General features: G+C 35.4%; 1 pseudogene; it reads left to right on the plus strand.

The window, feature by feature from the left end:
- The first annotated feature begins 20,385 nt into the window (after window positions 1-20,385).
- LOC150033988 (flavonoid-6-hydroxylase pseudogene) lies at window positions 20,386-20,916 on the plus strand (annotated as a pseudogene).
- The last annotated feature ends 51,173 nt before the right edge of the window (window positions 20,917-72,089 follow it).

The raw sequence follows: 72,089 nt of genomic DNA on the forward strand, positions 1-72,089 counted from the left end.
TAATTCTAATAATTTAATATTAAATATTAAATTAATTAAACATCAATTCTACTCCATGAATCCCTATTTATGTAATTTGATATTTAATTGAATTTACATTTCAACTAATTCTCTAATTTTATTTTATTCAATAATTAAATTAGTAATTATATCACATATATACTAATTCCCTTAATTCGAATTTGAACGTTTCAAGTTAAATCAACACATTATTCTAAGGTTTACTCCGTTTGTGAGTTAGTAGGGGACCTAATGGGTCTACAAATCATGGACTCCAACGATTCAAGATTAATTAAACTCTTTAAACCAAATTAAACTCCATTTGTTAACTACTAGATCACTCCACTAAAGCCTAGTAGTTGCACTCCCCTCACTTTAGATATATTGTATTGACTCGATATAACCATGATTAGTAACTCAACCCTTCACAGGTTGTTCGTAATAGGCTTGGTCAATAGTTGTTTTTACCTCCGAAATTACCTCTTGTTTCTTAAGTCTCATTGATACTCTAATGAACAATTGATTTGAAAGATTCAATCATCAAACCGAATCCCTCTCGGATCAATGAGAGGGTGGGGCCCCTTGTATAAGACCCAGAGTTAGCACTTAAGGGAACAACCTATCTACTATCCCTAAAAGCGTGTAGGAGTGAGTTCTATATGTCCCTAGCTATCTACCCGATATTACTCATGAAATAGGAGGCTTATTGAGCTAACGCTATTTAGCCAACCCTCACCTATGCAAATCTAAGAATAATACTGAATAAATATAAATTCATAGTTATTAAACATTATAAAATATTTATTGTTGTGAAATAATAAGTCTTACATAATAAAGTAAGAGTGACTTATTTCTTGGTTCAATCTTATACAAACTCATTACACAGGACGCCTCACTCCTCATATCACCACATGAACGGATCCCACTTTACAACAAATTGTAATAACTACAGTGTGGGTCACATCTGATAGTATTACCAGAATAAGACACCCAACCTTATTCGTATACTATAGATCATTTTGACTATTTACTCGATCTTGATCCACTTTTATATCTCCACATAAAGTTCAAGTATTCATGTAATAGTCATGGATCTTTTAATTTATTGGATTTATTTCTAAAACAAAATAAGCAATTCATATATTCAATCACAACTTTATTGAATCAAACATCAATAACATCTTTATTGTTTTATAGAATAAGTTTATTGTTTATATAAAACCCAACATCTTTACATAATATGGATTCCAAACATTCATGATCTGGCTATGAATGAGTCGAATTACTTATTCCTTGGTTTATTAGCGAACTACCTCTCCATATATTGTGAAAGATGTTCCACTAGAAATATTCTTGTTATTGCTTCAACCCATATTTCCTAAAAAGTTAATCATGCTCTAATAGCTCCGAATAAATTAAATACATGCATTAAAATATGAAGGTTTCTTATTCCACAACAATAAATAGAATAGCATTAAAGTATATTTCTATTGACCAAACAGAATTGCCTTCTAGGATCCATAATTGGCTCAAACAATGTGTTCCAAAGTATGAAGTGAGAGACAAAAGTGGGAGACAAGGAGTTTTGAATAAGATGACCTTTTCATTTTTCATATTTTTTTTATATTGATATTACTATTGAAAAGTAATAAAAATTGGAAGTCTTAACCTTTTTATCATCCTGATGTCAAGCTATTTCTTCGCAGGACCTCCCATACAGTACCGTTACTACAATAGAGCTTAACCACCAATTTCAGGATGGATTGGTGTAGTTCTTCTACGCCCAGGACACCGAACCATAAACAAAGAAAGGAATGAGAACAAATAACATAACTTAATTTTATTCCAAAAGGGATGTCTCTTATTTTTTTTTTTCACATTTTTCACCAAAAAAAAAATATGGGAAGTTTTATTTCTTCAACGAGTACTAATTGATGGGAGAAAGACATATGTGTTATATGTGAATTACCACAATTATCGGTAACATCATAGTCAAAATTCGAAGGAATACTATACTGGGTCTAGTTGATTACGCCCAATTTTTCTAATGAAATAGAGTACTATACGTTTTCAGGAAACACATACACAAAGAAATTTGGATGATACAAAATCAATTTTACGTTGTAAACTTCGATGTAATTTTTTATCTTAAAGCAAAGTATATCTATTCTAGCTCCGATTTTTCTAAACTCAGTTAGTAAATTCAATTACTATTTTGAAATAATCTATCTCAATCAAATTTTACACTTAGCTTTTGTTGTATACGTCCCACTAATAATTCATGAAAAGAGGATATTAATACAAACAAGGATTCCATCTATCTTAGTGAGGGAATTAATAATTTTTTAAGGTTTAAGTTTTGTTTTTATTTATTTTAATTTTTTCATGAAGATTTGATAAGCACAAAAAAAAAAAAAAGGGAAGGAATCTAGTTCGTAGTATTATCTATTAGAAATGAATTTTCTAACATTTCACTCCATACCACTGTGTATATTATAGCACACTTGAAATATGCTCAAAAAGTCAAAAGAATGCTTGGATAATTGGTTTATATAGACCCTTTCTACGTGTAACTACACATAAAATTGACATTGTCATAATTGACAAGGTAATATTTCCACTTATTATTTAGAAGTGGCATCTCTTTTGAAACCATAATAGATATTCCTTGATATCTAACATAATACATAAGAGGATCCTTGAAGACCAGTAAAATTGTCAAAAAATAATTAGCAAATACTTTGACAAGATGTTCTATTTTTTTATAGAAATATATTCACTCAAAATGGCCCCTATAAGAAGTTAATCGTATATGAGAAGATTGGTTAAGTAGAAAAAGGAAAATGGATTTATATTCACATACATAAGAATTTTATACGAACAGGACTAATATTCTATTTCTTTCTTTAAAAAAAAAATACAAGAGAGTTCGGAATATAAGTTTTTATGTGACCCATACTTTTAACACAAAGGAATATAGACATAGTGATTGTCCAATGAGATATTACGCATAATAATATACTACCTCATAATAAGATAGTATCTCTGGGTAGGCACCCATATATTACGTGCTTACCACTTGTTTTATTTATTATGATTAATATTTTAGTTATTTTCAAAATAGGATTTTTCTTGTCTTATGGAACTCATTTTATATGATGGTTCAAATGATAAATGTGCTTGCTATTCTATATTTCCTTGAAAATGGTGTTCAACCTAAATGAACTGTTACAGGTGTTTTTACGGAACTTCACCTTAATCAATAACCGAAATCCATTAATATTAAAAAAAAAAAAAAAAAAAAAGAGGGTGTGAATAACTTGTATATAGCTTTGACTAACCTTTTAATTTAGTATTTCCCACCTCTCTTGTTCTATTCATACTATAGACTTATTACCTTAAAATTTCGTCTTTGATAACGACAAAAAGATATTTTTATTTTATCGATATAAATTGATCTAAGATGGATAGAAAAAGATCAATTAAGTGACTAAATGAACTAATTGGTTCTATAGAATATATTATAAATAAAAATTTGTACATTACCTCATCAATGGGGTAATTTTGTTGCAATTTTAATGAGATGACATTAGTTGATTAAGTTAAAACCTTTTTTTTTTTTTAATTCTATGAATACTTAATTTCTTTTCTCAAAATCATTATTACTATTATAGAATATATCCCAGAAAACATAGTTAAATTAGTTTGCAAAATCTTATAAAATAAAACTATTGTTGAATCAAGAAAATTTACACCTTAAATTCTTATTGAAATAAATGAAATCAGATAAGATTTTTATTGGAAACGCTCAAATATATCCTCTATTTTTTCACTTTAATTAAATTTTTATCCACAATAAATATTTTGTAAATATGAAAAAGAAAATACATAATTTTTTAGGATTAAACAAAATGATTCGAAATAAGTGTTAATGCTGCATCCTATCCATAAATAGTTAAACTTCCTTAAAAGCCAGACTAAGGAATAAAGTACCTTGGATTATTCCCTCTGCCTCGCGTTGTCTCGCGATCTCTTCTACAGCTTAGCCTGCAGTAGTATCTTGACCTGACCTTACATCCAATAGAAGCAAGCCAAATCGCCAATCCAGTAGAAGTGACAGAAATCAATGGATTCATGATAAGTTCCTCCATGATAAGTTCCTTGCAACAAAAAAAGAAAATGGTTAATGATACAACCCAACCCAACCAACTGATGAATTATAACTTATTATTCTGTAACTATGATTTTTTTTTTTTTCCATTTTCTGCTCACATTCGAGAAGCTATTTATAACTAGTTTTTCTTTTCTTAAAAATATTTATTGCGACTTTTCTGTAATTTATTTTTTCTTTTTAAATGTTACAACCAAAACAAGACTATTGATCTTCAGTAGATCCACTAAAAATGAGAATGTTACAAATTAATAAAGATTTTTTTTAATGTGTAGAGGAGAGATGGAACCTCTAACAACTTTCTTTAATTTAATTATTCTCAAACTAAAATTTATAAACTACATAAAATCTTGATCTTTCCTAATTATTTAACAAACAAAAGATAAATGAGATGGGAATTATTGCAAATATAATAATGTTTATAATTTTATATAACATGCAACAAAATCTATTTTGTAACTTAAAATAAGATAAATAAATATATTTTCCTGAAAACATTTCCATAAAATCCGTGACACAAAATATTTAACAAATATTTAAAAGTGTAATGCTAAAATCTTTTGAATTATCCAAGTTAAAAAAAAAATATTCAATGAAACCATTTACAATGGCCATGAATTAGAAAATAGAAAGTATGCATATATCTTCAAATTACTATATGATATAAATTCCTAATTTTTTATAATTTCTCTTGCATAAATCTAAATGCTGCAAAATTATGAATCTTATTCTAACATTTTCGTCCATGATAGAAATATAAAAAATTATTGAATTGGGTGAACTTCACTTAGTTAGTTGAGACCGCTATCCGAGTAGAGGAGAGTGTAGTGAGGGAAGATGTACTCCAGCCAGGTGAAGGATAGTTTAGAATGCCTGGATAAACGAGAAGTAAGAATTTTAGACCCCTGTTCTCTGGACAGTCGAGTATGAGGAGTTTTGGAGGCACAAGCCAGTAAAGCTCAGGTCGAAAGAGGTCAAGGCCTGCAGCTGGACCGAATGGTAGATCAATATCGGGTCGTGCTAGCGAGTCGGTAGCTAGTACAGGAAGGAAACCACTTTGTGCAAACTGTGGTAGACCCCATACAGGAGTATGTTATGGGAATAGGTAGTAGCTTATGCTTCTCGACAGTTAAAGAAGCATGAATGTAACTACCCTACACATGATTTGGAGTTAGCGGCAGTTGTGTTAGTTCTAAAGTTGTGGAGACATTACCTGTTTGATGAGCGGTGTCATATATTTACGGATCATAAAAGTCTAAAGCATATCTTTGATCAGAAGGAACTAAACTCGAGACAGAGAAGATGGCTCGAGTTGATCAAAGACTATGACTGTACCATTGACTATCACCCAGGTAAAGAAAATGTAATAGCTGATGCTTTAAGTCAAAAAATCAGATCAGCTAGAGCTAGTATCAATTCAGTGAAGGGTACACTGATTCATGAGTTCTATAATGCTAGGGCAGCATTATCAACCGGTAAAAAAATGAGGGTTATTAGCTTCATTTCAAGTGCATCCTACACTCGTAGAAGACATTCTACGTGAGTAATTAAAGGATTCTGATCTTTAGAAGTTAGCTGAAGAAGTAGATAAAGGATTGAGGACGGACTACCAATTAAGAGCTGACAGAGTGTTATTGAAGGAAGGTAGGATATACATACCTAAGTACTTAGCACTTAAACCAGCTATTCTAGAGGAGGCACATAGTTCAGCCTATGCTATGCATCTAGGCAGTACAAAGATGTACAGAACATTAAAAAGATCGTACTAGTTGCCTGGTATGAAAAGAGAAATAGCGGAGTATGTTGACAAGTGCCTAATATGTCAACAAGTTAAACCAAAAAGACAAAGGCCAACAGGATTACTTAATCCACTCCCAGTACTAGAGTGGAAATGGGAGCATATTACAATGGATTTCCTGTTTGGATTACCTAAGACACCAACGAGCTATGATGGTATATGGGTAATTGTGGATAAATTGACAAAAACAACTAAGCTTTTACCTGTTAAAGTTACTTATACCCTAAACCAATTAGCCAAGTTGTATGTTGATCGAGTTGTGAGTCAGTTTGGAGCTCCAGTTTCAATTGTGTCAGATCGAGACTCTAGATTTACATCAAAGTTTTGGCCTAGTTTGCAGAAAGCTATGGGAACCAAGTTATATTTTAGTACCGCTTTTCATCCACAGACGGATGGTCAATCTGAACGGACAATCCAGACATTAAAGGACATGCTGAGAGCATGTGTATTGTAATTTAAGGGCAGTTGGGATACGCGTCTGTCGTTAATCAAATTTGCGTATAACAACAGTTACCATTCGAGTATCGGGATGGCACCGTATGAGACACTAAACGAAAGGCCATGTAGAACTCCGATATGTTGGAATGAAGTCGGTGAAAGGAAATTACAAGGTCCAGAACTTGTGCAATAGACATCAGACAGCGTTAAGATTATAAGAGATAATCTTAAGACGGCTCGAGATAGGCAGAAGAGTTACGCTGATAAGCGGAAAAGATAATTAGAATTTGAAGTTGGTGATAAAGTATTTCTGAAGTTATCTCCGTGGAAAGGAATACTCAGATTCGGTAGGAAAGGAAAATTAAGCCTAAGAAATATTGGACCTTACGAGATAATAGAAAGAGTTGGCCCAATGGCATATAGATTGGATTTACCTCAAGAATTATCTCATATTCATGATGTGTTTCATGTGACAATGCTTAGAAAGTATGTGCCAGATCCTACCCATGTATTTCCTGAGCAACCATTATAGTTGAAAGAGAATTTGTCTTATGAAGAGAAACCAATGAAGATTCTTGAAAGAAAGGAACAGGTTTTAAGGAATAAGACAATCCCATTGGTAAAGGTACTATGGCGAAACCATAACACGGAAGAAGCGACGTGGGAAGCCAAAAAGCAAATCAGGAATAAGACAATCACAGTTGTTTAATTGACGGACTTGTAGCGAAATTTCGAGGACAAAATTTTTATAAAGGGGAGGTAAATGTGAACCCCGAATCCCAATTTCTCTAATTGAGTATGTTCTCTATTGAGATTAGTGTGATGAGTAGGTTGATGTGGAAACTAGGGTGAAATGGTAGAGAAAAAAGGAAATTTTGAAGGTTAACTTTTGTGAAAAATTTTGGAAATTTGGCTAAGTATAGAATTTTGTGTGTTAGAGTGGGGTTAATGTGTTGGAAGAATTGTTGGTGAAGGCATGCGGTTGAAGAAGGAAAAAGGAGATGATGCGTTGGAAGGCACACGGGTGGGCGAGGCATGCATGGAATGACAGTCATACGTCGAGCAGCCCCGACCGGACGCATTTCTCAAGTGCATACGCCCGTGCATTGAGCGCACTGCCGAGTGGCCACACCTATGCTGTGAGCACCCTGCCGATCAGCCATGCCGTGCGTTGAGGTGCCCTGCCATATAGCCAAGCGTGCAACCCATGCCATGCGCTCATGCGAGCGAGCGAGTGATGGCTAGCACACGCCGCACGCCCATGCATCGAAGCAGCAATCCCAAGCGCCTAAGCACCCGGCCAAGCATCAAGGCACTGCACGCAGCCCATACGGCCAAGCACGCCCATGCGTCGAGCGGCTAAGCACGCCCATGCATCGAGTGGCCAACCTATGTAGCACGCCCATGCGTTGATGGCCTGCACCATGTGCCCATGCCAAGCAAGCCATGCGAGTGAAATACGTCAAGAATGGACAGTCACCCCATGCGTTAGTGATGGTTAGCTCCATGCGATGGCTAAGTTGAACTGTCATGATAGTGAATTGGCTTGCTATGCGTTGAGTAGAGGCAATGCGTTGCTTATGGACTAGGCATTGAGCAACCAAGAGTTAGACGCATAGAAGGATGAAATCATCAGGATAACATCATCAAAACCATCTGTCTTCTTAGGAGAAAAGCCTTAAGCCTTAAGAATGTGAGGTGGTGGTATCATATTGGAGGCTCATGCATTAGCAAGGTGGGAAGAAGACACTTAGCTTGCGATGACCACATCATTACGTTGATGGGATGAGAAGAAGACACTTGGCCATGCTGCCAAGTAGGTGGTGTCAACTCCGAAGAAGGTTTGGACGCCTATAAATAGAGCCATGAGACTTCATTTTTAGATCACAATTCAGAAATACCATAAAAAGAGTGGGAGAGTAGAGCAAACCTTGCGTTAGAGCTAAATCCATGCGTTAGACATAGAGGACGCATTGGACAGTGAGGTCTGAGGAGGATGCATCAACTTGGGATGAGGAGTTCTCCCAATTAACTCCTGCGTTTGGAGTGATTCCAAAGCCACCTGAAAGCTCTGAAAGTCTAGTTTTCAAGGTAGGGCTTCCGGAGGAAAAGCTTGAAGGGGTCGGGCTAGAAACTAAGAAGAAGATAGAAGGGTCAGGCTGTCGAATCAGCTTGGGCCAGTCTTGAAGATTCTGTGATTCCGGCTAAACCACGAGACGTGAGCTCAAAATTTAGGGTAAGCTTCTTGAGAAATTTTAGAACATGTTTGTAGAAGGAAGTATCTCAAAATAAGGTACATAACTATGAGTAATCTAAGCTATAAATTGAATCTGGATTCTATGAGTGAAAAGGGAGCCCGAGGTAGAAAAGAGAGCTACTAGAGTGAAAAGCTCCTAAGCAATCAAGGTGAGTGCCTAAAACGTTTTGACTAAAATATTGCTTAAATGTTTGATTACAACGTGTTATAGAAAATATGTTTTAAAGAAGAATATTCTCATGCCAACTAGTTTTACAAAGTGATTTCCAAGCAATCTATGAATTATGTTTTAAACGCATGCATGAGTGAGAAGTTTGTTAAAAAGCTATTTATATGTGCAGCATGCGTTAGTACCTTTAAATCCATGTTTTTATATGTGTTATACTTTACATGCTTTAAAGAGAAAGTCATTTATAACTAGTTTTACTTAAAACGCGATACTGAAGGACATTTGAGAAAGTATCTGCCCAACTAGATACTGAAGGATATTTGAGAAGGTATCTATTGGTACTGAAGGATGTTTGAGAAGGTACCAAACCAACCAGATACTGAAGGACGTTTGAGAAGGTATCTGAGTAGAAGTACCCAAGGTATGACGGTACTTAGTATGGCCACGTGCACGTAGTTAGAGTCAGAGATTGAGCAAAAGGGTTCTCTCTTGGCTAGTAGTTGGTGTTCGAATTGTCTTTACCCACAGTAGGGTTATCCTTGACTGAGAAATAGTTTTACTGTTTTATGATTAAAATAGTTTTATATGTTCTATGCTTGGAAAATGTTTATACTGCTGTACAAGTACTGTAGAAGCTTATGTTTCAGTTAAACTCTTTATTGAGATTTTGCATGATAATCAATTATCTTTCTTAAGTCACTCACTGGGCATAAGCTCACCCCGTTTTCAAATGTTTTCTTTTTTTCCCCCATAGTTAGCGGTCAAATCCTCTGAACATAGCTCTGCATCTGCTCTGCCACTAAAGGAATAAGAGATTTGTAACCCGTCGGTTTAGGTGGTTACTGTTAATATTGTACACATGTTACTGTTATTCATATAGGGACTAGGGTTTTTGGGTTTTAGGACTTGTGAATCTAGTGTTGTAATGACTCTAAATATGTTATGTTTCTGAATTAATAAATTTTGGCTTAAAGACATTTCGCTGTATATAAGTTATATTTTGGTATCAGAGTTATTCCGCAAGAGTTATTATGTAGTAAGTGTCAGCCAAAGGAGTCACGCTCTTCTCTAGGCTAAGAGGGTGGTCTGGGACGAGATGTGACACAAGATGCCCCCACTCCTCATGTCACAACATGAAAGAATCAAGATCACTTCGTTTGTAGCACTTTACAACAAATTGTAACAACTACAGAGTTGGCCACATCCAATAGTTTTACTAGAATAAGGCACCCAACCTTATTCGTATACTATAGATTATTTTGACTATTTACTCAAACCTCATCCACTTTGATGTCTCCACATAAAGTTCAAGTATTCATGTAATAGTCATGGATCTTTTAGTTTATTGGTTTTATTTCTAAAACAAAATAAACAATTCATATATTCAATAATATTTTTATTGAATCAAACTTCAATAACAACTTTATTGATTACAGAATAAGTTTATTGTTTACAAACCATGAGTTTTAGGACATAAAATCCAACATTCTTGCATAATATGGATTCCAAAAACTCATGATTTGGATGTGAATGAGTTGAATTACTTATCATTTGGTCTATCGGTGAACTATCTCTCCAGATATTGTGAAAGATGTTCCATTAGAAATATTCTTGTTATTGCTTCAACCCATATTCCCAAAAAAGTTGATCCCACTCTAATAGCTCTGAATAAATTAAATATATGCATTAAAATATGAAGGCTTCTTATTCTACAACAATAAATAGAAAGTTACTTTACCCATTTTACTTTTCATGAGAAATTGGCTAAACGAAGGAAAAATTGGCTCTTAGGATCCATAATTGCCCCAAACAGTGCGTTCCAAGGTGTGAAGTGAGAGACAAAAGTGGGAAAGAAGGGGTTTTGAATAAGATGACCTTTTCATTTTTCATTTTTTTTCATATGGATATTGACTATTGAAAAGTACAAAAAAATTAGAGGTGTTAACCTTTTTATCATCCTGGCGTTGAGCTATTTTTTTGCGGGACCTCCCATATAGTATTGTTACTGCAGTAGAGTTTAACCATCAAGTTCAGGATGGATTGGTTTGGTTCCTCTAGGCCCAATGACTATGAATCTCATGGAGAGTTTGATCCTGGCTTAGGATGAACATCTGGCAGTATACTTAACACATGCAAGTCAGATGGGAAGTGGTGTTTCCAGTGATGGACAAGTGAGTAACGTGTAAGAACCTGCCCTTGGGAGGGGAATAACAATTGGAAACGGCTGTTAATACCCCATACGATGAGGAGCAAAAGGAGGAATCTGCTCGAGGAGGGGCTCACGTCTGATTAGCTAGTAGCTAGTTCCTCTAGGCCCAGGACACCAAAATATCGAACCATGAGTGAAGAAAGGAATGAGAACAAATAACATAACTTAATTTTACTCCAAAGAGGATCTCTCATATTTTTTTTTTCACATTGTCACCAAAAAAAAAATAGAAATTCTTATTTTTTCAGCGAGTGGTAATTGATGAGAGAAAGGCATATGTGTCATATATGATTTACTACAATTATTGGTAGCATCATAATCAGGATTCAATGAATACCGTACTAGGTGTAGTTGATTACGCCTAATTTTTCTAATGAAATAGAGTACTGTACGTTTCCAGGAAGCACATACACAAATGGAATTTGGACGATACAAAATCCATTTTACATAGTAAACTTTGATCTAATTTTTCATCTTAAAGCAAAATATATCAGTTCTAGCTCCGATTTTTTTTGTAAACTCAATTAGTAAATTCAATTACTATTTTGAAAGAATCTATCTCAATCAAATTTTATACTTAACTTTTGTTGTATACATCCGACTACTAATTCAAGGAAAAGGATATTAATACAAAAAAGGATTCATCTATCTTTCTTAGTGAGGGAATTAATAATTTTTTAAAGTTTAAGTTTTGTTTTTATTTTTTTTTTAAGAAGATTTGATAAGCATAAAAAATGAAAGAATTTAGTTTGTAGCATTATCTATTAGAAATAAATTTTCTAACATCTTACTCCATACCACTAAAGGATTTAATTGCACACTTGAAATATAGCTCAAAAAGTCAACAGAACGCTTGGATAATTGGTTTATATAGAACCTTTCTTGTTCTGACCGCACATAAAAATTACATTGTCATAAATTGACAATGTAATATTTTCACTTATTAATTAGAATTGGCGTATCTTTTGAAACCTAAATAGATTTTCCTTGATATCTAACCTAATGCATAAAAGGATCCTTGAAGACCCGTAAGATAGCCGAAAAATAATTAGCAAACACTTTAACAAGATGTTCTATTTTTCCATTATATTCACTCAAAAAGGCCCCTATAAAAAGTTAATCACATATGAGAAGATTGGTTACGTAGAAAAAGGAAAGATAACAACTGTATAGGAACAAGACTAATATTTGATTTCTTTCTTTCAAAAAAAAAAAAAAAAAACCAAGAGAGTTTGGAATATAAGTTTTTAAGTGGAGTTCAAACGAAAGAAAATAGACATAGTGGTTGTCCAATGAGATAGTACGCATAATAATATACTACCTCATAATAAGATAGCACCCCGGGTAGCCACCCACATATTACGTGCTTACCACTTGTTTTATTTATTATTGTTAATATTTTAGTTATTTTCAAAATAGGATTTTTTTCTTGTTTTATGGAACTCATTTCATATGATGGTTCAAACGTTAAATATTGTTGCTATTGTATATTTCCTTGAAAATGGTGCTCAACTTAAATGATTTGTTCATAATATTTAAAAAAACATGCATTTTTATGGAACATCACCTTAATCAATAACCGAAATTCCAATGAAATAAAAAAAAACAAAAGAGGGTGTGAATAACTTGTATATAGCTTTGACTGAACCTTTTAAAATAGTATTTTTCCCTCTTGTTCTATTCATACTATACACTTATTACCTTAAAATTTTATCTTCGATAACAACAATAAGATATTTTTATTTTATTGATATATATTGATCTAAGATGAATAGAAAAAAGATCAATTAAGTGACTAAATGAACTAATTTGTTCTATAAGATATATTATAAATAAAAAAATATGTAATTTCCCTCATCAATGGGGTAATTTTGTTGCAATTTTAACGAGACATTGAAACAATGATGTTATTTGATTAAGTTAAAAACTTCTTTTTTAATTTTATGAACCCTTAATTTCTTTTCTCGAAATCATCATTACTATTATAGAATATATCCCGCTGAATACATATTTAAATTGGTTTTCGAAATCTTATTAGCTAAAACCATTGTTAAGTTTAGAAAATTTACACCTTAAATTCATATTGAAATAAATGAAATTAGATAAGATTTTTATTGGAAACGTTCAAATCCCCTATTTTTTCACTTTAATTAAATTTTAAAATTGAACGATAAAGAGTTTCTTATCCACGATAAATATTTTATAAATATGAAAAAATATATATATAATTTTTTAGGATTAAACAAAAGGATTCGAAATAAAAGTGCTACTGCTGCAACCTGTCTATTAATAGTTAAACTTCCATAAAAGCCCGACTAAGCGACAAAGTACCTCAAATTCTTCCCTGCCATTGTCTCATGATCCCTTCTACAATTTGGCCTGCAACAGTATCTTGACCTAACCCTAAGTTCAATAGAAGCAAGCCCGACGGCCAACCCAGTAACAATAATGGAAGCGGAAGAAATAAATGGATTCATGATAAATTCCTTGCACCAAAATAAAGAAATGGTTAATGATACAACCTATAACTTATTATTCCATCACTAAGATTTCTAACTAAAAACTCCAAATTGAAGTAGCAAAAAGTCTCTCTTATTTTATATTTTCTGTTCAGAATCGAGGAACTACTTATAACTAGTTTTTCTTTTCTTAAAAATTGTTATGGCGACTTTTCTGTAATTTATTTTTTCTTTTTAAATGCTAGAACCAAAACAAGACTATTGATCTTCAATAGATCCACTAAAAATGAGAGGGTTACAAATTAATAATGATTTTCTTTAATGTGTAGACGAAAGATCGAGCCTCTCCAACAACTTTCTGTAATTTAATTATTCTCAAACCAAAATCTATAAACAACATAAAATCTTAATCTTTCCTAACTATTTAACAAACAAAAGATAAATCAGAAGGGAATTATTGCAAATATAATAATGTTTATAATTTTATTTAACATGCAACAAAATCTATTTTGTAACCTAAAATAAGATAAATAAATATATTTTTCTTGAAAACATTTCTATAAAATCCGTGACACAAAATATTTAACAAATATTTAAAACTGTAACTAAAATCTTTTGAATTAACCAAGTTAAAAAAAATTATTCAATGAAACCATTTTTTATAATTTCTCTTGCATAAATCTAAATGCTGCAAAATTATAAATCTCATTCTATCATTTTCGTCCATGATAGAAATATAAAAAAAATATGGAAGGCGTTGAGAATGGGATAAATAATTTTGAACCATTCAATGTGTATGAAGAAAATTCCAAAAATACTACCATGGACCAGTACAAGAAAAGCTACAAAAATATTAATATCATGAATGTGCCAAATCGATGGCTATCTTTTTAAAAATAATTAAAAATAAATATAGCCATTGGATCAACTTTCTATAAAATTTTCTTAAGTGCTTTTCAAGATGTACCTATCTTTATTCATCTTATATCCGAATGATAAAAAATGAAAAAGAAGAAAAAAAGAAAAATTATAGTGAAAGAGTTTATGAAGTTACGACATTATAACTGAACAATTTGAGTGAGATGCAAAAAATGAATAGTACTTAGGTGCAGTCTAAGTCCATACTTCTTTTTCTCTACACACAAAAAAATAATTATTTTTAATAATTTTTTAGAAAACATTAATAGCAACATGACAATTTTTTTATTGGTGTAATACGGGTTGCACCCAAGTTTTTTTCATAAAAATTAATGTGGCTTTTGATACATTTTAGAGCAATGATTAGATCGAGCTTAGGTGGCATCTAACCTATAGGCTCCCCACTTCTTTACCATTCAAAAGAGTAATCCTAAAATTTTATTAACTAAAACCATTGTTAAGTTTAGAAAATTTAAGCCTTAAATTCTTATTGAAATAAATGAAATTAGATAAGATTTTTATTGGAAACGCACAAATCTCCTATTTTTTTATTTTAATTAAATTTTAAAATTGAACGATAAAGAGTTTTTTTTATCCACGATAAAAATTTTATATATATATATAATTTTTTGTGATTAATTAAAAGGATTCGAAATAAAAGTGCTAAGCTGCAATCTGTCCATAAATAGTTAAACTTCAATAAAGGCCAGACTAAGCAAGAAAGTACCTCAAATTCTTCCCTCGCGTTGTATCGTGATCCCTTCTACAGCTTGGTCTGCAGCAGTCAAGTACCTCAAATTCTTCCCTCGCATTGTCTCGTGATCCCTTCTACAGCTTGGTCTGCAGCAGTATCTTGTCGTAACCCTAGATCCAATAGAAGCAAGCCCGACGGCCAATCCAGTAACAATAATGGAAGCGGCAAAAATCAATGGATTCATGATAAGTTCTTCGCACCAAAAGAAAGAAATGGTTAATGATACAACCAACCAATGAATTTTTTATTATTCCATCACTAAGATTAATCTAACTAAAAACTCCGAATTGAAGTAGCAAAATCTCTCTCTTATTTTATATTTTTTGTTCAGAATCGAGAAACTACTTATAACTAGTTTTTCTTTTCTTAAAAATTGTTATGGCGACTTTTCGGTAATTTATTTTTTCTTTTTAAATGTTACAATCAAAACAAGACTATTGATCTCCAATAGATCAACTAAAAATGAGAGGGATACAAATTAATACAAATTATTTTTAATAATGTTTTAGAAAACATTAATAACTACATGATAATTTTTTCATTGGTGCAATAGGTGTTGCACCAATTTTTTTTCATAAAAATTAATGTAGTTTTTGATACATTATAGAGCAATGATTAGGTGGAGCTTAGATTGCCCACTTCTTTACCATACAAAAGAGTATGGTAAAGACGCCTATAAGAAGCTAATCATATATGGTAAAGGTGCCTATACAAAAGCGTATGGTGGAGCTTAGCTTTTGATAAATTTTTTGATTGATGTTCTATTTTTCCATAAAAATATATTCACCCAAAAAGGTGCCTATAAGAAGTTAACCGTATATGAGAAGATTGGTTATGTAGAAAAAGGAAAATGGATTGATATTCACATACATAAGAATTGTATAGGAATAAGATAAATCTTCGATTTCTTTCTTTAAAAAAAAAAAAAAAAAATACAAGAGTGTTCAGAATATAAGTTTTTATGTGAACCCATACTTTCAACACAAAAGAACATAGACATAGTGATTGTCCAATAAGATACTACGCATAATAATATACTACCTCATAATAAGATAGTACCTGGGGGTAGGCACCCACATATTACGTTCTTACCACTTATTTTATTATTATTATTATTATTTTAGTTATTTTTAAAATAGGATTTTTCTTGTTTTATGGAATTCATTTCACATGATGTTTCAAATTTTAAATGTTCTTGCTATTCTATAATTCCTTGAAAATGGTGTTCAACTTAAATAATCTGTTCATGATATTTTAAAAAAGACAGGTGTTTTTACGGAACTTCACCTTAATCAATAACTGAAATTTCATTAATATTAGTGAAATAAAAAAAAAAAAAAAAAGAGAGAGTGTGAATAACTTGTATATATCTTTGACTAACCTTTTAATTTAGTATTTCTCCCCTCTCTTGTTCTATTCATATTATATACTTATTACCTTAAAATTTCGTCTTCGATAACGACAAAAAGATATTTTCATTTTATTGATATAAATTGATCTAAGATGGATAGAAAAAAGATCAATTAAGTGACTAAATGTAATTGGTTCTATAAGATATATTATAAATAAAAATTTGTACATTAGCTCATCAATGGGGTAAATTTGTTGCAATTTTAATGAGATATTGAAACCATGACATTAGTTGATTAAGTTAAAACCTTCTTTTTTAATTCTATGAATATTTAATTTCTTTTCTCAAAATCATTATTACTATTATAGAATATATCATAGAATACATAGTTAAATTGGTTTGCAAAATCTTATAAAATAAAAATATTGTTGAATCATGAAAATTTACACCTTAAATTCTTATTGAAATAAATGAAATCAGATAAGATTTTTATTGGAAACACTCAAATCCTCTATTTTTCACTTTAATTAAATTTTAAAATTGAAAGATGAAGAGTTTTTTATCCACAATAAATATTTTGTAAATATGAAAAAAAATACATAAATTTTTAGGATTAAACAAAAGAATTCGAAATAAAAGTGTTAATGCTGCCCACCTATCCATAAATAATTAAACTTCCATAAAAGCTAGACTAAGCAATAAAGTATCTTGGATTCTTCCCTCCACCTTGTGTTGTCTCGTGATCCTTTCTACAGCTTGGCATGTAGCAGTATCTTGACCTAACCCCAGATCCAATAGAAGCAAGCCTGACGGCCAGCCCAATAGCAATAACGAAAGTGACAGAAATCAATGGATTCATGATAAGTTTTTCGCAACAAAAGAAAGAAATGGTTAATGATACAACCAACCGATGAATTATAACTTATTATTCCATCGATATGATTTTTTTTCTATTTTCTGTTAAGATTCGAGAAGCTATTGATAACTAGTTTTTCTTTTCTTATAACTATTTATGGCGTCTTCTCTGTAATTTATCTTTTCTTTTTAAATGTTACGACCAAAACAAGACTATTGATCTTCAGTAGATCAACTAAAAATGAGAAGGTCACAAATTAATAAAGAGTTTTTTTAATATGTAGGGTTGTTCTATAATTTAATTATTCTCAAACCAAAATTTTAAACAACATAAAATATTAATCTTTCCTAACTATTTCGCAAACAAAAGATAAATCAGAAGGGAATTATTGTAAATATAATAATGTTTATAATTATTTTAACATGCAAAGAAATCTATTCTGTAGCCTAAAATAATATAGATAAATATATCCTGAAAACATTTCTATAAAATCCGTGACACAAAATATTTAACAAATATTTAAAACTGTAACTAAAATCTTTTGAATTATGCAAGTTAAAAAAAAATATTCAATGAAACCATTTACAATGGCCATGAATTATAAAATAGAAAGTATGCATATATCTTCAAATAACTATATAATATAAATTCCTATTTTTTTTTATAATTTCTCCTGCATAAATCTAAATGCTGCAAAATTATGAATCTACTTCTACCATTTTCGTCCATGATAGAAATACAAAAGAAATTATTGAAGACGTTGAGAATTGGATAAATAATTTTGAACCATTCAATGTGTATGAGGAAAATTCCAAAAATACTACCATGGGCCAATACAAGAAAAGCTACAAAAATATTAATATCATGAATGTGGCAAGTCGATGGCTATTTTTTAAAAATAATTAAAAATAAATATAGCCATTGGATCAACTTTCTATAAAATTTTCTTAAAATATTTTTAAAGATGTACCTATCTTTATTCATTTTACATCCGAATGATAAAAAAATGAAAAAGAAAAAAAAAAAGAAAAATTATAGTGAAAGAGTTTATCTGACATTATAACTAAACAATTTGAGTGAGATGCAAAAAAAAATAAACAATGATTATCTTTATTTTTATTTGAGTGTGCAGTCTAAGTCCATACTTCTTTTTCTCTATCCACAAAAAGTAATTATTTTTAATAATTTTTTAGAGAACATTAATAATCACATGACTAATTTTTTATTGGTGCAATATGGGTTTCACCAAAGTTTTTTTCATAAAACTTAGTGTGGTTTTTGATACATTTTAGAGTAATGATTAGGTGGAGCTTAGATTGTATCTAACCTATAGGCTCCTACTTCTTTACCATTCAAAAGAGTAATCATGAAAAAATTATTGTTTAGAAGAAAAAGTCACATGGTAGTATTTTATTGGACTAGATTTGAGATGTGCTAAGATATGTGCATCAAAGGGAGCATGGACCATTGATCGGTCACGAAGAAGACAGCCAAAGTGCTTGACGTGGTGTTTGATAAATGCCTTCAAGAGCATCAACAAAACAGGAATTTTCAGGCGCATGATTTCATGGATGTGATGCTTTCAGCTGTTAAAGATGATATGGAACAACTGTCAACCTATGATGCCAATACAGTTATCAAGTCTACATATGTATATATATATATATATATACATATGTGCAAATATGTTTATATATATATATACATATATGCACACATGTATATAGGTGCACATATGGATATGTACCCATATATATATATACATATGCACATTGTAGAAAATAACACGGTATTTAAGTGGGTTTTATTGGATTTTTGGTGAAATTAAAGGCCCAATGTCATTCTGGTAATTATGGATACATGACAAATGGCAATTCATGTATATATATACACATATGCACATGTATATATATACACATATGCACAATTTTGAAATTACAGATTGGTGATTATTGTTGATTATTTGTAATTTGTAAATTCCTTATTGTTCATAATAAAATTAATTCAAGCTGGTTCTCAAGTGGATGTAGACCAAACGGGTCGAATCACTATATATCTTGGTGTTCGTTCTTTACCGTTTTTTATTTATTCTACTGATTGTTTGCGTTTTGTTTGGCCATCTTAGGTTCAAAAACTCTCGCACACACATGTACATGTATACATGTATATACATATATACATATATGCACATACATATATATGTGTAATTAGACTGCGATGTACAAAAATAGATGTATCTTGCGATGCACCCATATGAATCGCTAAAAAAGTGTTTGTTGGTTAAAAAATTGTTCAAAAATGGTCACACATATTAATACTATATCACCTAATAACTATTGGATGTGTAAAACAATATACAGAGTTATCAGTTACTTTAGGGTGATCCTATTGTATAATTTCATAAAAGTTATTTGAAATGAATAGGTTTTCTAACTCCAAAGAATTTAACCCTAAGTACTTTTTTTTTTATAAGACATTTAATAATCAAAAAAATGCTTTTGAATAATTGATTTTTTTCTAACGTAAATTTTACATTTATCCAAGTTACTAATAAATGATTAAAATATAGAAAATACTCTTTAATTTAGGATTGATGTAATATAATTAAGCTTGACCTTTAGACTTTGAACCTTTTTCATTTTAAACTTTATTGAATTGAAATTATCTCAAAGAATACTCTTAGAATAGTTTTTCCATTAAAAGGATGAAATAGAATTGATGTAGTAGCTAATTTATTAAAAATTAGATGACAAACCTGCATTATTCGATTTCTATTAGGATAGCATATTAATTAACGTCCAAAAGTGTTAATTTAAAATTATAGAATTTTATATACAGATTATTTTAAGTCTTACGTTTCAAAGACTTCCCAATTAAAATTGGTTGAAACTTGTGTAGTTTCTCATATTGGCGGATTCTAACACTACAACGATAACAATGATATGGGGCTCTTTCTTTATTTCTCAACAATCAAGAAATACTCAAGAAAGTTCAATTTGAATTAGATGAAAAAATTGGGAGAGAGACAGGTGAAAGAGTCTGATGTAAAAGATATTTTATATCTTCAAGCAATTGTGAAGGAAATGTTATGCTTGTATCCTGCAATACCAGTTGAAATTCCTCATGAATCTATGGAAGATTGTAGAATTGTTGGCTATCATATTCCAACAGAGACACAACTCATAGTGAATATTCAAAAGCTTCAAATACACCCACTTGTATGGGAAGATCCTTGTGAGTTTCGCCTGGAAAGATTTCTAACGAGCCACAAAGATTTTGAAGTTAGAGGTCAAAGTTCCCAATTGATGACATTTGGAAGTGGACGTAGAATGTGCCTAGGAATCTCTTTTGCTCTTCAAATTATGCATTTAACACTTGCAAATCTGCTTCATGGTTTTGAGATTGATAGGCCATCTGCAGAGTTACTCAATATGGAAGAAAATGTTGGTTTGACTAGCATTAGAAAGGACCCTCTCCAAGTTGTTTTAGGTCAACGCCTCCAAGCTCAAGTATATGGTCGATGCCCATTCAATTAATTAAAAATAGAAATAAGTACGAAAGAATCGTTGGAGAAATATTCTGATGGGCCGCTACAATCGTTCTTATGAAGTAACCACGTTGTGACGGTTTTCCATCAAATAATGTTTTCAATAGTTGTTGTAATATGATAGGATACTTTATTTATTATTGATATTACTGATTATCAATAAAATAAATAAATAATTCGTGTTTGCATAAAATTACTAATTCAAAAACAGTTAAATACTACCTTCGTTTTTAATACTAGTGTTGTCTATTAATAATAAAATATTGGGTAAAATATGCTTTCTGTCCATGAGGTTTGGAATTAGCACATGTTTGATCCTTAAAGTTTGAAAAGATATATTTTCGTGATCAAGATTTGGAAAATGATTCTAAAGAATGCTTATGTTAATTTGACCGTCAATTAATTAATGAAAAATTTAACCTAACGGATTCAGATGGCATATTGTAAATGGGGTGGACAACTTTTCTAACATTATATTATTTTTAAGATTACATGGCTTTTTTAATTATTCTCTCTCTCCCCTCCCTTCCTCACCTTCCCCAACCTCTCCTCATTTTATTCCATGGTTATGGCTTTCTCTCTTCTCCTTCCTTTTCTCTTATTTTCTCATTTTCACTATTCCTATCCAACAGATATTGCCTTGCAAGTTTAACAAGTGTACTTTCAATTATATCTTTCAAATTTTACAATGAAATGATAATATGTTGTAAACAACAATACCCTTAGATGATGAACAGGATAGTAACAACGAATAGAACCTACAAAACAAAAGCTCGTTATAGGCCGAGTCGTAGAGCTCACTCTCTTTAAGGCGTTTTGCGACCCTGTCAAGTATGCAAGCAGGTTAGAAATACTGTCATGTCATCGCCAAGATAAAACAACCCAAAAAACTTGATCGAAAATGCATCATTACCGATCAAAACATACACCTTTTTGATTGAATGCTCAAAAAATGAGAAAAGAAAATAGAATAAAGCGATAGAGAATGAATGTTTTGTGTTAAAAGACTGTTCAGAGATGTGCCTTTTATAGGCCTTCAGCACTGAAATGCCACGAGAGGTAAACGCATTCAACCTCTAAACGTGTTCTCGAAAGCCGCAGGCGGAAGACCGATAGGTGGCCAATGGCTAAAAGAAATTTTTTCTTTTTAATAAATAAATAATAAATAATAATAAAAATATTATATTTTTATGGAAAAATAATCACACACACGCCCCTCACGCACCCGACCGGATGACGGCATATGTGTGGGTCGTCCACCAAAACTACATTGGTGGGTCTCCTCACTCCCTCCAAAACATGGGTACAATCTCCAACACAAAATGAAATTTAAATTCCTAAATTTATTATGCCTAAATTTTTTTCAAAAAAAAAAGTAAATTATTAACACACATTCTGTTTGGCTGTGTTGATGTATTTGATGGGCTTAAGAAAAATACACCAAGGCCCAAACTGAAAAACTCATTCAGCTTAAAACCAACTGAAAGAAAATCTTGCCTCAAATACCATGTGTTGAAAACACAATCCGTGTGAAGGTTTGATCTTGCTCTACACGTTGATGGCCAAGATTAATCCTAGGCACTCACACAATCAAATAGCCTTGAATGACTATCTTTCATTTTCTTTCTTTCAGATTAGGGAGCTCAAGAGAGAATAGAGAAACAGAGGGGAAATGCTGTTGAACTTCTTAAAGAAATTTGATGAAGATGATGAGTGAATAGTTATGCATGAAGAGTAAAGAGAAGAGGAAGAAGAATGACACCAGTCTTTAACGTGGTTCGACTATAAGAGATCCCACATCCATGGAGGAGCTGAGTTTCATTCAAATATTGCAGAGTTCTTGAAGAATACAGATAAGTAGCTAGGATAGTCTCTTTTGTTTTCAGTACATTTATAAGCTAGCTAAGTACTAATTATATAGGACTTTACAAAGAATAGTTATAACAAACTTGTAAAGTTAATTTCAGCATGAATTCCTTAACAAATCTCCACCTTGACATGAACTTTAACAAGTTCTTATCTCCTCTTTTTGCTAACCCTTTCTTCTTCATCCTTTGTCTCTCAACTCAAACCCAATGATGTCAAGGCACTTCTGAAGTTTGAGTTGGGTCATGCCTTGGTCAGCATGTCAGAGGTGTTCTCTGAGGTATGAATTTTCAGCACCTCTATTTTTTTTTCTTCTATCTATTCCCGTATAAAATGGTATTTAACATCGATATGTTTTGTACGATTATGATATTGTGGATGTTTAGATAAATGTATGGTACTTTGATTATCACAATATATCTTGATCGTGTTCTGTTTGATTCCGAAGTCAAATAGTAGCCCTTTAAGCTATAAACCTTCATTTATAGCTTCTGATAGTGCTATAAATTCAGCCTCAGTTGTAGAAAGAGCTGCCACAGACTATAAAGTAGCTTTCTAACTAAGTACACAACATTTATATAGGAAGATATAACCTAATAAGGACCTTCTTCTGTCTAAATCCCCTGCATAATCTGAGTTAACAAAGCCAATTAACTCAAGTTCGCTGTTTAATGTCTGTTGATATAGCAGTCTGGCAGTCATAGTGCCTTTTAGGTACCTCATAATCCACTTGGTAGCCTTCCAATGCCTTTTGCCAGGGTTAGCCATGTACCTACTGACCAAACTTGTAGCATAAGCAATATCTGGCCTTGTAGAAATCATAAGATACATCAGACTTCTCACTGCTTGGGAGTAGGGAACAATAGACATTTTCTTTAAGCGCTCAATATCTATTTCCTTAAGTGAATTTTCTTATGAAAGTTTAAAATGATGAGCTATTGGTGTGCAAACTATCTTAGCCTCTGTCATATGATATTTCTTGATTAATTTCTCACAATACTATGACTGATCAATGCTTGACTTGTATGCTGACTTGTCTCTTTTGATGTCTATGCCTAATATTCTATTTGCACTTCCTATGTCTTTCATTTCAATTTCTGATTTCAACAAGTATTTTACTTGCTTTAGATCTTTCATGGTAGTTCCTGACAGCAGCATATCATCTACATATAGAAGTAGATAGAAAGGATTAGCATAAGTGTTAGAGTTTATATAGACACAACTATCATAGGAGCTTTTAATAGATCCATTCTACTGTACGAAATCATTGAATCTTCTGTTCCAACACCTAGGAGATTATTTAAGTCCATAGATAGACTTCTTCAATAGATAGTAATGGTCTTCTTTTCCACTGACTTCTTAGCCTTTAGGTTGACACATGTAAATGGTTTCATCCAAGAAACCATGTAGGAAGATTATTTGAACATCAAGTTGTTCTAGCTCTAGATTTTGTTTTGCCACAATAGATAGTAGTAGCCTGATTGAAGTTTATTTGACTACAAGGAAAAAAATCCCATTGTAGTCAACACCTTGTCTTTCAGTGAATCCCTTTGCAACCAACCTAGCTTTATATATAGATCCTTGAACATTTGGAATATCCTCTTTAAACTTGTACACCTACTTGGATGCAATTGACTTGCACCCTTTAGGTAAAGGAATTACGTCCCAAGTGTCATTTGTTATTAGGGACTCAACCTCATCATCCATAACCTCTATCCATTTCCTTGCCTTAGCATAACTCACTGCCTCTTCGAAAGTGGAGGGTTCTAACTCATTATCCAGTTCTGAGGCATTTAAAGCTAGATTGATGTAGTCATCATATCTTGAAGGTGGTACTATAATTCTCCTTCACTTGTCTCTAGCTAGAGTATAATCCCTTAAGTCTAATCCCTCTTGCTCAGTGTCAGATATTGCTTCCTCTTCTTCTTCTTCATGGTGAGACAATTGACCATTAGAATTACTAGAATTTGAGCTTGAGGGATCTGTTGTAGGCAATAGAGAGTGCTCCACCTTAAATGTTTTTTTCTTCTCTTGTGGTGTTGAATCAGCAGGGTTAGGTTTTTGCATAAACATCTCCGTCTCTCTAAAAATGACATCTATGCTTGTTACACACTTCCTCTCAGTATGAATCCACAGTCTAAAGCTCTTTACTTCTTCAGCGAACCCCAAAAACATACATTTAACTGCACGAGCAACTAATTTCCCTTTATTATGATGCACAAAACATATGCACCTAAACACCTAAACACCCTTAGGTTAGGTGGATGTTTGGTCAACTTTTCCTCTAGAGTGAGTAAGTTAAGTAAGGCATGAGGGCATCTGTTTAGAGTATAGACTATATAAGAGGCTGCTTCAGCCCAAAACTTGTTTGGTAGGTTAGCATCTGATAAGAGACTCCTAACCCTCTCCATAATTGTTATGTTTAGTCTTTCTGCACTTATTTTGTTGAGGTGTGTACCTCATAATCTTGTGTCTAACAATCCCTTGCTGTCTACAAAAAACATTAAACTCTTCTGCACAAAACTCAAGTCCATTATCTGTCCTTAGGCATTTTATTTGAAGGTTAGTCTGTTTTTCAACCATAGTCTTCCATGCTTTGAATTTCTCAAACATCATATCCTTAGTTTTGAGGAAAAATATCCAACATTTCCTGGAATAATCATCAACAAAAGTTAGGAAATACCTGACTCCACTTAAGAGTTGGAAAGGTGAAGGGCCCCAAATGTCTGAATGCGCATAGTCAATGATAGCCTTAGTTGTATGTTGGGCCTTAACAAAACTCTACCTGGTTTCCTTGCCTATCGCACAATGCTCACGGAAGGATAGGCTCTAATGAATTCCATAAGGTAGAATTCCTTGGTTGGCAAGAGCTTGGAGGCCTTTGACACTAATATATGAAAGTCTTTCGTGCCAAAGGCCTCCTTCGGTAGGCTGCTTGGTAGTCACAACTAGGGCTTATTGCATTTTCTGAACTCTTTGAACAACATAGACCCATTTATTTTGACCCCTTTGAATATAGGCTTACCATTCTTCAATACTTCACAGTAGCCTTCTTTTTCTCTATATTCATAACCAATTGAGTCTAGCATGCCCAGTGAAATCAAATTTCTCTTGAATTTAGGCACATGTCTAACATTTCTAAGTAGTTTGACTGTCTCATCTTCTAGTTTAAGTGAGACTAAGCCAATTCCAACTACTGGACATGAGTGGTTGTTACCCATGTATACTAAACCTCCATCCAAATCTTTGTATGAGCTAAACCAGTCCTTGTGAGGTGTCACGTTAAAAGAACACCCTAAATCTAGAATCCAATCTAGGTTCTTCGCTAGTCCATCCTTATCAGCCCTTTGATTTGATGTAGCTAAGGCATCTGAATAGAAAAAAGAGTCTTCCCTACTAAGGCTTCCTCAGACTGATTAGACTACCCTTTCTGTTGTTGTTGTTGTTGTTGTTTATTCTTTTGTTCATTTTTCCAGTTTAGGGTTCTGCAATCCTTGATTAGATGCCCAAATTTTTTGCAATACTTGCATCTAATCTTCGAGTTTTCTCTGCCTTCTTCTGTGGAATTTTGCTTGCCATTTACTTTTTGTTTTGCTTCGATTTGCCTTTCACAGATAAGCCTTCAGCACTAGGTTTCTCTCCCTTGTTAGTTAATAATTCCATTTCTCTTATCCTAAGTGCTGAAATAATTATATCAGTAGTAGTTGAGTCTCTTCCATATTTTAAAGTTGTCTTGGCATCTTTGTATGAGTCTAGAAGTGAATTCAAAAGCACAAAGGCATCATTATCTGCCCTAATGTCTTCACCTTGATTCTTGAACTCTGCTATAATTCTGTTAAAATCATCTAGATTTTCTATCAATGTTTTGTTTGGAAAATCTTTAGTTTCATATAGTTCATTCAACTTCGTCCATGTTTTAAATGTTGTATCTTGATCAATAACCTTTATAAGCACATTGTTTGATAGGTTTAGGACAAGCGTTCCTTGAGCAATTAACTCCATATTATCCCTTTCTTCTTTTGTTCCAGTGGTAGGAAGTTTGGTTGGGTCTTCAAGAGCTTTGTGTGTCCTTTGTTGCCCTAAAACAACCCTGATATTGGCTCTCAATAAGCTAAAGTCTCATTTCCCATCAAATTTCTCATTGTCATATCTTGCTACTGCCATCTTGAGTTGTCTTTAATGTTCTGAATGCTTCAAGATCTACTTTCTTTAATTCTTGACTGATCTTGTATATTTCTTGCAGGCTCTGATACCACTTTGTTGGGCTGTGTCTATGTATTTGATGGGCTTTAGAAAAATACCCCAAGGCCCAAACTGAAAAAGTCGTTCAGCTTAAAACCAGCTGAAAGAAAACCTTACCTTGAATACCATGTGCTGAAAGCACAATCTGTGTGAAGGCTTGATCTTGTCGTATACGTTGATGGCCAAGATTAATCGTAGGCACTCACACAATTAGATAGCCTTGAATAACTATCTTTCATTTTCTTTCTTTTAGATTAGAGAGTTCGAGAGAGAAAAGAGAAATAGAGGGGAAATGTTGTTGAACTTCTTAGAGAAGTTTGATGAAGATGATGAGAGAATGATTTGTTGGGTTTTATGTCGTAAAACTCGCAGTATACATGAAAGTCTAAATCCAATAAACTAAGACCCATGACTATTACATGAGTACTTGAACTTTATGTGGAGACATAAAAGTGGATCATGTTCGAGTAAATTGTCAAAATGATCTATAGTATATGAATAAGGTTTGGTGTCTTATTCTAGTTACACTATAGGATGCGATCTACTCTGTAATTGTTACAAAGAGTTGTAAAGTGCTACATATGAAGTGATACTAATTCGTACATGTTATGACATGAGGAGTGGGGACATCCTATGCAATGAGTTTGCATAAGATCGGACCAAGAAATAAGTCATTCTTACTTTATAACGTTGTCTACTGTATAAGACTGACTATTTCACTTATATGGCCTAGGTAACTCGATTTTAATCTTAAGCTAACTATGAACTCCTGTTTATTCGAGATTATTCTTAGATTTGCATAGGTGAGGGTTGGCTCAACAACTTCCCATTTCAAGGGTAAGAGCTAATAGATAGCTGGGGATATAGAGTGCAAGACGACATAGAGTGCAAGACGAAGTTCATGTCTACCCAATTTAGGGATAGGAGAAAGGTTGTTCTCTCAAGTACTGAATCCAGATCTTGAACAAGGAGCCCCACCCTCTCACTGGACTGAGAGAGTTTTGGTTTAGTGATTAGATCACAAACCAGTTGTTCATTAGAGGATCAGTAGGAACTCGAGGAACAAGACGTAATCTTGGGGGTAAGCCTAAACATACCTCAATTCAACCATGTCCTCTCCGTCTCCCCCACCACTAAGCCTATTCGCTTAGTTTTAATTTATTCTAGAGAAATTTCCACATATATGTCTTTTATCGGATAAATAGCTTAGTTTTAATTTATTCTAGAGAAATTTCCACATATAGAAAAAAATGTCAAATTATTTACAGAAATAACAAAAAATACTGATAGACATTGATACTTTTATCGGATTCTATTATAAGTTCTTATCCCAAATAGATAGTCATAGGCTTCTCTCAACCTCTATCAAAAAATATTAAAATTTTGTTATTTTGTATAAATAGTCTTTCTAATTTTTTCAATTTTTGGAAATCTCCCGTTATTATATTCTGTTTATAAATCAGAATTAAAATATTGTAATAGTAATTGTTTTTAGCTTCTTAAATAAAGGTCTAACTAGAAAAGTAGTAAATTATAATAACGCAGGTTTCCCATTTTGAGAAATTCAAATTTGAATGCATTGCACTTTCATTTTTTTTTTTTTTTAATAATTATTATATCATTATTTTCAGGTTTATCCATAATGAAAATAAAAGGATATGACTGTGTAGCCAACGCCTTGTCGTGGGAAGGAGTAGGAACTTTTCATTTTATTATTTTTTTAAAAAAATTTTCCTCTAGTTTAATCTTTTATAAAGACAATATTCAAAGAGACTGAAATTAATAAGAACAAAAAAAAAAAATTATCCTCCTTTTTAAAATAATTTCTAGATCACTCGTTTTTTTTTGTAAATATTTGTTTTCAAATGACCCTATTTTTATACATAATCCTTCATGTTTGAGCAGAACAGAGAAAAATAGAAAATGTGATAGAAGAAAAAGAGAGAAAAACGGTAGCCATTCAAAAAGATGAGGAGGAAAATGTTGGAGAAAAAAGGAGACAAAGGGAGGGGAGAGAGAAAATAATATAAAGACTGAGATAATAATTAAAAAATAATATAAAGTTAGAAAAATTATCTACCTCAATTTGCTACATCAAAATTTTGTTAGTCAATTGATGCTTAAATTAACTTAAAATCATTTAGAATCATTTTCCAAATATCCAAATCAAAATGTAATTTATCTATCTTCATTGATCAAATAGACATTAACTCCAAATCTTAGGAATCAAAAGTGTATTTTGCTCGACGGGATAAAAATGACTACTACCCATAATTGCCAATCGTACAAAATTTTCAAAGCAATCTCGATACATCACTTTGTTAAAGTAAATAAATAAATAAAAGGATGATTGCAATTGGTAGCATTTTTAGGAATAATAATCAAGTGTATACCAACATTTTAAAAAAATTGCAAATATAAACAAATCTATCAGTAATAATTTGAATGTGACTAATAAGAATGGATATTAAGAGAAAGGAAATCGAGGATTTTATTTAGCAGATTTTTTTGGGTGTCAAGAATGGATATTAAGAGAAAGGAAATGGATATCAAAGAATGGCTTTTATTTACTTTCGGTCCAATAAAAAATATAGACATTTTTTTTTTAAAGAACTATAGTTCCATATTTTCTATATTCACATAAATATTAATGGACCTCACATTAATTTCAATGGATCTTACTTTATTTTTAAAGCTGTGTTGACGTGCACATAAAAGGAGTATATAAAATTTATCATACTCCCGCATACTAGAAACTTTTCCATCTTTCATGAGTAGATGGTAAATAAGACTTCTAAACCATTTGAAATTAAGTGCTCAATTGTAGCGCTCATTTTAAAAAGTGGAAAAAAAATATGAACACTTTTTTTTAGAGAAGGAAACAAAAGGTTAGGGGTGTACTTCAACATCTCCACTGGTGGATACCTTCTTAGCACCTTAGTAGGTTCGAGTTTACCTGTGCCCATAAACCTTCGCAACACAAATAATATTTATAAATCGCCGAACGAACTATTTATACTAACAGATAGTACAAGCAGCAAGTCCAGGGTCGGACCTCAGGGAAACGCGGAGGATTAGTTCATCAAAGCTTGTTTTCAGTTGAAGAGATAAATGGCGGGGAGGGTATGATGTGGATTGATAAACGAAATTACATAAATAAAGTGCAAGAAAAGTAAAGATAGAAGAGTCGAGATATCTTAGCTTAGAGGAATGGATTCACCCAATGTAATTTAGATCATTGAACCAATTTATGACTTAAGCTTCTTGTTTATGCTTAGCCCAATCGATTAGAATCCCAACCAATGGTCCTAATTATCTAAGTAATCAAAATGTACAGAAAAAAAATCTGCGCCATACAAATTAACAAATCGCATTAAGTTCTAGGGATTACGCTAAGATCAGTGTTTAACTTCCAATGTCTAATTAAACAATCAATATGGTTTTTCTCTAAGGTGATATGAGTAGTCCTTTTTGCCTAACGAACCTATTGCTTCCATTAGGAGTACCTTATAATTATGTGTCATATATTACAAGTTAATCACAAAACATTAGAATTACACAACGAAATCATTGGGCGTCAATCAACAATTAAAATCATACAAATTATAAATGTAAATTCGGATTAAAACCCATAGACAAGTTCGTATACATCAAAAATCAAAATCTCACAAAATTACATCGAGTTCCTCCGAATCCCTAAGCTAAGAAACCAAAATCTTACCTTCCCATGGAGATGAAGAAGATACAATCCGACATCTACTCGATAAATTACTAAAGAAACACCCAAAATATAAATGGAAGAAAGAAGAGAGGGGAAACTCGGCCGGAGGCTGAAGGTGGGTGAATCATTCTGACCTAAAGCGAAGAGATATATATATAAGAGTTGGTCATATATATATAAGAGTTGGTCGCATTAGCATTGCGACGCTACCCTGCCTTGCGCGCACGTCCGTCATGATGTTCGTAGTGTTGCAATGCTACATATAGCATTGCAGCACTACCCTATTTTGCCCAAAATATGTAGCTACTGCCTTATAGCATTATGCAACGCTCCGTCCAGGGGTGCTTTCGTCCGTTTACGTCCTTTTAAAGTCTGGTTGCTCAAATTAGCTTCTAATTTCTCCAAATTAATCTCGAATAGCTCGTAACGACCGATTCTACCTTCAAGATGCTCAATACTAATAGAGTGAGGATATACACTTTCCAGAGGCCACTGATCCAACTATTCCACTGATCCACTGTCTCGATGGCAATGAGATATGGACATCCAAATATTCACTCAAATGCTTCTTTGTTGTAGAGTGGCATCATCCAGATCGTGTGATGCGTCAATTTGGGATGATGCAACAAATTCCTCAACCATGCAACACGGACGTCCGACTTCATTCACACAATCTAAGGGGCAGACATGAACGAGACTAGATTGCATATCTGCCTCCTCAAATTATAATTTGGGAAAATCGACACAGTTTGGTTGTTAATGGACCTCCTATTAACAATGGTGTAGGTACCGAGCCTAGATATAATGAATGATATTCCACTGTGAGCAGGCGGTACATAACTAAAGCAGGAGCATCCTATCACTTGTTGGTATAAGTTTATTGTTTACTATGATTGTTTGATTTTATTTCTTCATTGCACACCAAAATAAATTTTAATGTCATTAACTTGTTATTCAATTCTTTTTCAGGCCGAGCTTCCAAATTTTTCAATATCTGCTTAAAGAGCCTTGCGTAGACTCACCTCAATATAATGAATAATTTTTTATTTGTTAGTTTTATTATTTACTAAATCTCCAACATGTTTGAATTTAATAAATCTAAAATAAACTAAAATGAACAATGCAGATACAGTTAATTAGTTCTCTGAAACACTACATAATATCCACAAAACATGTTTGAATCTTACAAATTTAGTCAAATAAACAATTAATAGTAAGATTCATCTTAACATTACATAATATCCACAAAACATAAACTCGAAATTAATCTTAAACCAAATATAAAATTTAAAACCCAACTAAAACATAGTTGCGCATTTATCCTTATGCCAACTTTAAATCCAGCCTATGAAAATTACCAAAATGAAATAAACTTTATGAAATCTCGTACCCACACACACTTTAATCTCAAATTCAGTATACCATATACCAATCTCAAGCTCAATATAAAATTTATAACTCAATTTAAACTTAAACATAACTATGCATTTACCCCTATACCAACTCACTCCTCCAATACACTTTAATTTCAAACTCAATATACAACACAACAATCTCATGCTCAATATAAAATTATGTATTTATCCCTATACCGACCTACGTATACAAATTTTTAATCTCAAACTCAATATGCTATATACTAATCTCAATCTCAAACTCAATGCAATTTAGAAGCTTTCAAGAATAGGAAAATGGAATAACCATGTAAGAAGAAGACTATGCCAAACAAATAAAGGACCATAACTTAATTCATGGCAAACTAACTCAAAGAATAGAAATTTGAATAACCATACCTATGTTAACAGAATAATACTTAATTCCGGTCAAGCAAAACAAGAGTGCCAATAACCACTATTTTTGTAAAAAGGTAAGCAATAAGCCGCAATCTCAAATTCAACTTAAAGTTAAAACTCAACTTAAAAACATTAACAAAATATTCATGTAAACTCAATGCCTTTTATCTATACATCAATCTCAAACTCAACTCACTCATATAACAATATTATCAACAACAAATTAACACCAACATACAAATGTAAACCAGTCAACTAAACTAATGTCAAGTATACAAATAAAATAACAAAACTTCAACTTCACAATAAAAACACTTAATTTCATCCAAATACGTGAAACAAACGACTAAACTAAACCACTAATTAACACCAACATACAAAATGAAAAAACATTCTCAGCATATCAACCTATATGATGATGACAGTACATTCCAAAAGAGATAGCATGATTGGTTTTGAAAAGAGTTATGTTCGTAATTTTAATTCCCTCAATTCTATATTAATTGTTTGCTTAAATATCCATTTTATAGGTAAAAAAACAATCTTGACACTTTTGGAGTCAATACGAGAAATTTGGAGCTAAATGGAGTCAAATTGAGGAAAAGAATCAACTAAGAAGAAAAGGAGTTGACAAAAACCATTGTATCACTCAATTGAACCAATTTAACATGTTTTAACACCACTCGGAGCGTCACAACGCTCTCACCATAACTAGACCCAATGCTAGCTCATCACTGTAAGACAAAATGCATCAAAATGCTACAAAAATAGGGCAGCGTTGCAATGCTATACACAACGTTGCAACGCTCCAGACATTAACAAATAAAATGCGCACGCGCCTTGTGCAACATAGCGTTGGAGTCAACGCCTTGTGCAACATTGCGACCCTCATCAGTTCAATGCTTCGATTTTTTATCGGTTTTAAAAAGAGCTATTTTCTTAGTGTTAATTCCCCCAATTTTATCTTAATTGTTTGTTTAAAATGTCTATTTTATAGGTAAAATCCAATCTCGACACCTATTGAGTCGTTACGAGAAGTTTCAAGCTTAATGGAGTCAAAAGAATCAACATAGAAGAAAAAAAATAAAAATTACCATTCTACCCCTCAGAAGAATCAAATTTACACACTTTAGCACCACTCGAGGCATTACAATGCTCTCTCCATAACTAGGTCCGACGCTAGTTCAACTCTATAAGATAGAATGCACCAAAATGTTGCAAAACAAGACAGTGTCTCAACGCTATACCCAGCGTTGCAACGCTCCAGATATTGATGGAAACAAATAAAAAGCGCGCGCGCCTCGCACAAGCCAGTGTTGGAGTGAGTATTATCCTAGGGTCGCAACGCTATGACCCTCAACAGATTAAAGCTTCAGATTTTCCAGATTTCAACATAGATAGAGAGATATCAATTTGACAAACTTGAGAGCTTTTCTTTGTAATTCTTGAGAAATTCTGTCAAATTTTTGTTCAATCTTTGTACATTTCAATGCAAGACTCAATGGACTTCTTGATGAATTTGCCTCTCCATGAGTATGTAATTTCTTTCTTAGGGATTATGTAGATTAACAATTTCTTGAGACTTTTCTTCAATTTGTTTTATGTAATTTGTTGTTCTTGAATGTTCTTGCTAAGATTTTTAATGAAATCAATTAAAAATAAAAATTAGATTTAATTGATTTTTGTATGCAAAATAAAATGGTTCTATAGCAAAATTGTAATTAGGTTGCAAGAATTAATTATCTTGATTGAAAATTTGGACTTTTTTTCCTAATTTCTTGAAAGAATCAACTAATTTAGAACATTCATATAATCATGCTTGAATTTTCAGTCTTTTGAGTTTCAAGAATGTCATAGTTAAGAAAACCCAAGAAATTAAGAAATTTACGAATCAATTAAGAACTAAATTAGGACTAATTGTTTAATTGGTTAATTAAGGGATTAGGAGAAATCTTTAATGAACAATGGAAGAAGAAAGAGAGTTAGCCTATTTAAAGGAGGGTTTATAGCTCTACTCATCAATAAATTTTGGAGTTTTTAAGGCTAAGAAAAAGAGTTTTGAGCATAATACAAAGATTCCTTGGTCCCAAAGTTGATGGAGAGCATTGAAGGGTCAATTCCATCACTGAGACGGAATCAAAGCCATGGATAACCCTTTCTTTCCCTTTTGTATCCTGGATTATTTTCTATACTTCTACATTCTTGCTATGGTTCCATCCATAGAAGCCATGTTAAGTGAATCTTTCATTATTCTAGGGTTAGATGATTTTTATGGATTTGTGTTAAATACTTCAGACTCTTTAATGTTAATTTGCAGTAACATTTTCTAGTATGATCATTCTTAATGCTTTTGAATGTTTGGTCAGTGTTCGAATGATTACATGATTTAAAATTTGCTTTAACAAGTAGGTCTTATATTAGATCATGTATGCTAGACTATCATTTGAACACACTAGAGTAGTTGGATAGTGGTAGAGGTTGTTGATGAAGAGACTTAAAGCTTTACTTGATTATTTAATTTCAAGAGATTAGTAATTAGTAGTTAGGTAAAAGAAAAGATTTATCTTGAGCAGCACAATCCAGATAAAAGACTTGTAGGTGTAGGTGTTATGTTAATTGATTTAAGAATCAAAGAAATCATTTTTAATAAAGACTGAATAATTTCTTCCTCCGTCATCCTCTATTCTCTTCTTTGTCACTTAATTTGTCGCTCCTCCTAGTTAATATCTGTGAAACATAGAAATCTAGAAATTCCAAGACAATGGGTCATATACAACATGAAAGTTCATACATGCTAATATATAACTTTTAAAGAAATTTCAAACAAATCAAATAAAAAGTAACCAACTCCCCAAAAATGAGACAAATTTGTAAGGACCAAAGAAAGGGTGTTGTAAACTCATCTCTTCCAATAAAATAATATTTATAACTCCGAACTAACTAAAACTATATTAATAGTTGGTCGAAATGATCCACAGGAAGCATTTGTGTTTCTCTTTGATTTAATGTCAAATTCTTTAGGTAACAAATGGGGGATATTTTTTTTTGTTATCGTGTGATTGCAAGAAATTTAAATACAAAGATAAAAATTGCATAAAAGTAAATAGTTGAATTAAAAAAAAAATTGATAAAGGGTTCTAGCCTAGGAACTCGGGATCCACACCCCTTCGTTTGGCTGATCGTAGAATGCTAAAGATGCAACACTTGCTCGATTTTTAACTTTGGTCCATTTTCTTAAGAACACGAAAGTAACATGCCTTAATTCAAACTTGTTAGCTAAAATATTTACGATTTCAATATGCATAGAAAATTTTAATTGATTTTTAATGAAAATAATAATTAAGAATAAAAAGTAAAAAACGAGGAATTTATTCTCATGGGGACTCGATCTCGGAATGGGAATTCCCCGATTCTGACACCCAAAATGGGAAATGAGGTTTGGACAAGAATTAGAAATCCCAATGGGGACAGGGATGGGGAGTGCATCCTCAACGGGCACAGAGATGGGGAGGACCTCAACCCTGCCCCACCTTATTGCTGAAAGAACTGGTGAAGGTCCTTAAGGTTCTTAAGCAGAAAGGGGGATCAGTCCCAAATTCCAATTTTATAGAATCAATAAGTTTACAGAAACGATTATGCAACAAAATTAATTACAACATGCTAAATGGAAAATTAAAACGAAAGACAAGGAATTATGATATCCTTTGAAGAACACTTTCTTTACTTTTTTCTCTCCAAGATTTGTCACGAACAAAACAATTTCTAAATGGCCACCACCAATTGGTTACCTCTGTATTCCCTGGGATGAGAATCACAAGAGTTTTGTGGGCTCTGTGATTTTTGGAGAGGGAAAGAAGATTGAAAGAGGAGAAAAAGATTCAAAAAACTCTGGGAAATTTTGCATAACCTATGTAGTTCTTCTATGTTAAAACAAATGAAGAAGAATAAAATCAATCCCTAATGCAATCACCCACACAGTATGTGGGTTGAGAGAGAATAGGGGAGGGAAGTTTTTTCCATCTCATTAATTCAAATTAAATTAAATTAAATTTTAATTCATTAATATATTATATATATAATAACTAATTTATTATACATATATACATAACTATATGTTATATCACATATAATATATAACCTATTGTTTCTATATTGTATGAAATACAATATAACCTATAGTTTCAATTCTCTCACCAATGACATTTAATATAAATCCATTTATATTAAATTTAATTATATGAATCGATTCATATAATTAATATTTGAATCATATTCAAATATTTATTTCTCTCAAATAAATTTCATATTATAATGTATCAAATACATTATAGTAATTATATCATATATAATTAAATTAAATTAATTATATCACATATAATTAATTTCCTCAATTCATATGAAAAATTCAAATTAATCCAAAGTTGATTCTCATTTAATCTTCGTTGAGCTACAGAGGGGACCTCAAGAATTTGTAGATTGAAGCTCAAATGATACTTAATTAATTAATTAAACTCATTGAATTAAATTACTCAACATCCATTAACTTTCAGACACTCCACTAGAAAACGACAGCTGTACACTTTGCACTACAAGTATATTTATGTATCCATTAGATATAACCAATCAACAGTGCGATGACCCTTCACAAATTGCTCGTATGTACAGCTAGACCAAAATTACCATTTCGCCCCTATAGTTAAATCTAACTCCTTAAGTACCACTAATTCCTCTAATGAACAATAAGTCATAGTCCATCTATGACCAAACGCTTCCCAGGCCAAGAGAGGATGTGACACCATATTGTTCAAACTCCAGAATCAACCCTTAAGGAAAAAATTTATCTACTTTCCCTGTTTTTGAGGAAGGAGTGAATTTCGTCTTGTGTAGCTATGTTCCCAGCTCACTTAGGATTCAGATCATGCCACCTAAATGGTAAGGTTGTTGAGTCGGCGATCTAGCTACTCTCACCCTTACAAATCACAGGATTGCCTTCATAAACAGGAGATCACAACTCACCTAGGATTCAGGTCATGTCACCTATGGTCATCTTGGTGAAATGTAAGTCTCTATTATGAACGATGTTATATAATGACACTAATCATTTTGTGGCCAAGTCTTATACAAACTCCTTTGTATAGAATACCCCCGCTCACATGTCTCCAAATGAATGATCAGGATCAAATCATTTATAGCATTTTACGACAATTATAACATCTACAAAGTGGGTTATACTCGTAATGTCACCAACATAAAGTTTCCAACCTTATCCATCTACTACAAACCATTTAAGTTATTAATTAAATATGATCTTCCTGTATGTCTCTATACACATGTTTAAGCTATAGAAGATAACCTTGGATGTTAATTTATTGGTTTGTGGGTTTAATGCTATTAAATGTCAAATAAAATATCTCATAGTTTATTAAATAAACAAAATGTTTGTATAATACAATTACAAACTACACCCTACGAGATTTATGGCACCAATCCCAATAGTTACCAACCCTAACTTATTTGGTTTGGAAGTATCCATAAGAATTAAATGTTCGCATTAAGTGAGGTAATATTGTCACATCTCGCCCCAAGTTACCCTACCAAACCTTGGACATGGTATGACAACAATAGTTTTATATTAAACTGTGAAATCCATTGTTAAACTTTAAAAGTATTTTTTTAAACTATGTGGCTTGCAAAACCTTTCATTGTAAATGCTGTTAGAAATTTATTTACAAAATCAAATTCTATAAAAAGAAAATATGACAGAGATGCTCTAAAAAAATTCGATAAACTATACTTTAAAAAAAAAAAACACTCCCATATAATTTGTTTCCAACTACAACTCTACCATCAAGTGTGCTTCAACATACATTAATCGATATAATTTAGATCACCACATTTGAAACAAATCCATACAAACTCAGTAAGAGCAACATGTAAGTTTTTATTTACTAAATATTTAAAACTAGGGCTAGCCACTTTACATACAAGTCAAAGTAATAGTAATACATTTACATATGCAATACTATCGGTATTGGTGAGGTTGTTTCAGCTGTTGCTATAGGCTTGCTGAAGTTATTTGTTGACAAGAAATATTATCTATTACTAGATAATGTTTTTGTAGTTCTTCATATTAAAAGGAACTTAATCTCGGTTTCTTGTCTCATTGAACAAGGCTATACCGTCTCTTTTTCTAAGAATAAAGTGTTTATTTTCAAGAATGGAATGGAGATTGGTTATGGTTCAATGGAAAATAACTTATATGTACTAAGGCTGTTAGTCATAAAAGCCTTGTTTAATACTGAAATGTTCAGTACGACAACAATAGCTAAAAGACCAAAGACTTCCCTAAAGGAAAACACCCATCTTCGATATCTTAGGTTTGGTCACATTAACTTCAATAGGATTGAGAAGTTGGTGAAAAGTGGACTTCTAAAGAGTTTAGAAGAAAACTCCTTGCTGGTATATGAATCATGCCTTGAAGGCAAGATGACCAAACAACCTTTTACTGGAAACAGAGCCAGGGAAGCCTTGGAGCTTGTACATTCAGACCTTTGTGGTTCGATGAATCTTAGAGCTCGAGGTGGGTATGAATATTTTATCTCTTTCATAGATGATTATTCAAAGTTTGGGTATCTCTTCCTAATGCAATGTAAGTCTGAAGCCCTTGAAAAGTTCAAGAAGTATAAGGCTGAAATTGAAAACTTGTTAGGTAATAAGATAAAAACACTACAATCTGATCGTGGTGGAGAGTATATGGACCTCCAATTCCAAAACTATATGATAAAACATGGGATTGCATCCCAACTCTTGGCCCCTGGTACACCTCAGCAGAATGGTGTATCAGAAAGGAGAAACAGGACCTTGTTGGACATGGTTCAGTCTATGATGAGTTATGCTCACCTTCCAAACTCGTTTTGGGGTTATGCAGTGCAGATTGCATGTTATATCCTAAACAACGTTCCCTCAAAAAGTGTTTCTGAAACACCTTTTGAGTTATGGGGAGGCCATAAAGGTAGTTTATGCCACTTCAGGTTTTAGGGTTGTCCAGCACATGTGCTAGCGACTAACCCAAAGAAGTTGGAACCGCGTTCCAAGGTTTGCCTCTTTGTAGGCTACTCCAAGGAAACGAGAGACGGATACTTATATCGATTAATGGCAGGGTTATGAATCCATCAGATCGCTAAATGGGTTTGACTGAAGCCCAAAACGTCATTACGAATGATGGGATCGAGGATCCGTCTTTTAAGAAAGCAATGAAGGATGTTGATAAAGATGAATGGGTTAAGGCCATGAACCAGGAAATAGAGTCTATGTACTTCAATAACGTCTGAGAGATTGTTGATCCACTTGATGGGGTAAGACCTATTGGGTGTAAGTGGATCTATAAGCGAAAGAGAGGTGTATATGGAAAGGTGCAAACCTTTAAGGCTAGACTCGTGGCAAAGGGTTATACCCAGGTTGAGGGAGTTGACTATGAGGAAACTTTCTCACATGTTGTCATGCTAAAGTCTATCAGGATTCTCTTGTCCATAGCCACATTTTATGATTATGAAATATGGCAAATGGACATCAAGACTGCCTTTCTGAATGGTAATCTTGAGGAGACCATCTATATGACTCAACCAGAGGGGTTCGTAGTTCCAGATCAAGAGCAAAGAGTTCGCAAGCTTAATAGGTCCATTTATGGGCTGAAACAAGCATCTAGATCTTGGAACATCATATTTGACACTACTGTCAAGTCATTTGGCTTTGACCAGAACGTTGATGAGCCTTGTGTTTACAAGAAGATCATCAACAGCTGAGTGGCTTTGCTGGTACTGTATTTAGATTTCCTGGGTCTGCGGGACATGCGGCATCTTGTCTAGGGCAAGTGGGAGATGATACTGGGATATGCCTTAGTTAATTGTATATTGTACATTTTTATTTTGTATTGTACATTAGTCTCCTGAGTCATTAGGACAAGTGGGAGATTGTTGGGATTAGTGTCTTAATTCTCTCGAAGTCTCGTTGTTTTGTAAAGATACACATTGTTCAATGAATAAAATAAGTGTTATTTAATTCTGACATTTACTCATATCCAATAAACAAAGCTCTTTGGTTATCTTTTGTGAACTTAAGCATGTATATGTGATGTACAAGTGGATCATGCCTTAAGTGATAACCTAAATAGTTCTATAGTATAAGGATTAAGGTGGGATACCTGATCCTGGTGACACTATGGATACGGCCCGCTTTGTAAAGGTTTGCAAGTGTTGTAAACTACTACAGATAGTAGATCCTGACCATTCATGTGGAGACGTGGAGCGGGGGTGTCCTATACAAAGAGTTTGTATAAGATCTGGGCCATGAGATGACTAGACTTTGTATATAACGTCGTTGATACTAGAGACTTGCATCTCACCTAAACGACCATAGGTGACATGACCTCAATCCTGAGTGTTTTGGGAAGTCCTGCCTTTGAGGGAGGTCCTTTGATTAGTATGGGTGAGAGTAGCAAGATAGCCAACTTAACATGCCTACCTTTTTGGGGACTTGTCTTATCTGGGAGTTGGGAACTCAATCCACAAGATGGAATTCACTTCTTTCCCGAAGCAGGAATAAGTAGAGAGATTGCTCCCTTAAGGGTTGATTCCGGGGCTTGAACATAGTGACCATAGCTTCTCTTTGGAAGAGAAGACTCAGTCATAGTAGGACTATGACTTATGTTTATTAGAGGAATCAGTGGCACTTAAGAAGATAGATGTAACTATAGAGGCATAACGGTTATTGACCCAATTGTACTTACGAGCGATTTGTGAAGTGTTGTCGCACTGCTGATTGGTTAAGATAGACACATAATATATCTGTAGTAAGAAGAGTTTATCTATCGGTCTTTAGTGGAGTGCCTGGTAGTTAACGGACGGTGGATCCCGTGACTAAAGAGTTTAGTCAGTTATTCACGTACCGTTGGAGCTTTGAGCTACAGGTCCATAAGGTCCCCTTGATAGCTCAATGGATTCAGTTAAGGATCAGTTCTTGGTGTTGGTTTGAAATATTGACAAGAGGTATTTTGATTATATATGATATAATCAGTTTTATGTATGAGATACATCTAGTGGAGGATTGATGTAAATGAGATTTACATTAAGTACCATGGAATAGAAAAAGAACTACGGTTTATATGTTTCAAGAGATGAAATATTAAAATTATAGGTTATAAATACAGTATGATAAGTTGGTTATCATTTATGTTTATAATAATCTTAATTATTGGATAATTAATTCTTTTTCTTTTAAATAACCAAGGTAGTGGGTGGTTATTGGATCATGGTAACCATGAGTTTAAAAGGAAAATGGTTTTTCTATTTTCAAAAGAAGTTTTACAAACGATAGAAAAAGTCTTGTAAATACTCATTCTTAGTGTTTATGAGATCCACCTCCTAGTTGCCAAATTGTCTATAAATAGTGACATTTGATGGGTTTTATAAGACACACACATTAGGCAAAATCCATAAAAATTGGAGAAAGTGGAATTTTAGAGAAATTTCTTATTTCATATTTTGTTTATTTATTTTATTTATATATTATATTTTATTTATTTTATTTATTATTTATTATCTATATTATTATTATATTATATTTTCTTTATATCCGTGTTCCCTTTGGGCGCTATTGTGCTACTCAAATTTACAGCACGTTATCAGCACGAGCTCCTATCGTTTTCCTTGCTAAAGGTAGGTCCTAAAGGTATGTCAGTTTTTTCTCTTTTCCTTATAATTAATAAATTTAATTTACTTTTACATATTTAATATCTAGTGAATTTCTAATATAGATATAATATTTATGATTGTGCTGTCATGACAAATCTCACAAACTTAGAATTTGTCGTTCTTGATATTAATGGTAATAATTATTTGTCATGGGTGCTTAATGCCAAAATCCACCTGCATACTATAAATCTTGAAGAGACTATTAAAGAAGAAAATATGACATGTAGTTAGAACAAAGCAAAAGCTAAGATTTTCCTTCGTCCTCATCTCCACGAGGGATTGAAAATATAGTATCTTACATTAAAAGATCCCCGTATCTTTTGGAAAGTTTGAAAGAGAGGTATGATAAAAAAAAATAAACAGTTATTCTTCCTAAAGCTTGTTATGAGTTGATGCACTTGAGGCTACAAGATTTCAAATTAGTAAGTGATTACAACTCCGCATTATTTAAAATCAATTTGGAATTTTTGTTATGCGAAGAGAAATTACTAATGTCGTTATGTTAGAGAAGACATTTTCTACATTAGTCTCGAATATGCTTCTACAACAGAAATATCGAAATAAAGGTTTAAACAGTATTCTGAACTAATTTTATGTCTTTTAGTGGTCGAACAAAATAATGAGTTATTGATGAAAAATCATGAATTTCGACTAACTGGAACAACACCATTCCCTAAAGTGAATGCTGTGTGTTAATATCATGGAGTTATTGGGGTTGATGCCCTAAATCTCGTAGGGTCCTATAATTTGTAATTGTAATGTACAAACATTTTATTTATGTAATAAAATATTTGATTTATTTCAAAATTAGTTGCATTAACTACAAACCAATAAACTAACATTCGGGGTTATCTTCTAACTTAAATGCATGTAGAGACATACGGGTGGATCATGTTTAAGTAATAACCTAAATGGTTTCTAGTAGATAGATAAAATTGGATACCTTATCTTAGTGACACTACGAGTATGACCCGTATTGTAGGTGTTACAATTGTTGTAAAGTGCTGCAAATGATATGATCCTGATCCTTCATGTGGAAACATGTGAGTGGGAACATTCTATACAAAGGAGTTTGTATAAGACTAGACCATGAAATGTTTAGTCTCATTATATAATACCGTTCATAATAGAGACTTACATTTCACAAGGATGACAATAGGTGGTATGTCCTGAATCCCGAATGAGTTGTGAACTTCTGCCTATGAGGGCGGTTCTTTGATCTGTCTGGGTGAGAGTGATCAGATCGCCGACTCAACAAGCATACCATTTTGGGGATTCGTCTGATTGGAGAGCTGGAAATAGTGGTACACAAGATGAAATTCACTCTTTCTCCAATGTCGGGACAAATAGATAAATTGCTCCCTTAAAAACTGATTATGGGGCTTGAACAATGTGGCGCCACACCCTCTACTGACCCGAGAAGGGTTTGATCATAGTTGGACTATGGTTTATTGTTCATTAGAGGGATTGGTGGTACTTAAGGAGTTAAATGTAACTACAGGGGCAAAACGGTAATTTTGGCCCAGCTATGCTTACGAGCAATTTATGAAGGGTCATCGTACTATTGGTTGGTTTATCCAATGGACACCGAAATATATCTATAGTGCGAAGAGTGCAGCTATCGGTCTTTAGTGGAGTTTCCGACAGTTAACGAATGGTAAATAATTTAAATAAAAAGTTTAATTAATTATTCACATATCATTAGAGCTTCCATCTACAGGTCCATGAGGCCCCCTTGGTAATTCAATAGGATTAAATGAGAATCAGCTTTTGGATTAATTTGAATTGTTCATATTAATTGAATGAATTAATTATATATGATATAATTAATTAAATTTTAATTATATGTGATAGAATTACTGTAACGTATTTGATACATTATATTATTAAGTATTTATGAGAGAAAATAAATATTCGAATAAAATTCGAATATTAATTATATGAATTAGATTCATATAATTAAATTTAATGTAAATAAGATTTATATTAAAAGCCTTTGGCGAAAGATAATTGAAACTATAGATTATATTGTATTTGATACAATATAAAAACAATAGGTTATATGTTATATGTGATATCACATATAGTTATGTATGTATATATATGTATAATAAATTAGTTATTATATATGTGTGTGTATGTATTATATTAATTAATTTAAAATAAATTAATTTCTTAATCCAATTTGTTTTGAATTATAGGGAGGGAAATAGCTTCCCTCCTTAATAATCTCTCAACCCACGTATTAGATGGGGAGTTATTAACTTATTCATCTTCTTCCTGCAAAAGTGATTGGAAAGTCATAGAAGTTTTTTGAGTGTGCTTTATAGAAGAGTTCTAAGAGTTTTTCTACTTCTTCATCCCCTCCTTAAGTAGAATAACGTTGCGACCATGCTTTGGAGTTCATGCGATAGAAGCCATGCATTTAATGATGAAGAGGATTCTTCCATTGTAACTGCGCACCGAGGAGAATTATTGTCGCACCTACAAGGAGAAAATGCACCACAACCAAGGAAGCAGCCGCATATCCAAAATAACAATAAAAATAAACTAAGCTAGAAAAGCAAGGTAAAGATAGAGTAGAAGACGTCCCTAGAGAAATTGAAGTGTTGTCACCGCAAGGAGTCTCTCATGCAGGAGATTGCTCTAAACTACTTTGGTCAAGGGGCTCGCCCTAACCATTGGAACTTCCGACAATTGTTTGGCGCATGTTGGCCACCATGTGCTTAGAACTACCTTCAGCTCATGCGACTGATTGCCCTTCTATCTCTGGGTCAATACTGGCTTTCAACGCATCACCTACACTTCAATACTATTTGCAACTTGGTCGCACAAGCTACAATACTCCCAAGATAAAAAGGTTGCCAGCGAAAATACAAAACTCAACAAACAATTAGCTGCAAGTCCCCGGCAACGGTGCCAAAAACTTGATGACTAAAATTAGCCGTCAAAGACTTGATGACTAAAATTATGGTGAACGTAATATGCGATGCATATCTTAGGTTATGCATTTATTATCATATGTCGGTGGTCAAGCGTTGGACTATGCAATATGCGATTACAAATGTATGTGATAACCATGCGTTCCCGTCATATGTTTTCTTGCTTTCACGTCAAGTATAACGCGAACGCAAGTTTTTCAGGCGATCCAAGGTCGAACTCAAGGAAGTGTAACTAAATGTATGTGGTGATGTGTTTGGAGCGGATGAATAAAAGAATCATGGGGGTTTTAATTTATAAACTACTCCTACTCGTATCTAACAGACAGAGTAGTGAGAATATGATTTAGAGGTAAAGACACGACAACTGTTGACGCGTAGTAAATGCATGGAAAAATAGATAAAATATGAAGATGTCTTCATCGCAACACTAAGCTTGACTGTAAGGGCAACCACAGCCAACGCAAGCTATGCGATCATGCTACACACACTTGAGCCTAGTTTTAGGACGCATGCGATGTATATGCAATAGTGCCGAGAAGCCTATTTCTAAACCTCTATAACCTGCTTACGTGCTTTCGCCGCATAAGCGTGATAGCCACATACCACCGTATCCTACTTCTGGACACATGCAATATCCTATCCGTAGGGTGCATATGCTGTGTAATAGAAAACGGAGCTTATCTCTAAGTTCCCCATTCTTGCTTATGCATTCCAATCCGCTCTCTCGAGTCTTAGATTTGGTTTTTAGACTACTCTCCCAAGTATGCCTAAATGATGAATGATGAGCTCATAAAACAAGGTAATCGCATAAACTTGGCTGACGTAAGATTATTCCTGTCTCTAATGAATACTTGCTTACATTACTTAATGCGACCAACCATTTACCCCCCCGGGCAGTTAGTTGTTGTTGACTTTACTCATAGACAAACACTGCGTCCGCTTATAGGTAGACCTTACTACAGCTTCACACTAAGCAAATAAGGTTTTCTCACAACACTCACGCAACGCACACCTCTCGGTGGTTTGCTACATGCTTCATATTCCTATGTCGCATGATTAAATATGTGATACTCTAGCAATCTCACTAAGTGATGCAATGAAATTTAAGGATGCTAAGTAAAGGAAGATGGAGATGGAATCAAAGAAAATATAGAAATGCATTGATCATAAAATGTATTAATTTCTTAAGCCAAAATGTAATACAATACAATATAAGAAAATGAGAGAAAATGAAAGGACCAGCTGGAAGCAATGTCTTGCTTTCAGCAGATGTGTGTCAAGGCTGCCGGTGGTACCATGGAAGGATGGTGGAGCTAACTCTTTCGAGATCTAACTCCGGCAAAGGCTCCAGTCATCACTCGGAATGGATGAAGGAGATGAAGAACTCTCAAGCTTTCTTTTCATGCTCTCGTCTGGATCACAAGGATCCACCCGAAGGTAGAAACTTGGATAAAATAAAATTCTGCTTAGCGGCTTCTATTTATAGAGCTTGATCGCCGACAGCATTCATGGACCTGCTCTGAATCTGACACTTCGCAGCGCGATGGTCCTTTTATGAATCTCTGCTGCTAATGGCATGGTAGGTTAAATGTCAACATCATCTTTTTATTTTCCCAAGATATGCGTTCATGTTTTCATTCCATCAACCTTGCATTCATCCCTCTATCAATGTTATCGTCATGTAGCCGCAATCTTTTGATGATTTCATTCACTGATGACCTCAACTTCTATGTGATGATCTCATTCGCTTGACGACCGCAACTTCTACGCGATGGATGCATGCAGTTGATGGCCGCAACATCCATGCGATGGACGCATGCAGTTGATGGCCGCAACATCCATACGTCGAATGTATGCGTTCGCCATTGCGATGGAGAAATTCTCCGTATGCGGTTGTCTTTGCGATAGTCCAGCTTCCGCGTATGCATCTGCTTCTTGCATTAGCTACAAAGATAGACAATTGAACGCATAATAACGCATAATAGTAGGTTAGCTGAGATTCTTAATGCCGATTGATGCAAACTCATTTTCTCATGAATTTCTAACATAATCGTCGCATATTCTAATTAACAACCCTCATAATTCTAAATAAAAGCCTAAGATGACATGCATTTCTGCCCGTCATCAGATATATAAGTGGATCATGCCTTAAGTGATAACCTAAATAGGTCTATAGTATAAGGTTTAAGGTGGGATACCTGATCCTGGTGACACTATGGATACGACCCGCTTTGTAGAAGTTTGCAAGTGTTGTAAACTACTATAGATGGTAGATCCTGACCATTCATATAGAGACGTGCAAGCGGGGGTGTCTTATACAAAGTCTGTATAAGACTTGGACCACGAGATGACTAGACTCTATATATAACGCCGTTGATACTAGAGACTTGCATCTTACCTAAACGACCATAAGTGACACGACTTCAATATTGAGTGTTTTGGGAACTTCTGCCTTTGAGGGCGGTCCTTTGATTAGAATGGGTGAGAGTGTCCAGATTGCCAACTCAACATGCCTACCTTTTTGGGGACTTGTCTGATCTTGGAGTTGGGAACTCAATCCACAAGATGGAATTCACTTCTTTCTTGAAGCAGGGATAAGTAGAGAGATTGCTCCCTTAAGGGCTGGTTCCAGGGCTTGAACATAATAGCCACAACTTCTCTTTGGAAGAGAAGACTCAGTCATAGTAGGACTATGATTTATGTTCATTAGAGGGATCAGTGGTACTTAAGGAGACATATGTAACTACAGGGGCATAACGGTTATTGGCCCTGCTGTACTTATGAGCTATCTGTGAAGGGTTGTCACACTGCTGATTGGTTAAGATTGACACATAATATATCTGTGGTAAAGAGAGTTTAGCTGTCAGTCTTTAGTAGAGTGTAACAGATGGTAGATCCCATGACTATAGAGTTTAGTCAGTTATTCACGTACCGTTGGAGCTTCAAGTTATAGGTCCATGAGATCCCCTTGGTAGCTCAATGGATTCAGTTAATGATCAGTTCTTGATGTTGATTTGAAATGTTCAAATTGACAAGAGGTATTTTGATTATATATGATATAATCGGTATGATGTGTAAGATACATCTAGTGGAAGATTGATGTAAATGAGATTTACATTAAGTGCCATGGAATAGAAAAAGAACTATGGTTTATATGTTTCATAAGATGAAATATTAAATCTATAGGTTATAAATATGGTATGATAAGTTGGTTATCATTTATATTTATAATAATATTAATTATTGGATAATTAATTCTTTTTCTTTAAATAACCAATTGAGTGCGTGTTATTGGATTTATGGTAACCGTGAGTTTAAAAGGAAAATGGTTTTCCTAATTTTAGTATGTTTTACAAACGCTAAAAAGTTTTCGTAAAAACGTTTTGAGATTTCTCTCCTGCGTAAAGGATCTCACGTTAGTCGTCAAGTAAATACGGATTTACTAAACGATGGCTAGGACTAGCTAAACGATCGTGCAGTATTTACTAAAAAATCGCATAGTTTTCTTAAACGATCACTTGCCCAAAGTAAATGATCGTGTAGTGTCTGTAGGCGACAGACCGAGCTAAGCGATGAGCTAAACGATCGCATAGCTTTTGCTAGACGATCGCTTAGCTTTCCCTAAACGATTAGGCACCGACCTATATGATAGGTCTCCGCCATCTCGCACTTGCCCAATCGTGTACACGATCTGTGTTTCCTCCTTCGTCTGTCTCATTCCAAGTCCGAACAGAGCCCAACCTCTAGATTCTCACACAGAGAATACCAAGGTAGCCTTGTTGGTGGTGTCATACTCAACTCGATACTGTCAAGGTTCTCTGGAGGCCGTTCGTGTTACTGACGAGTTCTTAGCCAAGGAAATCATTGAGGACGAGTGCAAAGAGTTCGTGCAGTGTTGCGTTCGTGTAGATCAAGCGTTCGAAGTTGCTGTTGTTCGAGCATTCACGTGCAACGAGTGTGGAGAGTTTCTGCAATTGTTTGTACAGTTTTTCCCTTAATGCATCTGTAGTTAGTCATGCTGTAATTTATGTATGAATTGTATAACCACTTGTTTGAAGTCGACTGTAAATGTATTGTTCATTCATAATTTTGATTTGAAATAATCTTGTTCCGCTGCTCATGGAAATCTCGAATCTGATTTCCTTCAATTGGTATTAGAGCCAGGTTCTCTGATATTCCAAATTACAGATCTGAATTGAACGCATTTTTTAGTCGCGGTGGGTTTCTGCATTTGTGATTAACCATTTTCTGCATTTGTGGATAAATTGATGAATGTTTCGGGTTTAAATTGCCTTTTGTTAAAGCTTTAGTTATTACAAAGTGTTAATTGTAAGGGCCCTTGTGTTTTTGGGTGAAATTAACATCGCAATCGAGTATGTAATTCAAAAGGTTTGAGTTCGTCAAGTCGTTTATGATGAAGCTTCAACACATGGCGATGCAGTTCTCAACGAAGAAGAAGACCAAGCATTGGTCTAATCGTGTAGCCTCAGGTAAAAAATTGTTGGGATTTAACTAAGCGATCATTTCGAATCTTTTTCTAGACAATTGTGTAGTATTTTCTAAACGATCGTTTAGCTAATGCTAAGCGATGGGGTACATCGTTTACCATATCGTGTAGCATTGGTTGCCCAATCGCGTAGGGGCTGGAGGTAGATGATCGTAGTGGGAGCATGCGATGATCGTTGTTTAGTAGAAGGCGCATGCTCGACGATCGTGTACTTAGCAAGCTTCATCGCTTAGTTACTACCTATGCGATCACACATATGCAATCGGAGGCACTAGCTAAGCGATCATTTAGGCGATGGTGCTTCATGGCATCGTAGTCGTTAGAGGATCGCGTAAAGCGGGCATTGTGTGGAGTGCGCTAAGCGATCATGTACTTCAGGCTTCATCGCTTCATAAAGGTACACAATCGTATAGTAATAGCTAAACGATCATTTTGATTTATCTAGACGATCATATAGTGAATGCTAAACGATTGTTTAGCTCTGGGAGCGTTGGTAAACAATAGAGAAAAGCGTTTGTTTTATCATGTAGATGATCGAGGGGTGCTTAGTACACGATTGTTGGAGAAGTGATGCTTTGTCCGAGCGGTTCAAGACCCGGTTCGCCTATTTGAACTAGAGACTTCTTGTCTTCGTAATAGTTAGCTTTCCGTTTTTGTTTTTAAGGTAATTTTACCTGGTTCATCAACATTTATTGTTTATACATGTGATGTATGATACTTATATCCCAAACTGTTTGTCATATAGTTAAAAAACCCACCTTAGGTTGTGCAATTTCTCATGCATCATGTATTATAAATGTTATAATCAAGCATGAAGAAATTACTTAAAAGCATGCGCATGCATCATGAAATATAAGAGTTATATTTTGCATGCAGTGCGCATTATCATGCATCATCCTTTTATTATAAGTGTTATAGTCTAAAGGTGAATGGAAGCATGTTTTGCTTGTTTCATTGTTGTTTTGTATAAGTGTTATATAAAAGAAGTAGCGATGAATGGACAATGCATTGAGCATGACACTTAGGCCGTTTATAATCGTTATGAATGCCTTGCATGTGTTAGCTTCGCATTGTGGTGGCTGTTTCCGTTTATAAGTGTTATAAAGGAAATTAAACCTCAAATCAATAATTTAGAGTTGCATGTGGACTTAGGGTGAACTCAAGTTTTTAAAAGGGTATTAAAATTGGATTGAGATAGACCTAAGTTCAGGTGGTTCTAAGGAGTTTAGTAGCCTAGATTAATCTTTTAAAATCGGTTTAATAGGATTAAATTGGTTGAAATAAAAGATTAAATTTATTGTAAACCTATCTATAAGGGACCTGTTCTGGCTAGGCTGGGGTTCTTAAGTTGACGGAAATGTAACACCCCTACCTGGGAATCTACCTAGAAAGGTGAATTAGATAGATTTTCAATAAGCATGCAACGATTTGGTCAAAGATTCCATTAAAGAGTTTAATGGATGATGATCAAAAGTTGTTCAACTATCCAAGTTAAATGTTACTCTTGGGAAAACCTAAAAGTCACTTAGTTAAAATCCTTAGCCGTGTTTTTTCTAAGTAAGCTAAACCCTAGTTTATAAAATACTCAGTGGGAGGAGGAGGCATATCAAATATGTCTACGATTCCACTCACATTTCTCCATATATGTTCACGCCGTGAGATTCATGCTTGGCCTCATGGTGCTCAAGATGCATCCACCTTCGAATGGTGTTTGCATGAGTCATATCAAGGTGAACGGAGAGAGTGTTTAGTAAGTGGGTGAAAGGTGTGTGTCGACACGTCATATGGTCTCTATCATTGGTTCACACCGTGATATCATTCTGTACGCCCTTCTGTCGCCTTCGAAGCGTCCCCCTTCGGATGGGTTTTGTGCAGTTGGTCAATATCAAGGTGAACTCCAGAAATGGATAGGGTCGCTTTAGGTTTTTCCTCAATCATTTTTTTCCCTTCGGATTCATCTTTAGGGACAAACCTCTAAGACTTAAAATGGCAAGTCACACTTACGAGTGATGGCTTGTCGTTACCAGTAAGTTAATGATCTCTTGGCCAAATCAATGATGGCTTATCATTATATGAACAAGAGTTCTGGTATTAATGACTGATTGAGAACTTCTCAATTCAGAGGAGGGATAACTGGCCTCCCTTTTGTGGCTTTTGTCATAAACCTTTGAAGCGTCATTGTGAAACTAGATGTCACACGGGGTTCATGTTAGTTTTGCTAAAATCTTATTGGATGTTGTTTTATTTTACAACAGGTATTTGCTTAAAATTCAAACAAATTATAATTAGCAAACTGTAACTAAATCCAAAATCATGTTTTAGCAAAAAGTAATAATGTACCTATAACCATTATTCATTTGCAACGATATTTTAGTGACTCAGAATATGTGCTACTGATAACGGGCAAAAATGCATGTTATCATAGTACTAAGTTATTAAACAATGATGGATTGCATTGATGAAAAATGATAAATTGTGTCCATTAAGCATAAAACCTATAATATTGCGATCGCGTGTGTCAGTGCATTGGAACTATTGATTTTTGTATTTTTTATGCAGAATATGCGTTAACGCATTGCAGAGATTGCGATCATAGGAACTCATCGGTCGAGCGCAACTTCACCGCAAGACTTTGCGTTGATCATGCTCACAAACATTCACCCAAGAAGAATCACCACAACATGGAGGACATATCCGGATGAAAGGACAATTAAGATCGATGGGACAGAAAGCTAACAACAGCGAATCCAAATTAAGTTGACAGCTGATAGCGGTCACAAAAGTACATCTAGCTTTATCGGTGACAATTATCCGTCACATCAATCAGGAATTAAAGTTGTCCCATCTGAACAACCAGGAAAGAGAAGTCGTCTTTCACCTTTTGATGCCCTATAAATACCAAGTGCATTCTTCAGAGAAGGGGTTAAGCAGTTGATTAGTTCACCATTTTTAGTTCACGCCTCTGTCCATAGTTTTCCTTCACCTTTTTAAGGCAGACGCGAGGAAGAAGTTAGCTGGTATATTGTTCCGGCAAGCTTGGGAGAGCACCAGAAGCTACTAAGATGGAGAGAGGGCCGACTTCTACAGAAGCGAGAATATCTTTAGTTCAGAATAGAGATTCCAATGTAAAAAGCCTCGGTCAGCAAGGAATTGCTAGCGGGCTCTCTACCTTAACTTCCATTAGCATTTTGTACTTAACTTATATATAAGAATGGAATTTCTTTCTCTATATCTGTTCACTCTCTGTGATTCACGCATGAGTAACTAAATTAGTTGAATGGGTTGAGATGCATTTAGCTAGCACAATGAGGGAATCTTCATTCTGTGTGATTATCTTGTTTATGTATGCTTCATTCGTCTATTAGAGACACTCGAGAGGGTAGTCTAAGGATAGAACCTAGACTTGAGAAGGTCAAGTCAGAATCTAGCTTTGGAAGAAACAAATTAGAACGCATAAACAGGAGATAGGCACTTAGGGATGAGCACTATTTGTTATCAATGCATCGCATGTATCTTAGCAATAAGATATGATTGTATGTGGTCACCTTGCTTTCGTGCATTTTGCACCAACGCATAGAACAAGAGTAGAGACTTAGGAATAAGCTCTATGGACATTTTGCATGCAACACTTGTGTCCTAGATTTAGGAGCATTGCATTTACATTGGAAAATGACTTTTTGTGCATGGTAGTAACATGATCGCATAATCTGACGCATTCCCAAGTAATGCTAGCTAAAGATCTTCTCAACCTGTTCATCGCATACTCATTGCTTCTATCAACAAAACTTAGTTTCTCAAATCCGCCGCATTTATTTATTTCTTTTTATCAACACAACAACAAACCAACCACTTCATTTATTTACCCGGTTACCGCAAAGTTTTTATAAGAAAATTATCAACGCAAACTATTTTCACAAGTCCCTGTGATCGACCCTGGACTTACCAGGAAACTCAGGGGAATTTACACTTGAATTCCGCTGGGAAAACTTGAGTGCACAATGTAATTCCACCAATGCATTTCATCCATATCCACATTCAATAAAACCAAGCATTAGCTACCAAGGGGCAATCATATACTCCTTCGCTAAAACAAACAATTTTGACCAAACACTATCTCTGGAATAACTCTTATTCCTATTGCCTCGGGAATAACTCTTATTCCTATAGTCGTTTGGTTATCGTTTTCAGTCAATATCTTTACTAACTACTTAGTAATTCTTGTAAGTGTGACCTTCCATTTTCAGATCCTATAGAACAGTATAAATTTGACTCCAAAATAGAAGACAACATCCAAGACGAAACTATAAGACCTTATTTATTTTACTAAAGCCTGTGTTGTTTTGAATCCTATGTTACACCCCTTCGAGGGGATAGCCGTCGCTAAACGACTAGCAGAGGGCCGCCTAAAGCAAACCAGCAGACGCAACATATGAATCTCATGGTCCAGACTAATGGAGGAGACCGTAGGATATATTGACACATATCCTTCACTCACTTACTATGAACTACTTCCTCCGTTTAGCTTGATATTGACTCATACAAAACACTTTCCAAATGGAGGTCACTTCAAGGGTGACAGAAGGGTCAAATGAATCTCATGGTGTAAACTATGTGGAGACGTGGCAGTTGAAATCTATTTATCGTATAATAGACTTATGTTTGAACAACTTCCTCTTATTCACCAAAATCTAGATTTAACCTAAAAAATACTTTCCAAATGGAGGTCACTTCCAGGGTGACACGAAGTACCGCTTAAATCTGGATTGTGAACTCTTAGAGACGTAAAAGCTAAAAATAATATATCGTATATGTTATTAATCTCCCACTAAAGTTTTCTAATAACTTTATCATATAGAAGTTATTAAACTGCCACTGAAGTGTTCTATTTTGGGTAGATTTATACTTAGGTTCTTTTTGGCTAATAAAACAACAAAGTCTATGTGGTTTATCGAAGTATAACTCTTATAATTGGATTTTAACCTACGATGTTTAGGTGATAAACCATTTTATTACCTCATATAACTCATGTATGCTCATAAAACCCATTACCAACACTCAATAATTTGGCAATAATCCCTAGGTAGGAGGTGTTCTGTAAATCGTTAACTTAAGAACCTCTAGCCTTAGAAAGGATTATATACCGTTGATTTTGTAACCTAGGTTTTATAAGTTTTAACAATTAAAATAGGTGGTCAACCTACGTGAGCATGCAGTTGTTGTTTATGGAATTTAAATCTCTAACCCAATTTTATAACAACTTATCAAACTTTAGACATGCTATTCATCCATAACATACATGAGGCATTCAACATTTAATATAAAATTTATATTAAATACAAGAAACCCTAACATGCATACTATATATTATAATTATTATAACATACTTTCAATGCATGTTACATGCTTCCTATGGTGGGATTTTAAATCTAAATGGCATACTATATGCATATACAAGATTTATTTAATTATAACATACATCAAATGCATAAATAATTAAACACAGACTGATATGGTTTTAGTTTTGGCAAAAAACAAGAAAACAAAACCTAATTATTACAAAACAGCTTCCGAACCGCTCCAAAACGAACTCAAGTAGCTTGAACCAGACCCAAACCATCTGAACCAGACCAGCCAAGAACCATTTGAAGCTGAACCGGACCAGACCACAAGAGAATCGATCGAACCGGCAGCCCTTGCACATGTTCAACATCTCGCTAAGTCTCATCGTTTAGCAATGACGACCATCGTTTTGCATTTTTTCTGATCCCTTAGTAAATGCTAGATCATTTAACAAAGCTATACGATCGTGTAGTATTTTCCTTCTATCGCATAGTGTCATCGTCTAGTGCCAAAGGAAGCTACACGATCGCTTAGTGTCTCACACTATCGCATAGGTCCATCATTTAGCACGGACAATTTACTACACGATCACTTAGCTCCATCGTCTAACGCATGAAGCCAATCATTTAGTGCGCACAAAAGGCAAACGATCTAATGCCATTGCATAGCATTCAACGCATCACCCAGCTGCCTTGCAAAGATATGCAATCGCGTAGTGCTATCGTATAGCAACTCAATGCATCTTTTAGCTCCCAATCAAAGATAAACGATCGTATTAAGCGATCACTTAAGACTATCATATAGCTCTTCATCGTATCGCTTAGTTCTATCATATAGAACCAAACGATCACATACCACCATCGTCTAGCACTTCATGTCATCATTTAGTATCCGCGGTAACTAAACGATCGCTTAGCTCCATCGTATAGAACAACATCGCATCGTTCAGCATCATAGGTAAGCGATTTGTTTAGTTCCATCGCATAGAAAATTCAATGCATCGCTTAGCACTTCGTCTACGCGATCGCTTAACTCCGCATCTAAACGATCACTCAACGCTATCGGGTAGCACTTTATCGCATCGCTTAGCGCGCATGGTAGATAAACGATGGCATAATACCATTGTATAGTAAATACAACGTATCATTTAGTTCCCATGCTAAAGCTAAACGATCGCTTAATGCTATCGTATTGCAAATTGAACGCATCATTTAGCTCCCGTAGATACACGATCATTGATAACTGGTAGAAATACAAGTTATTACAGCTCAAATTAGTAAAATAATGAGACAAAGCGATGGTAAAATAGGCAATATCATGTCTGAAAGTGCCAAACTAAAAGGAATTGCGATCGCGAGTACTCATAGCATAAAAGCAGTTAATTTACCTATTTTGTGCTGGTGCAATGCGATGGCACATATGAAATTGCGATCCAAGGGCACAATTTGACAGCGCGCTTAAAGTTGCGATCGTAAGTCATGCGATCAGGAGAAGTTTCTCATAAAGTGATCGCATAAAGACCTCGCATCAAGGCGACATCATAATAAATCATGACGGGACGTAAGGCTGATAACGGTCGATTTCGAATCATGATGGGACCACGCATCAACTTTCGGTGACTTTTCAACGGTGCAACAGCGTAGGGAAATTAATGTCGCCCATCATTGCAATCATTAGTAAGAAAAGCTGCTTCACCTTGAAATCTATAAATACCGAATGCCATCAGAGACAGAAGTATTCACATAAATACATATACATATAGATAGAGGACGGAGAGAGCAAGGAATTGAGGCGAAGTCGAGAGAAATCACTCTCGGATAGATAAAGAGACTGTCGGAAAGCAATAGAAAGGAAAGAAGGCAAACCCTTACGAGAGCAAGAATCCACAACTAGAACAGAGTTGAAGTGATAAAGAGCAGTGTCAAAGGCCACGGGAAGCAAGACATTTCTTACCGGGCTTATTATTTCTCAAATCCATTTGTTATTTTGTATTCAGTACTTTATTTGCAGAAAATGGAAACTTCATTTCGACTTATGTTCAATCTCTTCACACCATGCATGAGTAGCTAAATTTCTGAATGGGTTGAGAAGTACTTAGCTAGCATGACTTAAGATATGCATTTTATGCGATCAACTTGTCTTATGTAAGCATCATTCATCATTTGGACGTACTTGAAATAGTAGTCTAAAGATAGAATCTAGGCTTGAGAGAGTCGGATTAGAATCTAGGCTTGAGAGAGTCGGATTAGATCACATAAGCAAGAGTGGATACTTAGAAATAAGTTCTATCTACTATTTCCCATACACATCGCATGCGTCCTAGAAATAGGAAATGTGGCATTTTGCATTGAGAAATGTAGTACTAATATTTGTGTATAGCATGATCGCATAACTTGTACATAATCTTGGGAAATGTTACCTAAATCCCTTCTCAACCCCTTCATCGTATACTTATTGTAACTCTACGCTTTCATCACTCTGCGCTCAACTCCTTTGCATAGGAAAATCTAAAATACCATCTACTTCTTTTTCACCACCGCAATAGAATCAAAGAGTCTGTCGTATATCTATTTAGTAGTCCCTATGTGAAGGATCTCATACCGAGAGTTCCATGAGTGGGTTTAGATCTCTCCGATTTCACAGTGACCAAAACACAAACGACATACGTTCCATACATATAGTCATGCCTATAAAACTCATTATCGGCATGCTCTAAATACAATAAAACACAAGGAAAGGATTCATACCAGATGAAGAATGACTTTGGATGTCTGAACCCTCAGCAACGAAAAACCTCCCACCGATCTACCAGCACCCGACGAGTCTGTCGACTGTAATAGCACGATCAGAGCTTACACGAACAATGTCGCAGGGACAACACCACCACAAGAGAAACCCAGGTATCCTTGGTGTCAAAAACCCTAAGAGTGGGCTCTGGTGAGTTTGGTAGAGGACGGAGGAGAAGGCGTCGTGTAGACAATAAACAAGTGGGAGATGAACTCTGCTATCATATAGCGAAAATGCTTATCGTATAGTAGAGCTACACGATCGTTTAGGAAAAAATGAACGATCGTTTAGAAAAGATGTATACGATCGTTTAGAGAACGCATGAAGTAGACGATCGTTTAGACGAACGAGCTTCTATCGTATAGGCTCTCGTGATCGTTTTCACGGAATCTTTTTGGGCGCGGGCAATATGAATGCACGAATGAATAAATCAAATGAAAACTATTTTCATTGCATTAACCCACCAGTTACCATAACCTTCGCAACCCCACTTCCCACATCCGAACGTGGATTAATCGGTTAATTATCAAATAGTTAATCAATTAATTTAATTAATAAATATAATCATATTATATTTATATCCTATAGTTTGATATCATATATCTACAATAGTATTTTCTCCTCTTCTTGATATAAATCATATTTATATCTAATTTCCTCCAAAATAATATATCTCATACATTTAGTCAATTATATCATGTATAATTAAACAGTCTAATTATATCATATATAATTGAACTTCCATGTCAATTTGAACATTTCAAATTAACCCAAACACTGGTTCTCGACTTTATCCAAGCTACCCAGGTGACCTAATGGACCTGTGGTTCGAAGCTCTAATGGTACGTGAATAACTGACTAAACTCTTTAGCCACGAGATCCACCATCCGTTAACTGTCAGTGATTCCATTAAAGACCAACAACTGAACTCTTCTTGCCATAGATATATTTCTGTGTCCATCGGATATAATCAATCATGAGTACAATGACCCTTCACATATGCTCGTAAGTACAGCTGGGCCAATTTACCGTTTTTCCCCTATAGTTACATCTCACTCCTTAAGTACCACTGATTCCTCTAATGAACAATACAACATAGTCCAATTATGTGTGAACACCTCTCGGGCCAAGAGAAGATGTGTGGCGCCACATCGTTCAAGCCTTGGAATCAGCCCTTAAGGGAGCCATCTATCTACTTACCCCTGCCTCAGGGAAGGAGTGAATTCCATCTTATGTAGCTGAGTTACCAACTCCCAAATCAGACGTATCTCCAATATGGTAGGTTTGAATTGGCAACTTGGCCACTCGCACCCATACAAACCAAACGACCACTCTCAATGGTAGGAATTCCCAACTCACTCAGGATTGAGGTCATGTTACCTATGGTCATCCTAGTGAAGTGAAGTCTCTGTCATGAACGTGTTATATAATGAGATGTTAACACTTCGTGGTGAGGTCTTATACAAACTCTATGTATAGGATGCCCCCACTTGCATGTCCCCAACACGAATGATCAGGATCAGATCATCTGTGACAAATCACAACACTTGTGACCATTCCACAAAGCGGGTCGCGTCCGTAGCGTTACCAGGATAAGGTATCCATATACTACAGACCATTTTGGTTTTCACTCAAGACATGATCCACTTGTATGTCACCACATACATGCTTGAGTCACATACAGATAACTAGGGATTTTATGTTTATTGGTTTGTGGTAAAGCATATAAAACAAATAACCGAGCAAAGCAACAAGATGTGAAGTAAATATCATATATTAGCAAGCACAGGTGTTCATATATTCTGTTTACAAACTACAGGACACGAGACTTTAGGGCAACAACCCCAACACTGTGTTCAACCCTGGTCTTACCAGGAACCTAAGAAGGCTTATACTTCGGCTTTGTTAGGAAAACTTATATGACCGTTGCATAACATACGTCATCGCATTCTCACACCATCACATCATGAATAAACACATCATGTTTTTGGCACCGTTATCGGGGACTACAGTATAGATTGCACTTCTTTGATCTCTATAGCTTTCGACCTCTGTTGCATTTCCATTCCTTTGGTAAAGGAAGAAGCAAGCTTCGCATGAGAGAAGGATACCATCTTGAGCCCAAACAACCCAGAGATCGAAAAAACATTTCGTAGAAGACAGAAAGACAGACATAGACAACAAAGAAGAACTCACAGAATGGCTGAATGACCTGACGAACGAGCCACAAATGAAAACAACATAATGGCAAATCCTATCCTACTAGAAAATGATCGCAATAGACCCATCCGGGACTATGCGTCACCATGATTTCTCCCCAAGAATCATGAGACCAGCATGGGATGGATCAAGGTTCGAGATGAAGCCAGTATGTTACAAATGATACAAACAACAGGACAGTTAGGAGGACGGCGTGGTAAAGATCCGTACGCCCATCTACAAAGCTTCATTGAAATTTGTAACACTTTTTTGTTCCTTAATATCTCCGCAGAATAGGTTTGACTCACGCTATTTCCATTTTCACTATGCGATAAAGCAAGAAAATGGGCATACTCCCTCAAACCAAGAGAGAGAACTTCATGGGAGCAAGTTTTGGAGAAGTTTATGAAGAAGTATTTTCCTCCTACAGAGAATGCCAGAAGGAGGAAATTGATCACCAATTTTGAACAAGAAGAAGATGAATCGTTCAGTGACGCGTGGGCCAAATTCAAGAGACTAGTGCGCGACTGCCCACACGATGGATTGCTAGATTGCCTCCAAATGGAGATTTTCTATCGAGGACTAAATTCTGCATCGCAGACAGCTGCCAATGCGGCAGCAGCAGGATATCTACTGGAAAAAACATATGACGAGGCAAAGAACATTCTTGATCGCATCTCGAAAAACTACGAAGATTGGCAAGAATGTGATCAAAGAGCAAAACCCATAAAAGGTAATGCAAGTAATGGTGCCATCACATCATTGCAAAATCAGATGAATGCAATGATAAATTTATTACAGGGCATCACAATAAACAATCCCGGAATGCAAAGAGGGAAAGTCAATGCGATAGAACAGACAAGCACTAGTTGTGTTACATGTGAAGAATCGCATTCTATTGAAGAGTGTCCACGAAATTCACAGTCAATCTACTTTGTCAAGAACAACCCTTTTTCAAACACATACAACCCCAGGTGGCGAAACTACCCTAATTTTGCTTGGAAAAATAACCAAAAACAAGGCTGTCAACCTATGGTGCAAAGAGAAGGACCACTAGGATTTTTCCAAAGAACTAACGGTAAAAAACAACAGCAAGCTAGCAGTTCTCAGACACCACCATCATCCTCTCTGGAGAATTTGTTAAAACAATACATAAAAACAAAAATGAAACAGTCCTTCAGAGCCAAGGGACATCCATCCACAATTTAGAAATCCAAATAGGACAAATTGCGGGATAGCTGAAAAACAGACCGCAGGAAACACTGCCTAGCTCAACTGAGCTCCCACGCAACCCGGGGAGTACAGGGAAAGAACACCGCCAAGCAGTCACCCTGAGAAGTGGAAAGGTGATGGTGGAAGTTAGGAAGAAGCCTAGCAAGACCGATTCAAATGCGATGGAATCAAAGAAACCGTTGACGCAAACTGAGTCAAAGCAGCCTGAGATTATGGAACCTGATGACATGCAGAAATACAGGTCATCTTCGGCCTTTTATTTAGAATGATGAGGGCTACTAAGCAGAATATGCAGAAATTATGTTACAAATTCATGGAAAAATGAGTTTGCGTCATTCAGCATTGAGAATCTCGGCTAACCCATTATTATGCGTTATTATGCGTTCAATTGTCTATTTTTATAGCTAACACAGGAAGTGGATGCAAACGCGGGAGCCGGGATATCGCATAGACGACCGCATACGGAGAAACTCTCCATCACAAAGGCGAACGCATACAATCAACGCAGGGGTGTTGCGGTAATCAACCGCATGCATCCATCGCAAAAGAGTTGAGATCATCAAGCGATTGCAGTCATCGTGTAGAAGTTGCGATAATCAAACGAATGCAGTCACTGCACGATTGCGGCTACACGATAAACCATAATAGTGGGATAACCGCAAGTTCGGTGGAATGAATGCATCAATGCATATCTCGGAAAAACCAAAAGACGATGTTGGCATTTCACCTACCACGCCGTTAGCAGCAGAGACTCAGAAAAGAACTAATGCACTGCTAATGTCAAAATTAGAGCAAGTTCGTTAATGCTGTCAGCGATCAAGCTCTATATATAGAAGCCACCAAGCATAATTTCAAAGAATCCAAGGTTTTTCGCCTAAGGCTCGCCCTAAGGCGGTTCCCTGTGATCCAGACTAACGCTTGAGAAGAAAGCGTGAGAGTTCTTCATCTCCTTCACCCATTTGGAGTGACGACCAGAGCCTTCGCCGAAGTTAGATCTCGAGAGAGTCAGCTCTACCGCCCATCCATGACACCACCGGCAGCCTTGACACACATCTGCTGGAAGCAAGACATTGCTTCCAGTTGGTCATTTCATTTTCTCCTTTTTTCTTATATTGTATTGTATTTCATTTTGGATTAAGAAATTAATACATTGTGTGTTCAATGCATTTCTGTGTTTCCTTCGATTCCATCTCCATCTTTCTATACTTAGCATCTTTAACTTTCATTGCATCACTTAGTGAGATTGCTAGAGTATCGCATACTTAGTTATGCAGATTAGAGATATGAAGCATGTAGCAAACCACCGGGAGGTGTGCGTTGCGTGAGTGTGTGAGAAAACCTTATTTGCTTGGTGCGAAGCTGTAGCAACGCCTGTCTATAGGTGGACACAACACTTGTCTATGAGTAAAGTCAGCAACAACTAACTGCCTGGGAGGGTAAGTGGTTGGTCGCATCAAGCAATGTAAGCAAATATTCACTAAAGATAGGAATAATCTTACGTCAGCCAAGTTTATGCAGTTACCTTGTCTTATGAGTGCATCATTCATCATTTAGGCATACTTGGAAGAGTAGTCTAAAAACCAAATCTAAGATTTGAGAGAGCGGATTGGAATGCATAAGCAAGAATAGGGAACTTAGGAATAAGCTCTGTTTGCTATTGCACAGCGTATGCACCCTACGGAGAGGACATTGCATGCATCCAAGAAGTAGGATATTGTTGGCGGTATGCGGTTATCCCGACATTTCGCATACACATCGCATACGTCCTAGAATTAGGCTCAAGTGTGTGTAGCATGATCGTATAGCTTGCATTGGCTGAGGTTGCCCTTGTGGTCAAGATTAGGGTTGCGATGAAGACATCCTCACATTTTATCTATTTTCCATGCATTTACTACGCGTCAACGGTTGTCGTGTCTCTACCTCTCATTCATACTTCTCATTGTGTTGTCTGTTAGATTGGAGTAGGAGTAGTTGTTAGCTTATACCCTCTATCATTCTTTTATTCATCCGCCGCATACATATCACCGCATAGCATTTAGTTACAAGTCCCTGAGTTCGACCTCGGATCACCCGAGAAACTTGCGTTCATGTTATACTTGGCGTGAGTGCAAAAAAACTTGTGACAGGAATGCATGGTCATCGCATACATTCATTAACGCTTAGTTCACTCCAACGCATGACCAACAACGCATGAGAATCAACGCATAGCTTAAGAACATGCATCGCATATTGCGTCCATGTAATTTTAGTCATCAAGTCTTTGACGTCTAAATATTCGTCACCAAGTTTTTGGCGTCGTTACCGGGGACTTGGCAACTAATTGTTTGTTGAGTTTTGTGTCTCTGCAGGCAACCTTTTTATCTTGGGAGTATTGCAGCTTATGCGACCAAGTTGCAACCAATATTGAAGTGTAGGCGATGTGTCAAGAGCCAATATTGGCCCCAAGGTAGAAGGGCAATCAGTCGCATGAGCTGAAGGCAGTTCTAAGCATATGGTGGCCAACATGCACCCAACAATTGCCGGAAGCTCCAATGGTCAAGGCATCTTGACCTAAGTAGTTGAGAGAAATCTCTTGCATGGAAGACTCCTTGTGGTGACAACACTCCAATTTTTCAAGGGACGTCTTCTACTCTATCTTTATCTTGCTTTCATAGTTTAGTTTATTTTTATTGTTATTTTGGATATGCGGTTGCTTCCTTGGTTGTGGTGCATTTTCTTCTTATAGGTGCGATAATAAGTCTCCTTGGTGTACAATACAATGAAAGAATTCCCCTTATCCTTCAACGCATGGCTTCGATCGCATGGATTTCAATGCATGATCGCATGCGTTATTCCGCCTAAGGTCCTTTTCTTGTTATCGTTTATACATTATCCTTTTGAAATCCTCCTTGTCTGATTGTGTTCCTTTGCGATTCATCTATGATGGTACGTATAATTCAACGCATCTGCTAACTAAGCATCGCAAGGTTCTCCTTACTTTTAATAGTTTCTTCAAATTTTGAAAGTCTTAAGATTTATTGCACGCAAACCTTTGCTCAAACATTTATTACCACATTCTTGTTGAGTTTTTTTTAGCTTTCTGGTGAGAGCGCTGCAAACCTCTAAGTTTGGAGGTGGCAGCGATCCCGGAGAATTGCATTCAATACATTGCGTTAATTTCTAAAAAAAAAGAGAGAGAGAGAATTTTGAGAATAATAACTCCACTGTCAACGTAATAAGGAAACCCATGTTGATAAGAGTTAAGTTGTGAAAGGCATTTACCCGTAGTTGGTTGTCCGCATGACACACGTGGGGCCAAGCCAAAATGAAAGTAACTTGCCACGATCAATGCGTAAGCACAAATCCTCTATCCGGTGCAAGCCAAATCAAGCCAAACAAGAGTTGAGTTGAATGTGGAACGCAACCAAGGTTGGATGCCCGCATGACACACGTGGGGGTAAGCCAAAATGAAGAGCGTAACCAGATTCAATGCCGCATTTGAATAAGCGCAAAGTTTTGAACTGTTTTGAATGAACGCATTCTCAAAAGCTAAACGCAAAGTTGCGGTGAATTAATAAAAAAATTTTGAGCAAAGGCTTGCCGAATCTAAACTTAGAAAAGATCTTTTAGAAGAAGCAGCCAAAGTGGAGGAGAGCATTGCGGTGATGATTAGAGGTATGAGTAAATTATATTCTGAGAAGCTGGTCATTGCAAAAGAAAGCCGGAATGTGAGTTAGAATTTCTTGAGTATAATGCATGCTTGAGGACAAGCAGGATTCTAAGTTAGGGGGTGTGATGACATGCATAAATGCATGTCATCTTAGGCCTTTTATTTAGAATTATGAGGGTTGTTAAGCAAAATATGCGGCAATTTTGTTAGGAATTCATGAAAAAATTAGTTTGCGTCGTTCAACATTGAGAATCTCGACTAACCCATTATTATGCGTTATTATGCATTCAATTGTTTATTTTTGTAGCTAACACAGGATGTGGACGCAAACGCAGGAGCCGGGCTATCGCATAGACGATCGCATGCGGAGAAACTCTCCATCGCAAAAGCGAATGCATACGATCAATGCATGGGTGTTGCGGTAATCAACCGCATGTGTCCATCGCATACGAGTTGCGATCATCAAGCAATTGCGGTCATTGTGTAGAAGTTGCAGTAATCAAGCAAATTCGATCACTGCATGATTGCAGCTACACAATTGAACTATTTTCCCTCAAAAGAAGAATAAAATAGGCTAGCTCATTTCTCGATTGGATAAATCGAAATTGTTTGTTTCTCCAAAAATAAAATCTAATAGCAGATGCTTAAGTTCCGAACTGGGTATTGGTGCAAAGACTTAGGAATAGACACAGAAGATAGCAAAGTAACAAAGGGAGGACAACAAATCCACTCACGATCTAATAAAGGGCAAGTAGCTTGATTGGTTCGAATCCAAGTCGTGAGATGGCAGTCCATACACCCCTGAGTACACGAGAAAGAAAGGGGCATAGTTGGTCGAAAGGTTTGAGTTTATTCGTGGGTTGTCACGGCCAACAGTGAATAAAGCCCTAGCTTCTAGAGTTCGCTGCTTTTCCCAGGCCGAAGAAGGGCTTATACTAATCGCCTTTCTTTGATATGTTCATTCAGTACCAATAAAAACTACCATCCTTTGAAGAAAGCGTAATAGCTCACTGGTCTAGCTCCATGGCAAGGACTTCTTCTTCTCCAGCATATTATGCCGCTGGACTTATGGTAGCCAATCCTCCATTTTGTCTCTATGGATCGAGGAGAAAGTGAGCTCTGTGGGAAGAGGATTGTAACATGAAAGAAGCAAGAAGGTCAACTCGTTTGATTGATGGTCAATCGGCTAACTGAACCCGCATCAAGCACATCCAAGACGTACGGAGAACGCATCAATGCATATCTCAGGAAAACCAAAAGACGATGTTGACATTTCACCTACCATGCCGTTAACAGGAAAGACTCAGAAAAGGACCAATGCACCGCTAATGTCAAAATCAGAGCAAGTTCGTTAATGCTGTCAGCGATCAAGCTTTATATATAGAAACCGCCAAGCATAATTTCAAAGAATTCAAGGTTTTTCGCCTAAGGCTCGTCTTAGGGCGGATCCCTGTGATCTAGACTAACGCGTGAGAAAAAAGCATGAGAGTTTTTCATCTCCTTCATCCATTCTGATTGACGACCAGAGCATTCGCCGAAGTTAGATCTCGAGAGAGCCAGCTCCACCGCCCATCCATGGCACCACCAACAGCCTTGACATACATCTACTGGAAGCAAGACATTGCTTCCAACTGGTCTTTTCATTTTCTCCTCTTTTCTTATATTGTATTGTATTTCATTTTGGATTAAGAAATTAATACATTGTGTGTTCAATGCATTTCTGTGTTTCCTTCGATTCCATCTCAATCTTTCTTTACTCAGCATCCTTAACTTTCATTGCATCATGATAACTTTTAGAAATACAAGTTATTTATGCCATATTATCTAAATATTGTGGCCAAAAGTTAGTAATTATGTGCCAATTGTATGAAAATTAACCTAGTACGACAATAATTATGAATGTTTACAATTACACCCACTAACGCCAAAAAGATGGAGGACAAGCCAAACTTTACTCTGTTTTGCAGGAGACCAAGTCACCGCTTGCGCTCAAGGCTCATGAGAAACTAATCAATGCATCTCTATCACATTGCGTCCGTTGATTAACCATAAAGAGAAGATTACCAAAGTAATGGCTTAATGCGATAGTTAGTCCAGAGTTATGCTTCAACCGCATGCAGTAATAAAAACAAACACTGCATGTGAACCCATGATCGAAAGATGCAGCTGAGCAACGCAAAGGCGGAGGATTGAGACACGTCTACAACTAATCGTTGTGCATATTTGACGGTCTGATTGCATAGCAGAAGGAATAATATCCCCCCATCTTCGAAATTTCCATAACAAAAGTGGGGACCACAAGGCCGGAGTCAAAGGATCTACTCCTATAAATACCCCAGCAAATTCAGAGAAAATTATGCTATTTGATACTGGGCTAAGTGCTGTAAGATTTTAGAGAGAAAAAGGCTGAGTTGAGTGCTGAAAAGAAGAAATCTAGGAAGAGAAAGAGATAAGGCCGAGAGGTAAATCTCAGATCCGACCAGCTGTATACCCGATTGAAGCTCTGTGCAGAGACCCCTGCTACCGTTGGAGCAAGCCTGAGAGGGAAGCTTTTCCTGCCATTGAAACCATCCGATTCGGCAAGCAGACCTCCATTGAATCTGTGCCAAGACATCGACATCTGATTGTATCTGTTCTATCTCTCTTTCATTGTATTCCATATTTTCTTTATCTCTTCGTTCACACATCATGTATCAAACACTTAGTAGAAATATTGAATGTTTTGATAGATTTCGTTTACCATTCTCTATCTATTCCGCTCACCCATTAATCACTTTCTTCATGATGTTTTCTTAATCCTTTCATGAGCAATATGAATCACCAAGAACTTAATATGTATTAAAGTTATAAAATACGTTTAGCTAAAGCATGCTAGACGGCATCTTCACCTGTGAGAGCAGAAGTGAAGATGTCATTCTGATCTATCGAGAGAAGGTCAGAAGAGTGCGTTAACTAAAGCGAGTGGTACTTCCAGACATGGAAGCAATCTTGCGTTTATTACGTTAAACTCTGTTTCACCACAGACATGTGGGAAACGCAGCCGATAACTGAGAGATGTACGCCAAGAGAAGAGCGGAACAGTATTTATACCTTCCATTCAATTAAGAACTTGGGTTGTTTGTAATACTTATCTTTCTCTTTCTAATTTGTTCACAAGACTTGTCATCGCATCCCACGTCTTTGCACAATCTTCACAGCTAGCATTAATCCTAGTATCTTGCACATAAAGCCTGTATCTTGTAACATCTAGTTTAGGTTTATTGTATTTCCATGTTTTATTGCATTCTACTGCTTTCCTTTATTTTACTGTAATTTACATACTGTACACACTTTTATAAAGAATTGAAATAGCCGGTCGCATATACCATGAACATACCGCAATAACCGGCACCACTTCCCCGTGTTCGACCTTGGATCACACCGAGAAACTTGCGGTGGAATTACACTTGGTTCCATCGTAAGGACACTTGTGACAAAGTAGGGCATACTACTTGAGCATCTCTAATTAACGCATAAATAGTAGTAGTATTGCATCATCATGATCATTGAATATCATACGTACAAATCACGCATTACAAGTTTATGGCGCCGTTGTCGAGGATCTGGTCAACGGTTTATTGTTTGAGTGGTTTTTGGTATTTTGCAGGACAGATCTCTTTGTACTGACTGTTCAACGCGGAGAGCAGTCTGACGACTTAGGAGTACTGGGGGTGGTCTGGTAACTCTAAGTGGACCCAGAGATCAAGTATATTCTTCACGCAGAGTTCATCAGGGTTGAATTAACTGGTAAAGAAGTATGGCTGAAGAGAATATGGCTCCTGCTGGAAACCTAAGGGGAGATTTGCCAATGCAAGATCCTGTTTTTCTTACCGTTGATCAGAACATCCCTATGAGGGAGTATGCATCACCAGATCTATACAATTTTCACCAGGAATTTCAAAACCAGTAGATGAAGGGGCTGCAAGCTTCGTGATAAAACCGATCATGCTGCAAATGATTCAGAATGTGGGACAATTCGGAGGATTACAGGGAGAAGACCCACACGCACATTTAACAAACTTCGCAGAAATATGTAACGCATTCTCCTCTGCCTGGTGTAACTCAAGAAAATCAAACTGTATCTATTCCCGTACACATTGTGGGATGAAGCAAAGAGGTAGGCTCAAGCATTAGAGCCGGGCGAAATTCATGAATGGGGACAGTTGGTTGATAGGTTCATGAATAGATTCTTTCCTCCATCTGTCAACATAAGGAGGCGAAGAGAAGTGTTGAATTTTTAGCAAAAGAGTTATGAAACCCTGAGCATCACTTGGATGTGATTTCGGTAGTTAGTAACGAACTGTTCGCATATTGGGATTCCTGATAGTATCTTGATGGAAACCTTTTACAATGGCCTAGACCCATCAACATGAGCAGTTGTTGACTCCTCTGCAGAGGGAGGATTAATGAATAAGTCATATATGGAAGAAAAGGGCATCTTGGATCGTATATCGTGACATTCTGATGAATGGATTGATAACGGGCTTGAGGTAAGATGTCTGGAACCAGAAAGAGTAGAGAGGGCCGATGTGCCAACAGACACAATGAGCGCATTGATCGAGCAAATGACCACGATGACATCGCTCCTCCAGACGGTGGCTAATCAGCAGAAAACTCTCTCCCAGGGAGTAGCGCAAGTTAATGCGGTGACTCATATGACCGCTATGGATTTCACTCAATGGGGAGAAGTACATCCAGCAGACGTCTGCCCATGGGATCAACAACCCATATATGCTATTTATGATGAATCATGGGGCAATAACCACAACCATGATTGGGGGAATCACCCAATTTTTGGTTTGGATGAGAATCTCTGTCACGAAGACCATAGTTTCTATCAATTTAATTATCAAGAGGATCGAGGCAACCCTCCAGTCTTCACTAGCCCGAACTGTAGTCCAAGTTATTTTTAGGGTACACAGCCATGTGACCAACTGTTTGCATATAATACCTTTTACAGTACCTTGTCTCTGTAAACATCATTGAAGCATTACATTGAACAGAATGAGGCAATGAGACAGTCACAAGCTAACTCTCTCAAAGAATTAGAAGACCAAATAGATCAGCTTGCAAGAGAATTAAAGAAGAAAACACCTGGTACATCACAGGGAAGTTCAGGAATATTGAGGCCAAAAGGTAAAGAACAATGTCATGCCGTGACATTACGAAGCGGCAGAACAACAGCCCCAATTGCGCCGAAGGTGCCAGATGTGGCATTAGTACTAGCTGAGTTAACTATTGATGATGACCAAATACAAAATAACAAAAGCAACCCCAATTCAGAAGCAAGATTATTTACAAAAGATGAAGCTTCTCAAGATTTAAATTCTCAATCAACGCAACCTCCAACTAACAACGCACAACAAGCATAGGGCCTCACTAAGCAGCAAAGTGAGTAGGAAACACACTGGGATCCTCCACCTTTCCCGTCTAGGCTGAAAAAGAAAGACGATAGTAAGCAATTTTAGAGGTTCCTGGACATTCTTCGACAGCTGCATATTAATATTCCCTTAATAGAAGCATTAGATCAGATGCTGAGATATGTGAAATTCCTCAAGGACATTCTAGCCAACAAGAGAAAGATTGGAGAAAATGAAACAGTTGCACTAACATACGAGTGTAGCGCTTTGTTTCAAAATAATCTCCCTGCTAAAATGAAGGATCCTGGGACTTTTACATTACCCTGCACTATAGAAGGGAAGATTGTCGGGAACGCATTGTGCAATTTTCGGAGAAAATGAAACAGTTGCACTAACATACGAGTGTAGCGCTTTGTTTCAAAATAATCTCCCTACTAAAATGAAGGATCCTGGGACTTTTACATTACCCGGCACTATAGAAGGGAAGATTGTCGGGAACGCATTGTGCAATTTTCGGAGAAAATGAAACAGTTGCACTAACATACGAGTGTAGCACTTTGTTTCAAAATAATCTCCCTGCTAAAATGAAGGATCCTGGGACTTTTACATTACCCTGCACCATATGAGGGAAGATTGTTGGGAACGCATTGTGCGATTTGGGGGCGAGCATTAATTTGATGCCCTTGTCAATCTTTAAGAAGCTAGACATCGTGAAGCCAGACCAACCATGATTACATTATAGTTAGCCGATAGATCAATAAAACTTCTAGAGGGCAAGATAGATGATGTTCTCGTGTAGGTAGACAAGTTTATCTTCCCTGCAGATTTCGTTATATTGGACTATGAGGCAGATAAAGAAATCCCTATCATCCTAGGATGCCCATTTCTCGCCACAAGGTGAGCATTGATCGATGTACAGAAGGGAGAATTGACCATCCGGGTTGATGATCAAGAGGTAAAGTTCAACGTACTCAGTGCATTGAAATATCCAGAAGATATAGAAAACTGCTAATACATCAAGGGAATGCAGGGAGAACTGCTGCACGAACCCCTAAAAGAAATGGAGGAAGATTTTGAAGACGGTGCATTAGTAAAGGAAAATTTTTCCACAATTCATGCTGAATCTAATTTCGAACCACTCAAGTTACTGTACAGACATCGCAGCATATTAAACCATCATTAGAAGAGCCTCCTGTGTTAAAGTTAAAGTCGTTGCCAGTATATTTAAAGTATGCTTACTTAGGAAGTAACAACACGTTACCTGTTATCATCTCTGCATCACTAAGTAAGGAGAAAGAAAATGCTCTCAAACGGATTTTAAGAGACAACGTAAAAGCCTTAAGATGGACCTTGGCAGATATTTGAGGAATCAGCCCCTCGTATTGCATGCACAAGATTCTTCTGGAGGAAGGAAAGAATGCATCAGTTGAAAGGCAGCATCACTTAAACCCTGCCATGAAGGAGGTTGTAAAGAAAGAAATGTGAAGCGCCTGGATGCCAGTGTCATCTACCCAATATTTGATAGCAGTTGGGTAAGCCCAGTGTAGTGTGTTCCAAAGAAAAGGGGGATGACAGTCATCACCAATGACAAGAATGAATTGGTTCCCACAAGGACAACTACAGGGTGGAGAATCTGCATGGACCATCGCAAGCTAAATTTGGCCACTAAAAAGGACCACTTTCCACTCCCGTTCATTGACCAAATTTTGGACAGTCTTGCAGGGAACGATTTTTT

Source organism: Benincasa hispida, chromosome 9 (genome assembly GCF_027475165.1).
Source record: "Benincasa hispida cultivar pf3 chromosome 9, pf3_genome.v1.1, whole genome shotgun sequence".
Taxonomy (NCBI): Eukaryota; Viridiplantae; Streptophyta; class Magnoliopsida; order Cucurbitales; family Cucurbitaceae; genus Benincasa; species Benincasa hispida.